The sequence below is a fragment of the Amia ocellicauda genome, chromosome 11 (assembly GCF_036373705.1).
Source record: "Amia ocellicauda isolate fAmiCal2 chromosome 11, fAmiCal2.hap1, whole genome shotgun sequence".
Taxonomy (NCBI): Eukaryota; Metazoa; Chordata; class Actinopteri; order Amiiformes; family Amiidae; genus Amia; species Amia ocellicauda.
Genome location: NC_089860.1, coordinates 13420532 through 13492620, shown reverse-complemented (window position 1 = coordinate 13492620; position 72089 = coordinate 13420532). Strand labels below are relative to the sequence as shown.

The 72089-nt window shown below is 39.0% G+C and overlaps 1 protein-coding gene across 1 annotated transcript; it reads left to right on the top strand.

Moving 5' to 3' along the window:
• The first annotated feature begins 31552 nt into the window (after positions 1 to 31552).
• On the top strand, positions 31553 to 68929 carry synpo (synaptopodin). Its single transcript, XM_066716597.1, has 4 exons — positions 31553 to 31836; positions 38848 to 40664; positions 52304 to 54210; positions 63676 to 68929. Exons 2-4 carry the CDS (start codon positions 40193 to 40195, stop codon positions 64300 to 64302), a joined length of 3006 nt encoding a protein of 1001 aa, XP_066572694.1. The 5' UTR covers positions 31553 to 31836; positions 38848 to 40192; the 3' UTR covers positions 64303 to 68929.
• The last annotated feature ends 3160 nt before the right edge of the window (positions 68930 to 72089 follow it).

Below are 72089 nucleotides of genomic sequence, written 5' to 3'. Positions count from 1 at the left end.
TTGTGTGTGGAGAAACAGGCATATTTTGCTACCCTAATATATATTATACCTATCCAGTTTTGCTTCTGGTAAGTTGAGGCGGTTTATAATTACTTAGCTACTCAAGTCCACTGGACCTACAGTGAGGGAAAAAAGTATTTGATCCCCTGCTGATTTTGTACGTTTGCCCACTGGGAACCAGAAATCTTGCTGATTGATAGGGGATCAAATACTTATTTCCCTCATTAACATGCAAATCAATTTATAACTTTTTTGAAATGCGTTTTTCTGGATTTTTTGTTGTTATTCTGTCTCTCACTGTTAAAATACACCTACCATTAAAATTATAGACTGATCATTTCTTTGTCAGTGGGCAAACATACAAAATCAGCAGGGGATCAAATACTTTTTTCCCTCACTGTATACAGCTGTGTGTGGCACAGGAGATCAGTTTCTGTGTTACAGTCAAGAAGAATGAATCAGTGCAGAACATTACAAACACAAGGAGGCATCTTTGACAGTGATCGTTGTTTTTTATTGATTATTTTTTATAGACAGATTTTTTTTTTTATTGGCTATTGATTATCCACTCAGTCTTATGTCCCGTAATAATTATGTGTGCGTGCATGCGTGTGTGTGTGTGTGCACTTGCGTGCATGTGTGGGAGGGGAGGGGAGGGAGAGAGCTGATGTTCTTTACTCTTGATTTCAATGTCTGTCTCTCTCGCTGTTGGACTATCTGTCTGTCTCTCTCTGTGTGACTTTTTCTCTCTCTGTTGGATTGTGTGTCTCTCTCTGTTGGACTGTCTGTCTCTCTCTGTTGGACTGTCTGTCTCTCTCTGTGTGACTTTTTCTCTCTCTCTTGGACTGTCTGTCTCTCTCTGTTGGACTGTCTGTCTCTCTCTGTGTGACTTCTTCTCTCTCTGTTGGACTGTCTGTCTCTCTCTGTTGGACTGTCTGTCTCTTTTCCCCAGCGCTGGCACTAGAACCAATCGGCCACATAGTCAAAGTCCTTGAAGAGCTCTTGCTCCTCTTCAGTCAGGGCCCTGCGCTTGTGGGGCAAAGTGAACACGGGGGCCGCGGAGCTGCACAGGGCCTCGCGCTCGCTGATTGTGGGGATGAAGGGAGGCGTCACTCTCTTGTCAAGCAGCGCTGGCCAGTCCACACTCTGAAATGAGAGAGAAGAAAAGAAGGATAAGGGGGTGCTGCCTTCATGGGACAGAGCCCTAAAACGGTTGTGTGTGCCACGTACCCTGAAGAAGGGGTGGGCCTTGACGTCTTCCACTCCGCGCTCCCCGGCGCCCAGCCGCCACTCTGGGTCTTTCTCCAACAGCTGCAGATGATTCAAAACAAGAAGGAGAGGCACGTTATTCTCAAGCAATGGACTTAGAGCTGAAACGTGATGCTGGAGAGGAGTCCCGTCACATTTCAATAACAGTGACATGCGTTCATTATGGTTGGGAAGTGGGATACCGAGGCACAAACTGGAGTAAAAAACTTGGCACACGAACCCCTGTGATGATGGAGGTGGCTTCTGTGGAGAGGTGGCTGGGGAACTGCACTGGGTCTCTAATGATGCTCTCGAACATGGCGTCCTCATCGTTGCCAGTGAAGGGACGCTACGGGCACAAGGAGAAAGACAATAGAGAGCATTTAAGGGTGACTCCAGACCGAGCCTTTGAATTTTTCACAATCTAAGCCCAGGACTGCAAAAGCCACACGGACACCAATAGTGTAAACTGCGCAACCAAATTCACACCTGAGACATGACTTATTAAAGAAGATCAATTATAGAATAGGAAGTGAAATTCATCTGCGCAGAAACCGCAATCCTCCCGAGAACCAAACCTGGTGGACAAAGTGTCAATGCAGGCGTGTGCTTTCGGTTCTGTGTGCACGAGAGAACTGTATGAGATTAAACACCGGCTTGTGTTTCAGCTTTTGGAGTTATTAGTTTACATTTTCCTTTAGATTGGCATTTGCAAAATCAACAGGTTTAATGAAGTTGTGTTAGAATACCCACCTTGCCGACGAGCATTTCATATAGCAGCACCCCCAGTGCCCACCAGTCCACAGCTCTGGTGTAGGTCTCCTCTGTAAGGGCTTCGGGGGCAAGGAAGTCGGGTGTCCCAATGAATGTTCCGGTGAGATCACTGGCACCCATGCCTGGCAAGAACAACGAAGAGGAGTCGGGAACAACACACTGGAGTAAAAATGGAAATTATACATAGTGCTAAATGAGGAAATCAACACTATTGTTTTTGTAATTTACCTTCTTTGCATATCCCAAAGTCAGCAATTTTAATGAAGCCGTCTCTGTCCAGCAACAGGTTGTCCAGCTTCAGGTCCCTGCAATAAAAATACAGTATAATCACATGGTAGCAGAATAGAGAGAGGACATGCCCGGAACACGAGCACTGTTTCACTGTCAGCCATTAAAGGAAACACACACGTCTCACACTGTGTGCATTCAGGTTCATGTCTGCACTGATATTAGGACGTGGCTTCTCTTATGAGTCACAATCAATCATTTACAACATCTATCAGAAATTAAATGAAATGGGAGAATAGTTGAGGTGGGGTTTGTCTTTTCTGTATGTTGTAAAAAGTGCTGATGTGTGAGACCTTACCTGTGAGCTATCTTGTGGCTGTGTAGATGCTCCAGACCCAACACCACACAGGCAGCAGTAAATCTGTTCAAGAAAAGAGACCAACAACAAGAAAGCTCAGATAAAATATAATTTGCAATCAATTCTGATTATATAGGTACACAGTTGAACATCATTACTGTTGGCAGAGCGAGCTTCTCTACCGAGACGCCAAGCAGCTCAGTGTTTCACTCACACGGCCCGGGGCTCAGGAAACACGCCTGCGTCTGGGTCCATTTTCAGGTCTCCCCCAACCACATACTCCATTTTAAGGCACACGTGCCCGCTGGTCTGGAAGGCGCCAAAGTAGTTCACCAGGAACGGGTGCTGCTCACTGTTTAACGTCTCAAAGACGCGCCTTTCGCACATGAGGCTGGGAGAGACAAAAGACAGAAAATACATTTATCAACAGCTTGGGGGCCTTTTCTGCAGAGTAAGACAGTTAAAAAAGTAAATGAAGATCTTGCTAATGTGTTCCCTAGGTCTAAAGCATTAAAACCATGATGAGGTTTATTTATCTTTGCTCTGCTGAGAAACCCAGAAGCTTCACTCGAGCCAAAAGAAAGCCATACCTGCCAAAATCTTCACTACCTAGGTAGTCTGCCTTCTTCAATGCTTTAATGGCGTACTTCTCTCCAGTGTGTCTGGCCTCGGCAAGCAGCACCTGTCAGAGCAAGACAGATTCAAGATGGGCAAACTCCGCTGTCAAGCCCAGGAGCGACACTCACAACACAGGCATTTAGAAGTACGTCCTCACTAATTGCGCTTATAAGTCACAGACAATGTTTCTGTTAGAGGATAGAAAGTGGACGTCAGTTCTAAAGTGTCCACAAATATGTTTTTGGAAAACTGGTGTCGAGCAAATATCTGTTCTCCACATCCTCGACTGAATTACTGATCGCTTGGAGCCGCCCCACATTATAACCACCATGACTCGGGTCACTGGGATATACCTTTCCAAACGTCCCCTGACCCAGGACAGCAAGGCATTGGAAGTCGCCGTGGCTGGTGTCGGCAAGGTCGGCTTCGACGTGGCAGGGGTCGTCTTCGACTTCCCAGAGGTCGGCTTCGATGTGACTGGTGTCGGCTTTGATGTGGCAGGCATCGACATCGACGTCCCAGAGGTCAGCTTCGACGTGGCTGGCGTCGGCTTCGATGTGCCAGGGATCGGCTTCCATGTGGCAGGCGTCGGCATCGATGTGCCAGAGGTCGGCTTCGACGTGGCAGGCGTCGGCTTCGATGTGGCAGGCATCGGCATCGACGTCCCAGAGGTCAGCTTCGACGTGGCTGGCGTCGGCTTCGATGTGCCAGGGGTCGGCTTCCATGTGGCAGGCGTCGGCATCGATGTGCCAGAGGTCGGCTTCGACGTGGCAGGCGTCGGCTTCGATGTGGCAGGCATCGGCATTGACGTCCCAGGGGTCGGATTCGACGTGCCTGGCGTCGCCTTCGATGTGGCAGGCATCGGCATTGACGTCCCAGAGGTCGGCTTCGACGTGGCTGGCGTTGGCTTCAATGTGCCAGAGGTCGGCTTCGACGTGGCTGGCGTTGGCTTCGATGTGCCAGAGGTCGGCTTCGACGTGGCAGGTGTCAGCATCAACGTGCCAGAGGTCGGCTTCGACATGGCAGGCGTCGGCATCGACGTGGCAGGCGTCGGCATCGACGTGCCAGAGGTCGGCTTCGACGTGGCAGGCGTCGGCATCAACGTGCCAGAGGTCGGCTTCGACGTGGTTAACGTCGGCATCAACGTGGTTAACGTCGGCAGAGACGTGGCTGGCGTCGGCTGAGGCGTGGCTGTCGTCGGGTTGGCTCTTCCGTGACAACCACCACCACCAGCCTATGACCGCCAGGACTCCAGGTAATGCGTAGGGCAGGAATGACCTAAACCCCATCTTCACTGGAATCTCTGTCTCCGGAGGAGTCTGAGGCCCGATGGCACCCCACCGGGCCTCCGTCTCTCTCTCTCTGTCTCTCTGTCTGTCTGTCTCTCGCTTCTCCTTAACAGAACAGATACTCAAAGAACAGATAACAATAAAGAAAGGCTTTAGCTACGTAGAGGATAGTGGATTGTCTAACAATGTTTGCACAAAGTCAAAACACGTCCGTTCTCTCTCAGGTAAGCACAGCAGTGGAATGCTTGGCATAAGGAGGATGGTTTAGAACTCTGGAATCACTGTGATGTCACACTGGGCAGATGATCATCATCTGATGATGCAATGCTGGTATTGATGCCGTATAGGATTCAGGTTACGGGGCGGCGGGGGGGGGTTCTGGTGGTTTGTCAAAGCTTGTGCTAAATTTTGCATGTTAGTTCATCTGCTTATCGAAGGAGAAATATAGTGGACGAATTGATGGCTCTCTGCTAAAATGTATTGTCCCACCCTGTGAGAATGATTGACCTAGGAGGAAATACAAGGATGAAAAGCTGTTGCCAAAAAATAAATAAATAAATAAATAAATAAATAAATAAATAGTATAAAAATAAAGGATTTAATATATAAATTAATAAATAATTAATTAAATAAATCATATATATTCATATTCATCTATGTATTTATGTATTTCATTGTTTCTTTCTTTGTTTCCTATTTTATTAATTGATATATTTATTAATTTTGGAACAAATTACCCTCCATAGTATGTAGCCTATAGCCCATGTAGTGGCTGCCAACATGGTATAATCCCGGTCGGGCGGGCTGTTCAGCGCTGAGAGCTCAGCTCGGACTGCAGCTCTGTACAGGGGGGTGGGGTTGGAGGTGCCGGGTCTGTATGAGGGGCTGTTTAGGAATTATTTCAATCCTGTAGTGCGCACACACACACACACACACACACACACACACAGATACACATATGAAATACTCACACATACACATGTGAAGCAATGACTAATACATCTATGAATACACACACGAAACACTGAAAATTAAGATGTTCGTTCTACTCTGATACCGTTTAACTCCAGGAAATTATATTATTAGATATATATTAAGAAGAATTATTATTATTAACATCCCCTGATCTGAACTCAAACCCACAGCAGAATGTACTATTGCCACAGGCAACTGCCATAATTGGTTGACTGTGTGTGTGTGTTCCTTGGCTCTAAAGTAATGTTAATGCATTAATCATTACAGATGCTCAAGTGATGAACAGATGTTGGGGACGAATTGTCGAGGACCCAGCTTAGTGCGCAGCTCTGTACTAACTCTGCTAGTTCATTGCAATTGAGCCTTGGTGTTCATTTTCATTTCATTATTATTATTTGCTTCATATCATTGTTATGCTAAAAATAACAATTCGAGCAGACTTTATAGTGCCTTTATGTCCCCTGGCCCTTGAACAGCGCGGCTCAGCTCCTGCTCCAGCTCTGCCGGCGGCGCTGCGGGTCTGGCCGCTCTTCAGTGTGAGCGCAGCGGCGCCTAGAAGAGCATCGGCTCGGCTCTCAGCCCCGACAGCAGGAAGGGCTTTCAGTCTAATGCTATTATAACAGTACAATTACATCTCATCTCTCTGGTTATTAATGAACTGTGCTGTCACATGTATCCATGATCACTAGAGGCACTTCATATTGCCGCTATTCATATTACACACATGTCCTCGCCTCTGTTCACATTATGTCTCTTTTCTCTCACACGGGCCATCCACTCCCAGTGATACAAGCGCCCGTTTTTACAATTCATCAGATTTTGTTGAACCCACTTTTGAAAACCCATTTGAAGCCCAGTTTTGGCAATCCACCAAAATCAGCCGACGTAGTAGAGAACCGACTGCCACCATTTATGGGGGGAAATTGAAGCCATGCGGGGAAAATGGGGGGAAATATTGCATGGGGGGAAACGTGGGGGGGAAAAGGATATAAAACGGGGCAAAAGTAAAAAACGGGGGATTGTTTTCCTCATTGTAAATTCCCCTCAGTGCTCTCATTAAGAGTTCACTTCACCAGTACCCCCAACCTAGTGCCCTCCCTGGACCTGACTTAATCACACCCCCCACCCCTGGACCTCACTTCTTCACCCCACCCCCCTTTCCCCGGACCTCACTTCATCATCCCCCCTCCCCCCCGCCGGACCTCACTTCATCAGTGCACCCCCCCTCACCCCCTTACTTCATCAAAGCCCCCCCCACCACGGATGTTACATCATCAGCACCCCCCCCCCAAACTTCACTTCGCCTTCTCTGAAAGGTGGGGGAAATTTTCTGATTTAGGGGATTTTTAGGACCAGTTTGGGGGGAAATCAACGAGAGGACCTGGCAACACTGCGCTTTCCATGCCTGAGGAAACACGGTGGCTGGTTTCTAAACATCAGACTCTGTCATGAAACCCCTGAGTGTGTTTTCTTCATGCAGCTGCACTGAGCCGTGTAGTGTGCGTGTGAAGGCGGCAGTGATGGCAGGGTGTGCGTTGTGTGTAAGTGGGATAGTTTAACATAGATCTGATGAATCCTTGATTTTGTCATATGGACACCAGTTCCTATATATCAAAGGGAAATATAGGGTATCTATATTTAATCAATGCACTACACCATGACACTCCTGGTGTATACTGTGCTGTATAGCTCCTAGTGAATGGGTTATGGCTGAAAACAGTTACTGGTTAAACAAGCAGACAGCTGAGTAACTGGAACATCTGACTCAGTGGCTGCTAACAACATTACATGTTAACGGCATTAAATCAATATTATGCAGAAAAAAAGTAAAAATGAATAAAAACAGCCCTGACTCGTCGAGGCATGGACTCCACTAGACCTCTGAAGGTGTGCTGTGGTATCTGGCACCAAGACGTTAGCAGCAGATCCTTTAAGTCCTGTAAGTTGCGAGGTGGGGCCTCCATGGATCAGACTTGTCTGTCCAGCACATCCCACAGATGCTCAACTGAATTGAGATCTGGGGAATTTGGAGGCCAAGTCAACACCTTGAACTCGTGATTCATCAGACCAGGCCAACTTCTTCCATTGCTCCGTGGTCCAGTTCTGATGCTCACGTGCTCATTGTAGGCGCTTTCGGCAGAGGACAGGGGTCAGCATGGGCACCCTGACTGGTCTGCGGCTACGCAGCCCCATACGCAACAAACTGCGATGCACTGTGTGTTCTGACACCTTTCTATCAGAACCAGCATGAACTTTTTCAGCAATTTGAGCTACAGTAGCTCGTCTGTTTTTCCTGCTTCTAACACATCAACTTTGAGGACAAAATATATGCCTAATATATCCCACCCACTGACAGGTGCCATGATATTGAGATTATCAGTGTTATTCACTTCACCTGTCAGTGGTCATAATGTTATGGCTGATCGGTGTATATACATACATATATACATATATACACTCACCTAAAGGATTATTAGGAACACCATACTAATACTGTGTTTGACCCCCTTTCGCCTTCAGAACTGCCTTAATTCTACGTGGCATTGATTCAACAAGGTGCTGAAAGCATTCTTTAGAAATGTTGGCCCATATTGATAGGAGAGCATCTTGCAGTTGATGGAGATTTGTGGGATGCACATCCAGGGCACGAAGCTCCCGTTCCACCACATCCCAAAGATGCTCTATTGGGTTGAGATCTGGTGACTGTGGGGGCCAGTTTAGTACAGTGAACTCATTGTCATGTTCAAGAAACCAATTTGAAATGATTTGACCTTTGTGACATGGTGCATTATCCTGCTGGAAGTAGCCATCAGAGGATGGGTACATGGTGGTCATAAAGGGATGGACATGGTCAGAAACAATGCTCAGGTAGGCCGTGGCATTTAAACTATGCCCAATTGGCACTAAGGGGCCTAAAGTGTGCCAAGAAAACATCCCCCACACCATTACACCACCACCACCAGCCTGCACAGTGGTAACAAGGCATGATGGATCCATGTTCTCATTCTGTTTACGCCAAATTCTGACTCTACCATCTGAATGTCTCAACAGAAATCGCGACTCATCAGACCAGGCAACATTTTTCCAGTCTTCAACTGTCCAATTTTGGTGAGCTTGTGCAAATTGTAGCCTCTTTTCCTGTTTGTAGTGGAGATGAGTGGTACCCGGTGGGGTCTTCTGCTGTTGTAGCCCATCCGCCTCAAGGTTGGAGGTGTTGTGGCTTCACAAATGCTTTGCTGCATACCTCGGTTGTAACGAGTGGTTATTTCAGTCAAAGTTGCTCTTCTATCAGCTTGAATCAGTCGGCCCATTCTCCTCTGACCTCTAGCATCAACAAGGCATTTTCGCCCACAGGACTGCCGCATACTGGATGTTTTTCCCTTTTCACACCATTCTTTGTAAACCCTAGAAATGGTTGTGCGTGAAAATCCCAGTAACTGAGCAGATTGTGAAATACTCAGACCGGCCCGTCTGGCACCAACAACCATGCCACGCTCAAAATTGCTTAAATCACCTTTCTTTCCCATTCAGACATTCAGTTTGGAGTTCAGGAGATTGTCTTGACCAGGACCACACCCCTAAATGCATTGAAGCAACTGCCATGTGATTGGTTGGTTAGATAATTGCATTAATGAGAAATTGAACAGGTGTTCCTAATAATCCTTTAGGTGAGTGTATACTTATTTATTAAGTATCTTCAGTTGAAAACAACAACATCAAAATCAATAACAAATCATAAAGAAATAACCATATCATAATTAACAGACAAATTAAACTTTACATCACCGCTGGTGAAGCAAAACGTATACAGCTCAATACACACACAGTGTGCATATACCATATTGGTGACATTACATATGGTATGTTTAGTGCTGTTGTGTTTCAGTATAGATTGTTATAATACATACATTTACACTTTAAACAGCATAGTGTGCATAGCATAAATATTTTAAATGTGTCTGGAATAAGTGTAAAAAGTTCATAAAAATAAGTTATATTGGAAAAGATGTATTAACTTTTTGTTCGTGCAATTCTTCACCAAACCTTTTGCAGAATTCACCCTTTAATTGCTGATTTCAATAAATTCACACATACATAAATAAATAGTCTAGTCTTGGTAGGACTGATTGAAGATGGTCTCTATGGACAGTGACAGTTATAGGGTTACAGTAAAAATGAATTCAAATGAAGTTCATGTTAGAAATATGTGTGGAGGAGGTAATATGATGGTTTGTTTTTAGAGTTTAAATTGAATAAGTGAAAATGTCAAGTGTTCAAGTTTTTCAGTTTAATGTAGGACAGATATTAAAAGGAAATGTAGCATATGTTTCTGTCCAGTGAGGGCTTAGTTGTGAACTGATGCACAAAGTGGGTGTCTAAGATCTCCCCCATGCGCTGGAATGAACCCTTTTCTGGCACAAACTCCTTCACATTAATCGGAGCACATTACCTCCTCATTTGAAACAAACCAACCCCAGTCACGCCTTGATGAGGACTTCTCTGAAAACTATTATAAAAATCCTTAGGTTTGTGTGTGATTTGTGAAAGCACATGGTAACATTTTTCACATGCAGTCTTATTTTCAATGAAAGTTTCTGCTCGGCACTCTTTAGGATTTGAAACATTGGATCGCTTTTGTTTCCTGTGATAAGTATTGAGCAATGGACCAAATTTTCCTGGTATATTATTACACAACATATTTCTCAGAAGAACGGATGAACATAAGGGGTCTTTCTGGTACACAATATCCTAGTGAGTTTCAAAACTGGTGATTATTTGGTAGAAAATAATCTCCCAAAATCCTTTTGAAGTAAAAACTTTAAACACGTCACAATAAATGTGATGAATGGTTATAGAAGGGAATGTTAGTGGGCATCATTAACCAAAAAATACTTTTTAAAGCATGTGTATTAATCCATGGATAAAACATGTACCATGTCTGAATACAAGCTGGCATCTTGACAGTGACTGAGGTGGTGCTCTCAAAAGTTTAAAAACTTTCCAGGATGTTAACAAGAAACATGAAACATGTTGAGCACTTTGTTTAAACAGGTCTATTAACATCAATTGATGAGTTATTGTATGCTGAACCCAAACTATTGTGGTTTATAATACGTTTAAAAATGTTTTCTTAACCTCTAACAAAGCTACCATCACAGGTAACACGATCTATAACAGATATAACTGATGACTTAAGTATAGTCTACAAATGTTGCATTGGTCTTTAAACTGCTGTGTGTGTTGTATGTATGAAATTGCAGTATACCACATTGTCTATTAATCCAAAAATAGAAACGTCGATAATTCTCCATTAGTAACTGGGTCTGCAGGACAAAGAAATCAGCAGACTTGGCTGGTGACTCAAAAATGAAAACAGTCATTCACACACACTCCTAATTCAATTTCCCCCAGGAGCCATAAGTATAACTTTTTTTATGCATGCTTCTTTGAAAAATTATGTTTACCCCTCCTACCCAAATAGGCAAATGCAAAACTACTTTGTTAAAGGAGCCCAAAGAGGAAACAGCATGACCTATTTTATATATGAGTTTTATAAATGACTTTACAAGCAGCTTCAGTCAATCACAAGCATCAGAAAGCAAATCTAGCATCACTCCCAGAGAGGGACTGTGTAATTGCTCTACCTTGCTGAAAAAATGATAATCCACAACAATCCTTTTGTTGTGTTGGTTATCTGGATCTCAATTTCAATTATTTGAAAAAAATACTAAAATGAAAAGAGACATTTTTAACACTGTAGAGTTATAAAGTGATCTGTCCATCTCAAACATAAAATATCCCACCCCCTCCAATATAAAATGAAATCCATCCAGTGGAAAATCAAAGTTCCAAGACATTCCAGAGCAGCCTGAGTAACAATATGGGGAAGCGTAATGGGAATCAGCTGTAAGCCTAATTAAAACAAGATGGGAAGACAAGTTACAAACAAAGCGAGAGTGAGCGGAAACGGGACCACGAAAATGTGATAACCAGATGTAAACCTTCAAGACTATGGCAACAAATTAGCCTGCTCTGCTGTAATCAAGCCAGTGCTTTCATTTCATTTTCCCTTCTGTTTTCCTTTGGAGAATGTGGCCTTTTGATGAAATGCTTTCTGTCATTTCTATCCACAGAGAAGCAAGGTGAAAGGGGTTCAGAGGGAAAGTCCTGTTCAAACTGCTGTCAGATCAGAACTGGAGAATTTTTACATCATAAATTCAAAGGTAATTTGAAGAACTCACCCCGAACAGCACTTTGATGTGCCATAATCCAAATGTTAAAGCCTCCAGTGAAAGATAACCTCTGCTCTTCTTATAGTATTCCTTTTACAATTATTTGGACACTGTAATGCACCAGCTGACAGGTTGGTAAATTGTTAGTGTTATTTTCTGCTTTAAAGAAATCTGGGAGTTTTAAATTGCTTTAAATTGATGTGGCTTTCAACTCCTGTGGCTTCTTGACTCATACAATTATTCTCCTAAACTGGCATTTTCCCTTACCTGACCCTGAAAATAGGGTCTTCACTGCAACTAGGTTAAAACTTAGTGTTTACTAATTAAATTCAAATTATTTTTATTAACCTAAAATATTTTACACTGATCATATAATTCATCAATCTTACTCTTCAGACACAAGCAGAAAAGTATGGTTATATAATTTGAAATAATATACAATTTTTTTAAACACTTGCTATCTGAAAGAGTTATCCTACTGCTACAGTATACATGTAAGGTTAAGCTGAAGGCCACTTTCTCTTCCTTTCTGGTTTCACAGGGAATGACATACTATCATTTAAACTTTACAACAGAGTAAGGAGATACTCCCATCTTACTTATAGTTAGGGATTTTTGGAAGTGCTTATTATTCTTAGAAAATACTAGGAAGACGTTGTACGTGGGAGCTATAATTGTGTATGGTAAATCAATGCAGTTTTCTCTTAAACCTGATTTATATATATATATATATATATATATATATATATATATATATATATATATATATATATTTATATATATGTATATATATATATATATATGTATATGTATATATATGTATATATATGTATATATATATATGTATATGTATATATACATGTATATATATATGTATATGTATATATATATATATGTATATATGTATATGTATATATATATATATATGTATATATGTATATGTATGTATATATATATATATATATGTATATATGTATACGTATATATGTATATATATATGATGCCATTATTTATATTAGTATTTGAAATCCACCAATGTATTTGAACCAGATCAGCATAAACAGCACACATTAACTTCAATGGTATTTGTGCATGTTCCAGAACTCCCAATGAACTTTCTCTCTTCCAAAGTTTGATACATAAAATGTCTGGTCGCAGACAGTCACTATCCGTAGCTTACATCTTCTCATTCTCAGGGTTTACTTAATCCCCCTCCAGTAAATCTTTGCTCTGCTTTGAGTAAATGATCTGCTTTGACAATAACAACAAACTCGAATTTGGCTTCTCTTTGTGCTTGGCTTCATTATCTGTTATTTATGGTTTATGTATCCAGAGCAGTAAAATACACAGACTCCCAATAATTACAAAGCACGAGCTGAATTTGCAAAGGAATGAAACAGAAACAGAACAGAAACAATTTTATCCTAAATTCTCTCCTTATTCTCATACAACTTTGCTTTACCCATCAATCATAGTACTGCTTGAAGAATTATTATTAAAATATTATGAATACTAATAATAATGGCAATTTTCAGCATCGTTTTGTGCTAGTAAATAACAGAATGTATTGTAAACAGCCAAACATCACAATCCCTGGATAATTTTCCATTTGTCTATGCTCATATCTTGGAGCACTCTGGATTTTCTTGTAATGATATATGTAATTTGTTTTTTTTAAGTGATTATAAGACTTCAAGTTGAAAACATTACATGCAGTCATTCCATTCTGGGTCACAGTGCTCTCCCAGCAAAACCACACTGCTGATGAAGTGTCCAGATATTACAGAACTGTGTATGGAAACTTTAAACAAGACATGAACTGGAATGATGTGTGGGTGTAAGCGCGTGTGTTTATATTGTCTGGTCACACTAAGTTGTTTTGACAAGGGAGAGCACAATAATGTCACTTTCTCTAAATAATGGCTTCCTAGAATTTGTTTGCATTCTCAAGCTGTATGTGGTCCATTCCATGGGCCAGTTTATCAGACTTAAAAATGAGAGGCACATTGTTGTAGCTGAATAACACAGCTAACATGGTGTGTATTGCTTCAGGTCAATAGCTTATTCTAGGACTAAATCTAAATTAAAAAACACATCAACTTTATAAATATTGTATGTCTTTTTGTAGGAATTTAATTTAAAAAAGGAGTAGACTGAGATTAAATTTAATTGGATATTTTTGGCGGGGTGGACAGTGGAGAGGTTAGATCTTTGCCGAGAAATAATTAGAAGATGAATGCTTCTAAAAATCCAGACAAAATCAACTTTTTAAAGTTTAATAATGACAGCTGTATATGATTTCAATATAAAATGGCAGTGCAGTTCATATATTTTCAAAGACAAAAAGGTAAATGCTCATATTAAGTATAAATATTTTTATATCATTTAACTTCCAATTTTCCAAAACTCAGTGGGAAGGAAGTTTGACATTCCAAGGGTTGTGGTAACATAATGCATGGAATTGCACATCAATGGCCTTGCCAGGACCAAATGCATTAAATTACTGCCTCATATTGGAGTCGGGGTTTGTTAACTTTATTATTTTAGCTTCCTTCCTCAAGGTAATTTGAAAAGTATGTATTGTATTTAGAGCCACACTGCAGTACAGTAAATTGCACATGTCAAATAAAACTGCACACCTCATTATATACCATGTAAAATAAATTGCTCCATTGTTCACATTTTTCTTTACTTCTGTTTTATAAATCTGATTTTAAATCATTAGCTGTATATTGATAGGAATGCATCTCTATGACCGTTTCAAAGAAATCCTTTCGCGCTTTATTATTTATTATTTATTTATTTGTTTACAGATGTTGGCTATGAGTTAGCATTTTCAGACACACCCTGGATAACCTCTATGCTATATGCGCTGCTCTTTCCAAACTCTGCTTCTTCTATTTGATTTGCAATGCAGAGCGAGAGAGAGAAAAAAAAAGGTGCTTTGATTTTGAGCTTCATTTCCACCATAATGATCATGACCAAAGCTCAGCATATTTTATGCTGCAGTGGCACAATAGCCCTAATACCGGGTATTAGCGGAGCACTGTCCGCCTCCCTCTCCAACAATGACATACCGTGTGGGTAATCAGCCGCTACAGGTGTTCCTTGCTTAGTAAGGCCACTGCGTCGGCCAGGGCTTAGAGATGGTCAAAACACGCTGCTTCCCTTTCAGAGCTAAGAGAGCACAATACAGTGAACCCTGTGACCTTACTGTGGGCTCAGTGACCTAACCTTGCTTTGTTAAAAAAGGAAACTAAGAACTAAGCTTTTAGTAATCTCCATAACATAGACATAAAACAAAGCATGTGTTCACCTTAACTACATTGTGTTCATGGGGTATGTTTTTTTTTGTTTTGTTTGAGTCTTGGCTTCTGAACGCTCATACTCTGAATGTGGTCAGGCTCTGGGTTCAATTCCCCAGCACAGGCACACCTAACAAGTATCCGATCCACTACATCTGGATAACACTCCCATTACAGGGTATGTGTGCACTCTCTGAAACCCGTGTGAGTGTTGTCACAGGATGTCACAGTTGTAGATGAACAAACCTAACAAGCATCAGGAAGGCTGTGCCAAAAGACGAGTCGCGTAGTGTAGGAATGTGTAAAACACTTTTGAGAACCAAGTGGAGAAACATAGCTGTAACAGGCAGGAACTTTGAGCTTTTACACGTCAGGGCCCGTATTCATAAATCGTCTGAGAGTGATAAATCAGTTCTAAGTGCCTGAAATATAAGAGAGTGACATCAATTTGCTCCTACTTTTACTCTTAGGTGTAAAAGCTATTCATAAAGATTCTTTAAATTAAAAGTACTCCTAACTCTGGCACCGACAGCAGAGATACAGGTGGTGACAATGCTGCAGTGTCTGGCAACAGGGAAAGTGTAACAGTGTAGCAGTGATGATTTGGGAGCATCATCACAGCCGTCAATAAGCAGAATTTCCCATCAGACCATACTGGCATTAACAGCACCCGAGATCATTAACAGTTTATTGATTTCCCCACTACAGCCCGACAAATATGCCCAAAACAAGCTGCATTGATAATCAATGATTATCCCTATGTAATCAATGCTAGCCTAATCAATTCTTAATCAATGCTAGCCTATTTTCATCAAGCGTTTTACATTATACCCATTCTCTGACTATTTTTACCACGAATAAAAGTAAAAAATAAGTGAAAGGCAAATTAAGTGCAAATAAGTGCAACATGAATGAAAAATAATCCACTCATACAAAGCATATTCATAATAAAATGTGTGCGCAGTGACAAAATGCATGTTATCTTTAATTTGTATTTTATTCAATACAGAATTGTCTGATATAGCGAATCGGTGTAAAACCATTCATGAATAAATCCCAGTGTTTCTACCTGTGAATAATTCCCTATGTACAATGGAAGGATAAACAGTGTTCAACGGTAAGATGTTTTATGTATATTTTATGATTGTGATTATGAATGTGAAGTTAATCTAAAATATTAATTCTATGTAGCATCTTAACGTCCCTGTAATGAAGGAATAATTGGGAAACTCTTGTTTTGTGTCAAATTATGAACAAATAAAAGGCTGAGTTGGCTTAGCATATTCGTATAGTTGTATTTTCGCTTCTGCTTATCTATATGTGATGTCACGTGTTTTTTTTCCTTCCCAAAATGAAGAAAATACGTCACAGTGAGCCCTATTCTAACATTAACTGTTGTGATAATTTGCTAAAAGTTATTCCTAGTATTGGATCCTACTCCCAGCTAAAAGTAGGTGTAAGAGACTTTGACTGACTTCTACCTCCTAATCTGAGTGAGGAGTAATCTTACTCCTAAACTAACTTTTAGCAAGATTCCTAGGAGTAATTCTGAGATGTTTTATGCATATGGGGCCTGCACACATTTTGCCAACATATGGAAAGGACATGTGTGTGTATGTTATTTGCCCAGCAAAACCACTTATTCTGGATATTGAACTGACAGTAAAAGAAAGAAACAGAAACAGAACTTTAAAGTCATTAAATATGTAATATGTACGCACACATACAGTGCAGAGCCAGATAGGCATAAACAGACTAACAAATGCTTAGGGCCCCCAGTTTGTTTTTTTAAATGATTTTAATAAGACAGTGTGTTTTACTTAAATTTTAAATATCTAAACATATTGTGCATCTCAGTTTAGTCTCAGTGCTGAATGGCCGAGTGGTGAATTGCAAACATGCAAGAACAAATTTTTCCCATTCACCCTCTGCCACACACACAGATAATTAAGTAAATTGTTACAAAATCGGTACTTCCACCAAGCCTTGAACATATACATTTAAACTGAGGGTGAATGTGAACACAATTCCAAGCAAATTAGATCTAGGTTTCTTTATAATTTTTCATTTCAGCCCTGTGGTGCTATAGAAATATGTCCTCCGCATAACAAGAAAACAAATCTCCCCTCTGCTAAGCCATGTAGTAATATAAATGTTCAGAGAAAGTGTGTGCAGCCAATGCAAGAGAAATCATATATCGCAGAATACAATTACGCTTCTCGTATATCTAAAGAAATGAGTTCATAGGCCACCCCATTTATCTTCATAAAGATCAGTGCCTGACAGTGTAAAAAGTATGGAAACAGGCGTCTGGTTGAAGGTATAAATGATGTAATACAAGTCATTACCAAAACGGGAATCTTGTCCACAGGGAGAACATAGGTCTTTTATCTCTGTCAAACCACAGGCCCTCACCAGCCAGCCAGCAGACTTCACACAGCGAGACACAATATCACAATAAAACAGCCGGACCTGCTTAGTAGTTTTCTTTCTTGAAACAAAAAAATTCCATGAAAATAGTTTGGTCCGTTATTATTATTATTATTATTATTATTATTATTATTATTATTATTATTATTATTATTATTTTACATTGGCAGTCTGAAAAGTGTCGGTATTTCACTAATATTAATATTAATAATAATAATAATAATAATTGGCATCTAACAGTGTACAAAACGTCCAGTTTTTCTCTGAAGGTCAGTTGGGCTGTGGCGTGTCTGTTGTGAAGGCTTCGTTGGGAACGAGAGGAATGTTGTGGTTACCTGTGATAATCGCTGACGGCACTCGTACTGTAGGCTGTGGGGAATTCAGACAATGCACACCTGTTAGCACGGCCGTGGGAGCCAGCAGAAGCATAGGGGAGGACTGGGCTTCCATTATTCACAGCACAAGTTCAGTTGCATTGAAACAATCACACACACAAGGCAGGAGCGGCGATTTATAATGATCCCACACACATCTATTCTAATGACATGGACATTAAGAAACATAAATAAATAAGCAGTGATGCAAAATGCACTCTGAAAAGACTAAACACATTCCCTTGGTGTGCTGCACCTCAGCATGTGGATTAACAGTCAGGTAATAGCTGGGTTTATAACCCCTAATGGTTAGATCTCTGTGAGCAAAATCAGACCCCCTGCATTCTACTAGACCTCCCAGGTGTCCGCAGATTAAAGTTTACATGTACACAGTAGCTCCGACCAAAATGTCTTCAAGATGGATTTTAATGAACTCTGTTATGAGATAGACGCTGTGAAAGCATTACAAACAGTCGTGAATTGCAGGGCTGTATCTTCGAAACATGCATTCAGGGAGTAATGAGAATAATAGAACGATGTTGACATGCTGTAATAAAACACCTATTTTGTAATGCTTTACATCTGTGTGTGGTACTAGCTTGAATGCGGCTTTGTGTGGGCATTTGATTAAGGTTCGTGGGAGGCATCAGCTTCTCCCAGTGTTCAACTTGCCCAAATTTAGGCATTGCACTAATGCTTAAGTACTGCAGTGATTGTAGAAGCAAGAATTTCCAACGTTAGCAGAGTTCTTTGGATTTTAAAGTTGCAATCTTTATTTATATATGTGTAGGATTATAATTCTATAAGGGGATTTACAAACAAACAGCATTGATTAAATTACATGTTTAAAACACAAATAAGTTTCAATGCCCTTTACATTATTGCTTTACATGAATGGCTGAATTAATTTTGATTATGCATTTCCCAGGCTTATGTAGTATTCAGATGCTGCCAAATTGAAGTGTATGATCAAGTTTGTTGTAACGTTTTGAATGTTGCCACTGCAGCACAACACAATTGGCAGCTGCAGGGAAGACAAATTTAGTTTTTCCGTTATGACACGACACTTAGGACAGTTCAGAGTTTGACATGCACCATTATTTGTCATGTATTACATTTTAAAGTTTTAATAGTTGCTTATATGATAGTCGATCTGGAAGAGTGGTATACAGCTTACTAATATACTATGGCAACGCGTAAAAACTGCTAAACCATCGTTTTTGATTATTGTGAATGTTTCCCTTTAAGAGATGGCCCCCTTTGATCGCTTTCTTCATTTCCTCAGTAATGCAGTAACCCCCTAGGCGATACATATATTTATTAAGTCAGGTGGGTGAAGAGGGTTTCTATGCTATATTTAAGTGGGGGAAAGAATGAAAATTAGAGAGGAAAGTAAATGATGCTTCATTGTAAAATGAAACACCTGGCAAGATCTTCAATGCCTCTTCAGGTGCAAGGGATGGGAAGGGGAGTGAGGGGGGCTGCAGGATGGGATAGCAATTTGGAAGGATGGGTCTAGGTGATGTAATGGGACTTTCTGAGGAGAATAGAAGTATCCCATGGCCCAGACATCTCCGTGAGAAAACGTCTGCAGTTTCCACTCTCAGGATTGCACTGCTGCCGGCAAAAGAGGAGCATTTCACACACCTGACTCATACTTCAGTCCCTGCCCTAAGAAAACCACAAGAAAGAGTGTTTGTGCATGCTTTGCAGACCTGCAAAAAGCAGAGGCACTTCAAGAGAGATCATTGATATTTTATTGTTTTTCCCCCCCTAAATTATTTGAGGCACTTTCTATAAGAAAGAAAGTTTTTGGCAATAAACAATAAAGGACATGAGACAGATGAAAAAATGCAACGAGAATTGCTTCCAATACTTGACAGTAGAAATAAATCTATAGCGTTACAGTTTAATCCTAGGCTGTGCACATTTGGATGCACAGTTGAGGTGAATGGTATGTCTCTCCTACCAGAGAGAAAAAAATGCTATAAATATATCTAAAATGTTTTCTTCTCATTTTCGGAACAGTAAACTCTTATCCTTCTGCAATACTGAAAGTTTGAGGCCCCATCATCCTGCACTATAGAGAAATGTCTAAGTCAGAATTGTGTTTCTGTCTTGAAAAGCTTTGAGATGACGAACTTCCCTGGCTTTTTTCTGGTACATATCTTGAGTTTGCAGGGTTGATAAATCTGCCACATTCCTGCAGCTCTTGCCCTGAGCAGTAGAGTAATGGGTGCCAGGGCTGTGTGGTTAGGCCCTGTGAGTGCGAGGCCATTAACGTATACTGGACCAAGGATTGGAACAGACTGCCAAACTAAACAAAGACACTTTAATCAACTGTAATTTTATTCTATAAACACACTGGGCTGATTGGGTTCTCAAGCAATCACATGCTAGGAGCAGTGGCTGCAGGCAAGAATATACCGTCTGTCCGTCTGTAGTTCATTGTCTACTTGTGGGATACCAACGCATGCCTGTGACTTCCACAATCACAATACGTTCACAATAATTACAAAGAAACACCAAACAATTGACATTAAACAAAAAAAAAGGTCATTTAAATATCACCAGCATGATTTTTGGTTGGTTGCAGAAGTGATTTGTAAAGCCTGATTAACATATTCAAATCACTTCATTTGCAATTCGAATGATCCACAGAGCTATTACATTACCATGATACAGTTATTATTGATGGCTTCTGTGGTTCTGCTGAAAGTCTGGAGAGCTGATAGCTGCTGTACTCAGACTTGCACACAATACTATAATATGTCTGAACAGCTGCATTACTGAGGAATTGGATACTTTCTGTTCTCATCTGCTGCTTAAATTAGTTTAATCATTTAATGTATTCATTGATTAATGTGAAGTTTAATTGTGGGGTCTATGGCTCCGAACAGTTAATACAGCGAGTATAGGCAGTGTACAGTAGGTGACTGTTGCATTGACACACTGTATTGCTTGTATATTTCTCATACATATTTCCAATAACAATACTCAATTGGGGCAGGTCCATTGCTATTGTTGCAAAATGCACAGTTACTTGTTTTTACAACTAAGTGAATCAGGGCTGAATAAGCAATTCCTGTTAGTAATAACAAAGTAGTCAGGCAACAGTGGGACTTTTTTTTATTAGTGTTTCAGGCAGCCTGCGTTTCCTTTGTAGGGTGTTGATGTACGTGTGTGAGGAATACACCTCCAGTGAATGTGTTGCATGTAGGGTTGTCAAAATACTTCGATACTATCGCGATATCAAATTTCAGAAACTTTTCAGTAGTATGTTTGTTCAATGTGGTGTTGATTGGACTGATTACATTCGGTGAGCTCTTAACACTAGAGATTTAATATTAAATACAACAACCCGCAGAATGTGCGGCTGCTTTATAAAACAGCTGTGTGACGAAAACGCTAAACAAACAGTTGGATTCAACGTAATATTTTTACACACAATCTTTTCACGGCAGCATCACTGCATTCACAGTGAACAAGTAAGATAATTTTTTCACGTATAGGTTACATAAACATGAACAAACTAATAATCCCTTTTACACAATAAACTGTAAACTGGTGTAGAACTCGGTATGCACATATGTTAGCAAACATACAATTAAAAAAAATACAATTAAAATAGCATACAAATAAAAGATAACATTTTATGCAATGTGAAAGCGCATTGAAATGGGTTTGACTGTGTATACAGCTCATATACATCAATGCAGGATTGCACTTTTCAACACTGCAGTGTATTTACCACAGACTGCATTTCAACAGCGAGAAACAGCGCAGCTCTGTCTGTGTGCATTGAGCAGCCTGGCACTGTCTTTACTCCTGTGCAGCACTGGTGAGGGGCATCTTCAGTCCTGTAGATACTGAACTGTAGTGCCAACAGCATCTAATAAACACTAACAGCAGCCAGCCTATCGCCAGCCACACCTGACACAAAATAATGAGCACATGATCAGACAGTGACTGGTCAAGACATATAAGAACAGATGAGCTGAGAAATTCACATTTACTATATCTAGTATTAATATTATTTAACGGATCAACTGTGGCTCAAGACTGTGTAGCAAGCACAGGACGATATATTTGCCTGTTATTTACAATATTATTTTCTGGTCTGTATGACTGGTGTGTGTTACATGCATGTTCTGTATATCAAATAAAGGACATTGAATTCCCATATGGAACACATTTTCAATATATTATAAAGCTATGCAATACTAATGCAGTAAAACGTCAACCATGAATGTGCCTACTGACTGTTACTACAAGACAGATTAAACTAGTCACACAAAGCTCTGTTATGTTTTAAAATTACCAAAATATACATGAGTGATATTAGCTACCTGCACTCTATTGTTCTGAAGAAAATGTTTGAATGGTTACTGAATTTTGGAAAAAAGTTCATAATACTATGATACTTGTGTTTACTGCTCCAGCCCATTTGATCTGGAGTGAAGATTGTGTATCTGTATGGAAGATATGCTAATGCATGTTATGTGTGCAGATTTCGTTTTTGCGTGGTATCGAATTGGTATCGAGCATCGTGACATTGAACTGGTATCGTATCGAAGTTCACAATTCTAGTATCGTGACAACCGTAGTTGCATGAGTGAAAATGTGAGCAAAACCTCTGCAGTATGTTGTTAGGGAGAAACCCCCTAAAGTCAAAATATACAGTGAGGGAAAAAAGTATTTGATCCCCTGCTGATTTTGTACATTTGCCCACTGACAAAGAAGTGATCAGTCTATAATTTTAATGGTAGGTGTATTTTAACAGTGAGAGACAGAATAACAACAAAAAAATCCAGAAAAACGCATTTCAAAAAAGTTACAAATTGATTTGCATGTTATTGAGGGAAATAAGTATTTGACCCCTTCGACTTAGTACTTGGTGGCAAAACCCTTGTTGGCAATCACAGAGGTCAGACGTTTCTTGTAGTTGGCCACCAGGTTTGCACACATCTCAGGAGGGATTTTGTCCCACTCCTCTTTGCAGATCCTCTCCAAGTCATTAAGGTTTCGAGGCTGACGTTTGGCAACTCGAACCTTCAGCTCCCTCCACAGATTTTCTATGGGATTAAGGTCTGGAGACTGGCTAGGCCACTCCAGGACCTTAATGTGCTTCTTCTTGAGCCACTCCTTTGTTGCCTTGGCTGTGTGTTTTGGGTCATTGTCATGCTGGAATACCCATCCACGACCCATTTTCAATGCCCTGGCTGAGGGAAGGAGGTTCTCACCCAAGATTTGATGGTACATGGCCCCGTCCATCGTCCCTTTGATGCGGTGCAGTTGTCCTGTCCCCTTACCAGAAAAACACCCCCAAAGCATAATGTTTCCACCTCCATGTTTGACGGTGGGGATGGTGTTCTAGGGGTCATTCCTCCTCCTCCAAACACGGCGAGTTGAGTTGATGCCAAAGAGCTCGATTTTGGTCTCATCTGACCACAACACTTTCACCCAGTTCTCCTCTGAATCATTCAGATGTTCATTGGCAAACTTCAGACGGGCCTGTACATGTGCTTTCTTGAGCAGGGGGACCTTGCGGGCGCTGCAGGATTTCAGTCCTTCACGGCATAGTGTGTTACCAATTGTTTTCTTGGTGACTATGGTCCCAGCTGACTTGAGATCATTAACAAGATCCTCCCGTGTAGTTCTGGGCTGATTCCTCACCGTTCTCATGATCATTGAAACTCCACGAGGTGAGATCTTGCATGGAGCCCCAGACCGAGGGAGACTGACAGTTATTTTGTGTTTCTTCCATTTGCGAATAATCGCACCAACTGTTGTCACCTTCTCACCAAGCTACTTGGCGATGGTCTTGTAGCCCATTCCCGCCTTGTGTAGGTCTACAATCTTGTCCCTGACATCCTTGGACAGCTCTTTGGTCTTGGCCATGGTGGAGAGTTTGGAATCTGATTGATTGATTGCTTCTGTGGACAGGTGTCTTTTATACAGGTAACGAGCTGAGATTAGGAGCTCTCCCTTTAAGAGAGTGCTCCTAATCTCAGCTCGTTGCCTGTATAAAAGACACCTGGGTGCCAGAAATCTTGCTGATTGATAGGGGATCAAATACTTATTTCCCTCATTAACATGGAAATCAATTTATAACTTTTTTGAAATGTGTTTTTCTGGATTTTGTTGTTGTTATTCTGTCTCTCACTGTTAAAATACACCTACCATTAAAATGATAGACTGATCATTTCTTTGTCAGTGGGCAAATGTATAAAATCAGCAGGGGATCAAATACTTTTTTCCCTCACTGTAGAACTACAGTCTCTGGCTTGTTTTGAAATGAACGCCTTGTACTGGAATGGGACACAGTTTCATTTCTTGCGAGGGTTTATGTGCTGCAGCTGCACTCTGTCACCCTTTACTAAGAGGAAATTCTTCCCGAGGCGTGCCATGGCAGCGCTGCAAAATCACACTGATCTCTGACATTCGTTGACAGAGCTTCATGGAACCGGTTACCCACCTTTTCCTTAATGTTATCCTGTATTGTGAATGGAGGCCCAAGGTTATAAGGCCTGCGAGACTGTTTAGTTCAATATTAGCAATGTCTTTCAGTGTATAAATACTGTGAGTTACAATGCTGTTAAATTGTATTAGAAATCATTAGTTCAGTTCTAGAACTAAGTACAGAACGTGATTTATTAAATATAGTTGTGTTAAAAGTTTACACTCTTGTCTTCATAGGTTCAGTTCAGTCACCTGGAATCTGGAGTTCTACAAGCTGAATCAAGCTACAAATTGTACCATTGATATACAAGTATATTTGTATTAGTTTTATTAACACTATGTATCAAACTAAAATCAGAAAATAACAAATTAAGTGTGTGAATAATTTAAGCAACACATATAAATATACACCATATTACCTATTGTAAAACACATTTACTGGGCTTTTTGAAGAAAGGGCAAAATCCTCTTGTGAATGTACTACATCTTTAAAAAGTTCTACATTATTCAAATCAAAACATGACAAAAAAAAAGAAGAAACAATAAATGTAACGTTTTGTGTTCTTAATTACATTGTTGGGTAAATCCAGACTAAAACACTTGTTTCTCTAGATGGATGGACTTGTTTCACACAGTTGCATGTATTACTGAAAGCACATTACAGACTAATTAGCAGATTTTGTCTGTTGTGGGCAATAAATCTCTCCGCCTCAAACGTATCTGGGATGTTGCCACGTGTCACATCTGAAGTAATAAAAAGCAGGGATTGCAGGCTGTGTGAGTGGTTTGACAGCAATAATACCCCAAGCAACCAACCTCTGACCTCAAGGATGGGAATGGGTCAGTAATGATTGTAAACAGCAGTTTAATGCAACATTGTGAGGTCAATCTGGAAGGAATACACTGACTTAGACTGTAGAAATGGGGTTTCAATCTATATTAAATGGTTTATTTAACCAGTACTGCACAATTTTTAGGTGATTGTCATATTTGCGTTAAGATAAGATGCAAATAAGGCTTGTGTATCAGTCTTTGTGTGTATAGTAGTCATCTCTGCCAAGCTTCTCTGGTACTGTTGCTATGTATTGCTTCTAAAAAAATCTAATCTGAATCTTCACCAACTCTCCTTTAAGTATGTATTAATACTTTGTATTTTCTATACCTTACAGTTCCTTAAAACTTTACTTCATGGCTATTGTCCATTGCTTCTTTATCATTTATAACACTGTGATTTTATATCAGAAACCATTAGTTACATGCATGCATTGCATCTGATGTTATTATTATTATTATTATTATTATTATTATTATTATTATTATTATTATTAGTAGTAGTAGTAGTAGTAGTAGTAGTAGTAGTAGTAGTGTAGTTGTAGCAATAGTAGTAGCACCATAATGGGTAAACAAAATGTTGCTCAAGTTTTATGTAAGGTTCAGTAACTCAATTTTCTTTTTTTCGGCCTCATTAAGTCACAAGTTCTTATTGTATTTGCACTATCTTTCTTAGCCTTTCCAAATCTGATTGTGGCGATGCCTCATACATTTCAAGAGTCGTCTTGTTGGAGCAGCAGAGATTGCCAAGAAGTGAAACAGGATTTGCATTTATTAATGTCTTTCCAGTTCTCCTTAATATCTCTGCTGGGAATGTCATTTTAGCTCATCATGACGCCAGCTGTCCAGCAGCTGTAAAAGAGCATACAATCAAAACTTCCACTGGGCATTCTGGCAAGCAGTACCATCTTGAATAAATAAGCCATCACATCTCCAGACAGACTTTTCTTTGTGCTCATTACAGTATTTTTGCTCAGCAATGATTCTGTTCTAATCTGTCATAAAGTGCAAAATATGTTCATCTGTATTTGAAATGAAGGGATGCACTGTGCTGTGATAGGAAAAGAAAGGCGAAATATGAAGAGAAACTAAAAGGCAAGCATTTATCTGAATGACTAACTGGCTCCTATCTGGGAGGAGACAATTGTAGCATGAATGGGGCTCCAAAAAATCAGTGTCACCTGCTGTACTCTTCCAGCTGTCAGCAGTTAGTGCACATCTCTTTCCACAGAGAAACACCAACCATTATTGATTGATTGATTGATTGATTGATATAATACCCATCATGCCTTTGATTTCTGTGGCATGTGTCGTCTTATAGTATTGATTTTTGGACATTTAAATTATGATATGTTTTACATTGAGATATTTTTGTAAGGGAAAATGGAATACCTTTTTTCCACCTGCATGTTCCTTTCTATGACAGAGATGTGTTTTTTGGCCTGAAGGGAAGAAGTCTCCTCGCAGAAAAGCTTATCGACTTAAAATGTGTAACTTTTTAAGACATGCTCCCTGACTCTTACCATAAAAGAAACCTAATAAGACTTTCGCTGAAGCTAATTCTATGCGATGTGAATAAGAACAATTTCCATTCCAAATGTCTGCGAGTCACTCAAATTTTGCTTTGAACTTCATTCAAAAATCTCTTTAATTTAACAAACTCTCCTTTAGTGGGAAGAAAACCTTTTACCAGAACAGAGCCATTTGCTTCCAATTTGGAGAAAAAAAAGGCCTCAGATATAGCAAAGAGAAGCTATGGCCTGTCTTGTTAATTCAACAAATGAAATTTAGTGGACGCAAAACCCAGACGGCGTGGGCATACATCTGAGTAGATTTAAAGCTTAATTGCTTCCAGAAATGAAAATCTACAAAGAACAAAAGAGAGCAATCTAGTTACTAGTGAATCCCAATGAGCAAGTCACTCTTAAAGTTCATAGCAGCAAGAAATGATTACTCTCTTGTGTGAACTGTTGATAGGATTCTGTAGTTGTCTTCTTTATTGCATTATGACTTCAGACACTTGCAAGCGACATACTGACACCACTGGTGACCAAAACTATTATTTGCATCCACATACTGAAGTCATTATCATCCAGTGTGTTTTAAATGGATCTATATATAATCTGGATATGTTCTAAATTCTTAGTAATGTTGTGCCAAACATATTGCTGTAATGCTCTTACCAAATATTCCTTTGCGTTCTTTTTTTCAATTTTTTATTTTGTAAAAACAAAAAACGCTTTTCAAATAAAAGTTCTATAAAACAAAATAATTGTTGTTGGAATTGTAAACTTCTGTAAAGGTGTAAAGGTGCTGTGAGTTAAAATTATACTTTTATTTTTCGAACAATACTCTGGTCTTTGCCTTGTAATGTAATGTAATGTAATGTAAGTTCCTTATATATTTTGCCTTTGTGGAAAGCAGACCTCAGTGGACACTTTGGTTTGACACTGACATACAATCCAGGAAAGCTTGTGTGTGTGTGTGTGTGTGTGTGTGTGTGTGTGATATATATACACACACACAGACAAATGTATGTTTTAATAGCAATCCAAGTTGTAGTTGTGTGTTGATTAGTTCCTTTCCTATTCAAAAGCTGAAAGTCATCTCCTGGAATACTGCCCTAAATGTTGACCGTGTGAATTTCAGGTTGATATTTTAAGCACATCCTCTAATGTCATCGTGAACGTCAAACATAAATATTGTGTTTAGAACACTCCTGCGAAACACAGATAAAAATCTTTCATTTGCAAGCAGAGTAGCTTTTTTTTCGGTGTTCTGGGGAACACATGTCTGCAGCAGGGTCAACACATCTAGCAAGAATAAAATTCTAATAATTTCGCCTGATCTGCTTCCACAAGAGCATGTGATAAGAATACAGAGGTATGTAGGTGGAGATCACAGCTGGAGCACAATGTTTCAGGGCCAATATTAACACCAATGTAATCACTCCGTGGTATGTGTATGTTTTTTTTAAAGGGGTCTGGACAAAGGAAAAGCTCCCACCCTTTTCCTTTTATTCTCTCATACACATTGCTGTCTTGATCAAGAATCACAAATACTGGCAGAGATACCAGTGGGAAGTTAGTAAGTGGGAAAACCTGCATGTGAAGAAATTTAACTACATTGGTCCTGGTCTTTATAGGAGTGAAGTCTACCCTTCTATACTTTACTGTTTTTTGTCCACTTATATAAAGCCTTTCAAAGTTAAAATGAGCAGTTGACATAGAAAGCAAGCTAAAGCAGAAGATCAGCTAATTCAATTTTGGATAAAATAGAAAGTGTAGTAAGACATTGAATAACAGCATGGCTTAAACTCCTCCTTTTACAAATAATGTGTTGAACATATTTACAATGTTTAGGTAAACACAATGTCAAAACTGAAAACTGATATAAGAGTGATGTGGATGTGAGACATTAGTTTTTAACACTAAGAACATTACTGTACTTTGTGGAGGCATGAGTTTCTCAAAATATCTGTAAAGCTGACACTGCTAATAATGAATCTGCTGCATTTTGTAGAAGAGGCAACTTCGTTACAAGTGTTTGTGATTTATACCTTAACCTCATGTCTCACAGTGAACACTGAAGAAATTAATATAATTATGGCGTTGTGTAAGTCCCCTGGTTTTGAGTGATGTCATAGTGTATGAAATCATTAATTCCTATGAATTTTATTAAACAATACAATGATGCTCTGCAATTTTGTCTGATTCGTTGGTTTTGTGAGTTGTAGTGAGAATTATACGTGTTTTAGATTAGCCCTATCTTGCCAGGTTCACACTGAAATGTAGAACAAAGCATTAGTGCAGACATTGCTATATATCCTTCAGCATTTGAGAATCTAACCACACCCAATTAAAGAGACCAAAGATTATGACACATCTGTCATTTTTATTAACTCATAATGTGATGAAATAACAATTTAGGGTGGAATTAATGTTGAACATTACGGAAACAGAAACTGACAGATGGTGTTTTATTGCTATTACTCATTTACGTCATGTGTTTTTGTTACCTAATGTGATTATTAATTATGTGGTGGAATGACTCTGACATATAGTGCAGTTTGAGACAATATAACATGGGGGAATAACATATTTGAAAATTAAATTGTTAAATGAATAATACATTCTTCTTCTTTCAGGTTATGATATATGATATAAAACACACATCCCTAGAAAGTGAATAGGTAGTGTATTACCTATAGGATTTACCCATTGGGTGTTCTCTCTTCATTATCAAAAAATATGTACCATAATGAAAATCTTTTGTTACTGTTTTTAAATCTCACAACAAATATCCAACGTATTCCCATGTTATGTACCAGAGCAGAAAGGACACCTGCAACGACAAGAATTTAATCTTGACAGAGTTCTCTGCCAAGCACCAGTGCCTTTAAAAGAGCTCTTTGATCTCTTACTAAAATATCCCATGGCTACTGAAAAAGTGGCCAAACCAAAAAAAGAAAAGCAGAGCGTTCAGAATCAGAATCATGTCTGTGCAGTGACGCTATTGTGTCTGTAATAAGACTGAGTCAATAAGACAGAGTTGCGGGAGGATGTGATCCAGATCTCTATAAAATGCCATCAAACTCCCAGAACAAAAGCCCAGATTTGATGGAATGTCTGCTAACGTATCCTCTCGTTCGCTCTCCCACACACAGCAGCTCCTAGGAAAGTCACGATAGCCGACTTGTTGGAATTAAGAGCTGATTTTTATCAGTGAAAGCAGCAGCAGCAGTCTGGGGGAACCCAAACAGGAAAGTCAGGAGAGGAGAGACGGAGAGGGCTGCCTCTTGTTAAGACTTGAGGGGTTTGGGTGGGCAATAATTGGATCATGATTTTCAGTTGTACAATTTTAAAAGTGCTGCTTCTATTACTAAAATAGAATGTGTAGAGCAATAATCATAGATGGGAAAATCCATAGATACAAACAAAGTCATAGAAAAAGCTCAAAGTTTATTATTTTAAAAACACATGGGAAATTTCATAAATACGTAGACTTACCTAAGAGAGAAATTCACAATTAACAGTATTATCTAGCCATTAAAAATCACAAATCCTAGCACATGTTTTTGTGTTTTGCATCTCATTACGAACAAATCCTAGAAAACCACGAGACTTCAGTTAAACATGTAAAAAATGAGCTGTGGTTATATCATCGAGACAGCGTCTAGTTTAGCTTCTTTTTCAAGCCTGGCCAAGCACAGTCACAGTATACACAATCTTCATGGGCAATTACCCTAAAGATTTTACTATATATCTTGCTGAGCATGATTAATCAGAGGATATAACTTTATTTTTGTTATCAACGGGTTCACCACAGACTTCAGAAAGACTACTAAATCTTTGATTACACACTTACTCCTTGTACTGGACTTGCACCTGAGAATAGTGCCTAAATCCTACACCGTGACCGGTAATTCCTGCAATCCGAGACTGGCCACTGTTACTGGATAAGACGGCGCAGAGACCTCTGACTTGCTCACTGCGGCTGTGGCCCTCACCCCGAGCACCTTCTACATCCCCTCCTGCGGCTCTGCAGTCTTTTCAATCATGTCTGAACTTATTGACACGCAGACAGTCAACATCTGGGCCAGCGGTTCTCCGCAGGCAGGCATCCAATCCCCCCCCACAGGAGACCTCGAAACAAGAAAGTGTAAGATTATTTCACAAAGTAAGGGGACTGCATGTAACGAGTCCCTTCGCTAGAATGCATCGGACGCTGCAGTGGTTGATTCATCGCTTTCCAAAAGATCTACAAAAGCCAACCGTTCCTAATTAAGATGTTGTGATTGTTTGTATTTATTTTTTGGCAACTACTGTAGGTCAGGCTACACCCTTTAACAATGTGAGCATGTTTCACCAATAACATGTCTTCCCCCCACACAAATAACAATCAGTCTGTGCTTGTACTGTTTTGCTATTTCATAAAAGTGGAAACTATTTATTTAGGTCCAAATTAGAATATTTAGTTATATGAATGTGAATAGCAGTATGATTCTAGAATTCTTCTGTTTTTTCTGAATCACATTTGTAAACACATTTTATGCTGCATTCCTCTGTTCTCCCGCCTTTAGGTGGTAATGCTTTCTATTTCCTGGTGGTCCAAGTCTAATTCATAACTCATAACCCAGAACAGTAAAAACAACCTCTCTTGGCTTGGCTCATGAGCACTCTTTATATATACATTTCCTATCCTTTGCACTTTGTTTAAATAAAAATAAGTGTCGGGGGGAGGGAGGGTTGTTGTTTTTATTTTTAAGAAGATTGATGATCTCCACAAAAAGGAGCTGTATTTATTTCTAAGACATACGTGTTTTAAATATGAAAATATATAACGGCATAATGCTTTCAGTGTGGCTGAAGTAAACCATATGAAGTCAGACAAAGGGCCTTCTGTGTTCCAAGTGCTGCAGCTTCCACACCCCCTTTTTGTGTCTGTGTCTCAGGAGAAAGCGCTTTGAGTGTACCAGAGAGAGGGACGGGAGACTGAGAGGGAAACTGAAAGGGAGAGAGATAGAGAGAGAGAGAGAGAGAGAGGTGCATAGATAGAGGGCTGTGCGACTCCCCAGCCCCACACAGCAAACATCTCACAGCCCAGGTGCTCCCACACAATTGCTGCTGAGAGATCTGAGAGTCAAGAAGGCAACCCTCCGTGTTTTGAAACAGCTCTGAGTGTGCTAAGGCTGAAGACTTCTCTGAATAGGTGGGTAGATTTTGTGCCATTGTTTTCTCTGAGTGCAGGTGATAGTAAGTGCAAGATGTGCAAATGACTGAAAGTTGAACAGTTGCTCCAAAGCATAGGAAAAAAACAATTATTGAGATAGCAACTGGAAAGGAAATATCTTCAAAGACTCCACAAGGTCTCATGGGGTCTTTTTTCCAAATGTGTAGCTTTGGTGCTAAAATGTGTTCCCCATTTTGTATTAGAAATTCAATCTTTGAAGGGGCAGGTCTAATGAGGTATTAAGGGGAACTGAGATATAAGATGTTGTTTGTTTATCTTCAGTGAAAATTAGCATAGTCATTTAAAAAAAGTGATTCAAATATTACACGTGCAAAAAACCTGTATTCTGTGTGATAATGTGTTGGCAGTATATTGTGTAAGTGCATAGATTGTGTTTAAATGCATCAAAAAGTCTACAAAGAGCAGGAGGCTCAGTGCATACATGTGTGTGTGAGACAAGCTACACAATTAATCTGCAAATCATATCTGCATAAAAGTCAGGTTACAGTTAAGCAAACAAACACAGGTTTATTATGGTGTACTTAATTATTTCCAGACCCCAGTGAGGAAGAAATCCCTCAAAATAAGTCATCAAGATTTGAAAGTCAGAGCCACAGGGCTCGTGAGTGTGTAAACTAATGTTGTGGCAGAGTGTTGTTTTAGGGGGCTGCGTGCCATGTGTCCTTTAAATCAATTTGCAAATCTAACCAAGAATAACAGTCAGTTAAAATGAATAGAAGTTGAAAAGGTCATTTACTGACAGAGTTTATGAATGGGCTGGGATCTTGCTGTGCATATTTATATTGATACAAATTAGCACCTTTAGTTGAATTAGGCATAGACTGGTAGTTAAGAAACATTAAGCTGGTAATATGATGCCATTTGTGATGCGAAAGAGTGTTACCCTGTTTTTTAATCTGAGGGGCAGCTGCAGAAGACCTCTCCGCCTGGTCGTGGTTACAGCTACTGTATCAAGGAACAGCTACTTATCTCAGGGCAATTGGAAAGTCCTTTGTGCTTTTGTAACCAAACACTGTGCTGAAACAACAAGAGGCGTATCAGATGAAAGGGTATTTCATGGCCATTATTATATATTATTCACTACCTCTATGAGTACAACGAAAGAACATATCACTAAAGGATAACACTTTAACACTACTAGGCATGTGTTAGGGAACAGTTTGATTGAGTTTATTTATTGAGACTTCTTAATTCAAAGATAAAATGAGCAGTGACTCAGATATTCATATGTAGAGTCTCGGTATGATTGTTTAGTTTCTCATTAACTAACATCGGTAGGATTATCACTGCTGGTTGCAGTAAGGATGCCTGTAATGACTACCAAAATAGCCCGAGGTGATGTTTAATAAAGTGGTTGGCCCATATGTGTTGTCCACTGTGATTCTGGAGTGAAGAGACTGGTGATTATATCTAAAAGCCTCAGTCTGTTTATTTTGCCACTCAGTGGGCCAGTGGTCTCAACCTCAGATCCTGGAGGGTCACTGCATTAAATAAAAGCATCTGCATGACCTCTCAAATTAATGAATTGGACAGTTTGATGACTTAACATTCTTATGCTTCGAGGCCCACTACATAGAACATCATTCTGTAAAGAAGTATAACTTTTAACCAGATTATCTGATCATCAGTAATTACATATTTGGGTGCTTGGCTGGAATTAAAACCAGAAGACACTGTGGTCCTGCAGGAAGTAAGTTTGAGGCCTAGATGGTAAATTTCAATGAACAATGAAGGTTGTTATGGGAAAGAACCTATCAATAGAGTTGATTTTGTACAAATATTGTTTTTTAATGTTTGCACGAAGAAACCAATTTCAGAACATTTTCAGTTCCTTTATGATGAAATATGAAAACTAACGATGAGTAAGCGTTGTGGGGGTTGCGTTGAACAGTTATTTGTTCTTCTCAGAGTCCTGCAGGTTTCGAAGTTTCAGAAATAACTAATGTCATGCCAGTTGGGAATATTAGATTTCCCTCTCACCTCTAACTAATAGGATTTCTGACTGGGAGCTGTCAAACAGGCCTGGGGGCAATGTGTTGCTGATATCTTTCAAATTTGATCGGCATGAGCGCAAATTAATAAGGAAACAGGATGCATTCTAACTCCCCTGAAAACATAAAGTATTTACAAACCTTCTCCAAAACTGTAACTAACAGCATGTTGTTTGGAAAACTGTCATCAAATGGCACAAGCTGAAGCATGCCTGCTGCCACAACCTGTAAAGAATTAACTAAGCATGATCTGTCAGGTTTGGCAGGGAGCTCCAAAATGATTTTGAAACCCTCGCAGGACTGAAAGGGGCTTTGTTTCAATGGGAGTGGGTCCATCCTTCTACGAAAAAAACATTAAAAGCATTGCCTACTAGAATGAAAAAAAACTGCTTATGCCAGAAAAATAATGAAATACAGACAGGTACTAATATTTCCATACTAATTGCACTTGGATCCATCCTCTTAAAGACATATTTATGATTATGTTGCTTGTAAAGCCTTTAAAACAGATAATAGAACATTTATTGGAGCCCTAGTGTGATTTATGAATGAATTAAGTAATGTTGGATGTAAAAGCAGTCCCAGAGGATCTGAACTGACTGGCAAAGGGGTGACCAGCTGTTAATACAGTCTATCAGCTGTACCAGCAGTCTCAGAACATACCATTTCATTCTTTGTGTCCTTATTGATGGTGTTTAGTACACAACCATTACATTTATATGGAACACATCCATCTTGTTGTGGCGCAAAAGTACCTACATAACCACTCCCCTCCTTAAGACTTGACTGCATTCAGTGCCATAGATAGTTGGCTTCAAATATTATGACGCAGTTTGCCTTCAGTCCCACATCTGCAAATGTTTCATGTGCACTTTAAATAATTTAGCTGTCAATATATAATTTCTTTGTTTTCTGACAATGCCTTCAATTTTTTTTTTTTTAATGATTGCTGCATGGGATTACGAATAGGTCATATTAACTTAAGTTCAATTAATAAGTGCATTCATAAAACAAGACTAGATTGGATGGTAATTGCTCTCTACACTTGTACTCTTGGGAGGTCCAGTTGCCTGAACCCAGGAGCCACTATTAAACAGCATGCGTCTACTTATTTGTTTCCTTAACTTCGTTGATCTGTGAGACAGCTTCCCCTAGCCAGCAACAGAGCCTATAGAACTATATGGTGTGTGTTTGCATCCTGTAAAGTCAGTCAGTTGAACCTATGTGCTAAAACCCAACAGTACGATCTATCCAACATGGAGAGGGGAGAATTCAGCCCATCCTGGAGTTGAACTGATGCGTACAAAAACTTTCTCTTCTCTATTCACTGATGTTGATTTGGCTTAGATGTACATGGGTTTCTTGACTTACTCCCCAGTGACACTATTCCTTGGGCCTCATGGGAATGCAAGCAATGTAGAAGAAAGGTTTCTTGTGATGTTTTTTTATGAGGGTGACTGATTGATGGATTGATCAATACAAATGACACCATGTTGTAAGAGTGGGCTTGGGCAACCAAAGGATCCTTCACCTGACAGCTTGTCCAAACACAGCAACTGTTTTTTCACCGAGTCCTTCTTTATACACTTGGCGAAGCTGTGGCTTTTTCATGCCTGTGTGAAATCCATTGTTTGAGTGTGTTTGCCAGTGGTGTCTCTTTGAAAAAAAGAAAGGTATAAACAGTCTCTTTGTGTTTACAGAGTGACTCAGCTGTGGTGGTGTGGGCTGTGGGGTGTCAGGAGGAGGCTGGGTGGATGTATTTAACAAGGCCCCGATGCCTTGGCTCTCCACAGCTGTGCCACGGAGGTATTCTACAGGCAGAGACAAGTCGAAGTCCTCTAAACACTAAACTCCAAGAACAATGCAAAGTAATGACTATCTTCCCAAACCAAGACGTAAAAGAATAAATAAGCATGATTCCTGGAAGAGAAAAGAAAATCCAGCAGCACATGTTGCAGAATTTCAGTTCCAAAAAGCTCCTTCAAAAAATGATCCTGCAGAATGTGACACTCCTGCAAGTATTCTTCAGGAATTTGGAAAGAACTAATCATGTAAATCTTTTTTTCCCCATATTTGCCTACATTTTAAGTTTGTGCCTTTATTTCCAGAGTGAAATTGATTTCCACTAACCTCTTTAAAGTAATATAAAAAAGACATTGCATGAGAATTGGAAAATGGCCATGACAGTTCTAAAGTACGGTAGAACTACTACTGGACGATTGGACGATTGTAAGCTATCCAAGTGAATTCAATTGACCATTGAGAGTCAGGAGCTGATTTAACATGATATGGTAATTTTCCAGAAACCCCAGTTGTAGCGAGCTTCTTGTCTAAAGTGAAACTTAAAATATTTCTTTCATTCCTTAATGCATCCCGACACTTCTTCACAAGCCAACGTCTACGTCTACTGAAAGTGTCTCCCCAGGTCGGCCAGTTTCCTTAACTAAATAAATGGTTACACGTGTACAGTTACAGTTACATTACTATCCTATCCTAAAAACAGAGATAGCACAATTAACAGACATGACACAGTCTCTGTTCTCCCTCCACAGGGATATATCAATTCAAACTTTACTTGATTCCTGAAGAAACCATGCATTTCACTTCTTGCCAGATCCATTTCTCATGCTACTCTGTTTTTTGGTAGCACTAATTCAATCTCAAAATGCATATCTGAAATGTAGTGTGTCTAAAAGGCCAGCATGAGAGAGATCATTTTCAAAGTCCTTTCTCCCATTATGAATTTTGAACAGGAGTGGGCTTTTCTGCTGCTTTTGTTGTCATAAAATTGTTGCAACATGGTAATTTATTAATAAATGACTTCTGTATTGTTTTGTTGGTTAGGCTTTAGTTACAGAACAGAGAGTACCAGTTATCTCACTGTAACAAAAAAGAAGAGGAGGAACATTGTGATTAAAAAAGCAAAATAAGCTGAATGCTACCCCTTTTCAATTGACTGAAGGGAGATTACATGTGTAACCGGTTAATCATTATTTAAGTGCTATGGGCTGTTGCTTTTCTGTTGCCTTAGTTTTGCACCAGACAAATATGAGATCCTGAGGTGTTGCTGCCCTTTTTTTAAGTTCAGGCTGTGCACAGTAAAAAAATATGTATTTAAAAAAAGAAAAAAAAAAACGTTTTACTTCCTGAGTGTAAAGTGATGTTGCCAAGAATAATAAAAAAAGTAGGCAGGAATTCCACATAAAAATAATAAGTTCATAATGGGAGAGACGTGTACTAATGTGTACAAGTGAAGGCATCATTGTGCTTGCAGAGTGATGAATAAAGAAATACAAGAGGCCAGATGACTGGGTCAGGACGTGCTTTTCAACGTATTCATGGATATCGAAATGGGAATTGTCAGTGGAGCATTTTGTGATCAATCTTTATGCAATCTAAACAGATTGATTTTAAACACACAGAAAGGGCTTCCTTGTCCATTTCAAACACATAGGAATCCCTGACTACTGAACCCAATTTGATAGTGATCCTCTCTACTAAATGTGATGAATAGAGATGTCATTAAATAGACCCTGTCCATTTAAAACGTGTGGTTTTGGGTGTTGGAAGGCTGGGTCTGGTCTTGATTCAGTCACTGTAATGTGTCACAACATGTAAAATGTGAGGCAAGTTGGAGCATCAGACTCTGAAGAGACAGGGATATGTGATTAGTGTTACTGGAATGAGGCAAAGGAAGATCTGGTTTCAGCTAGAACAGCTGGCATAACGGGCGGTGGGTTGGGAATGTCTGGGAACAGGTCCAAATTACCATAATGGAACCAGGAAGCCCATCGGTCAGAGCCCTGCTCATAAAATGGCATGTGATGGTCAAACAAAATTATTGACAAAGGATCCCATTTCGAGGGTGGAACAAACGACTGAATTATTCACGGCTGGGTTTGACTTGGGTGTCAAAGCCATCAGTTTGGCACGCGCAGTTGTAGGTGAATAAACAATGTCTTTCTTACCAGGTTGGTTCATCACTTCAAACAGGGAGAGGCTAAAATAGATGCTTTGTTTTGGGGTAAACTTTATGCAGCCTGAGAGGCCTCAAGTGAAAAAGTAGTCTGCTTTCTAGATCTCAGAGAAGCTACACAACTTTGGCAGGCAATGGAAACTGACCCTTACTTTCCCTAGAAGCAGCATTTTGAAAGTCACAATTGTATTGCCATTTGTATACTCCTACTCAGCATCAAAAACAATAATGGTTGCTGGCTTCTCTTGAAAATAATTGCACAGGGAGGGTTGTCTACAAGAGGGTGTCCCCCTTATGAATTACTATAGTCAAAATTGTTTTCCCTCTGCAGTAAATCAAATCCATAACCATTCATCTCCCTCTCCATTCCTACTTCCCTTCCCTCGATGTGGAAAAACCCAGCATCCTCAAGTTCAAACTCATAACACTCCTGCAACCTTTCAAGCAGATCGCCACCCCGTCTCAACCCTATCAGCTTGCAATGTCTTCAAGAAGAATTGTGCGGTTCAAGTGACTCTTTGTTCGAGGACTTCTCAGCTGTAAATCTGAAGCAGTCCTGCCAAAAATATTTGTGTAGGCGGAGATTAGTGTTGTTTGGCAATGAGAAGGCTTCATTAAAAATAATTCTGACCATATTAAAAGCGAAGAGAGACCACAGCCTGTGAAGGAAATGTCCCTCCCTTTTCTTCTCAGAAAAATATGTGCAGACGGTTAATTTAGATGTATCGCTTCAAACTTTGTAATGGCTTGCTAAGTAAGAGCATGATGGAATTAATTTGTTGAATCAGTAGTACAAGTTTCTATGGGAAAACCCAAGTCACTCCCTTTATTTAATATCTTTTTTTTTTCAGATTACAGATGTAATCTGTTTTTTTGTCCCAGGGAATAAAAAATACTCCTTTACAACAATTATAAATAATATAACTTGTTTACCAGCATATTATTGAATAAATACATATGAATAACCCAGTTCTAACCCAAGTCTCTGCTTTTTACTTACAGGTAAAGAGAAAGAAGGATTTAGTGGGATCGGACAATGGAGGGGTGGCCAGGTGGACCAGAATGACAAACGGCTCCCAAAATGTGTGGAATTTGTCATCCGTCTCCTACCATCCAGGGAGAGTCTTCAGAAGAGCTTAGAGAAACCACAGAGTGAAAAGGGGGAGAAGAAAGACAGAGAAGAAAGACAAAACCAGACCAAAACAACTCGAATGTAACCCTTCGCTCACTTGGACTGAGAAGGAGCCGCCACAGAAAAATAAATAATCAGACTAATATATTGGCAGAATTCAGGAAACCAGGGCAGACACCATAGCTCAAAGCAGACATAATTAACTGAAGCTATAAGAGCCATTTTATAGTATTAAAAACAAACACAAGGGAAACAATAGACAATAAAATCAAATCTTGCATCTTAGACTGTCTTTATATGGTAATTACCATAGGGGTGAAAAAAAGGTTGTATGCATTGACTTCTTATTGAACGTCTAATTTAAAATAAAGTGACCCAGAACACCCTGAGACTAAGCTTCAGATTTCAAAGGGCCCCTTTTTAGATAATACTTTCCCTTGTCCTTTACTCTCAATTTATCAGACTGTTTACCTTGAGCCACTGCCAGAACGAATAGCTATTTAATAAAAATAATATTAATACATTTTTCAAGAATCCCTTCAGACTTTGCAAAATCTTTGAAATCAAGAATAGAAAACCTATTTTAGTCATTTTATGTTAAACCCTTTTCTACCCTCAATCTCTTATCAAAAGAAATAAACAATCTGCAATTCTTCAAAATGACCTTTCTAAATGCAGCGTGCGCACACACACACAAAATAACAGGAAGTTTTAAAACATTGTCATAGTTTGTATGAAGCCCAATGAGAAGTTCTTGACATTTACTGGAATAGCTGCGCAGTCTTGCTTTCTGTGCTACAAGAAAGATAAACCACCCTGGAGACTGTAATAGAGACAAGAATTGTGTTATTAAAGAGCATGTTTCTGGATTAAGACAAGATCAAGAAAAAATATCTGCATTTGAGATAGGTAACACTGTTTTGAGCAAATAAAGTGGAACTGGTTTCATCTTTACTGGACCAGCAACAGAGCGCAGCCGCTGTTGAGCAACAACTCTTGGCAATTTTCCATGGGAATTGATCCTGCGTTCTTTCGGTGGAGTCTCATGGGAGATCTTGTCCAGGACATGATGATGTGAAAACATTAAGTATTCGTCTTTGTGTTTTTATTCCATTAAAAAAACGAATACCACAGGAACAAGACGGGAGACATCAGAAGGAAACCGAACAAATACAAATTATTGCACGGTATTTTGGAAGACAAAGATTTTCAACCATGTTTAAGATGGAGTTGCATCCTGACTCTGTTGGTGGATCTTCCTCTCCCGCTGAGGAAACAAGTGATGACAATGCAAAATCTGACTTACCTCTGCCAAGCTGTGGCCTACCTGGAGATGTAGAGAGTCCTGCTTTGGAAGAGGGCTTGAATGACGCCAAACGAAACCCAGTACAGCCTCAAAACAGGACCTGGTCTCCAACAGTGTCCGAAGGCGAGCAGGACAGAAAAGTGCATCGACCAGTCAGGCGAGGAATGAGCTGGACGGCCCCCAAGTCCACAGCTGCCGGCTGGTCCAAGAACACCAGCCAAGGAGAGCAGACACCGCTGGTTGTGTCAGAGCTGCCCTGGAAAGACGGGAGCTCTGGACAGAACAGCACCGGAGACGGGGGGAGCCAGGAGCCGGAGTGGAAGCTGGTGCAGGCGAAGCCAGTGGTGGTTGCCAGGGCGAATAAACAAGGAAGAAAAACAAGTAAATATTCCTGCATTCCTCGTATATTCGTATATTCATAGGACCAAGTGTTTTGGCACGTTTTTTAATTGTGATGTTGGCTTAAGATTGTGTTGTTGATGTAATTAATTAACACGTACATACGATGTACTCATATGCTAGTTATAAACAACCACCGAAGCTCATATTCTGGAAGTGTTCGCTGGCAGAGAGAATGGATTAAGGCAAACAAATCTAGAGGGTAAATGGCAATATCTAACTGAAAACTAAAAAGACCTACACACACTCTGCATGACCTTAATTGGGACTGAATGAATGTACCGTTGATTTTAAATTGAACTGTTGTACAAGAAAATGAAACTCACTTACCTTTAGTAGTATCTCTGGGGTAGATGGACAATCACATGTCCCGTCATCATAAGGAAACAATTATAATGGAGTTAGAACAGAAAAGATTAAGAAAACAGATTTTTCAATCAAATCTCAAATCACAATTGGAGAGAAGTTTTGAATGCGGAATGAAACATCTGCTTCCTTGTGGTCAAAAAGAGAGGCATATAAAATGTGAATGCAGTCATTTAAACACTTTTAGGATTTCACTATACCCCAAAAATGCTTGATCTTGTGGGATATTTGTTAGGAAAAAAATGCATAATAGATTATCCAGATCGTACTCTTCCATTAAGTCAATATATATTGGAAGAAATAATCAGATTGGAAAAGGACATGGATGGAGCTTACTAGCATGTGATGCACAATTGACCACATTGTTTTACCATTATGCACAAATCAGATGTTGTTTTTCAGTCATTTAAAGCAAATGTTTTGCAGAGAGCTAGAACGACTGTAATTAGCCTAGATGACAAAGTTGATCACAAAAAAAATTTAAAATGCTAACAGAATTGGTTGACCAGCTGGTTTGGACGCACATAGGTTTTGTTCGCTGCAGTCCAGGAAAGGATCATTTTGAAAAGCAAGCAGACAGCAAGTTTGCCGGATTAAATCAAAACAATAAGACTTTACAAGAGTGTAAATACTCTACAGTAGTCCAAGAGCAGTTTCACTGGTTTTCTTTTAATTAGCTGGGAGATCTCCGATTACATAATAGTACAAATAGTATAAATAGTACATTAAATAAGAAATGTATGTGCAATACTTTGGAAAATTACCTGTTTTTCAGAAAAGGATTTCAGGTTGAGAAGCCCAGTGTATTTTGAATAATACATTTTATTGCATTGTCAGACTTCCAAACTCTCGGAACAATAGACAGATAGCCAACTTTTTAAAGGCAGACAAATATGGAAAAATATGTTCTGTTGTGATATGTTCATCCAAGAAATGACAAGCCACAGGGATTTATGACCTTCACTACAGTTCAGAGATAATAAAATGTTATCTGATTGTGACAACACTATCAATTTAATCATGTTTAATGGAAGATAACAAATTAAAAATTAGGAAATTCTTCTTTTTTAATGAGACAAATGCAATTGTATCTGATTGTTTATTGTGGATGTTACATTATATATTTTTTCAAAATAGCAAATAGATTAAATGTGGAATAAATATTATATATATATATATATATATATATATATATATATATATATATATATATATATAATATGAAAATCCCTGTGTTAAATACAAATGATACAGTTGCCTTACAACTTTAGAGTTGATCTTAATTGGCTGTCATATGAGATAATGCAGCTAAAACACAAACTCCATCCATTTAACACTTCAGCACCAGAACGCCGGATAATCCCCTGCCCTCCGAGCCGCGCTGTGGAATGCTGATGTTATTCTACCCCACCGGCCTCGTCCAAGTTTAAAAATGCAGACCTGACAGGAGATCATTCCTCTGACCAAACAGTTCGGAGCAGCTAAGGGAGTCTTCAGATTTGTCTCCTATGCAGAGTTGGCTCGAACCCTATCTGTACCCAGAGACCAGAGTCAAAGGTACTATTGCATCACTAGGGCCCAAGTTCAGTATCTGCCCTTTAGAAGGAAAGCAAATCCTCTACATTCCCATTAGACTGCTTTTCAGGTCTGAGAAAGGTCAATCTTTAAATTGGGTCTGCTTCCCGCCCCACACAAGGTGCCACTTTGAGCCCAGAAGATCAGGTGTTACAAAACAGCCATGAAATCCACTGTGTTCAGCACTATGCTGTTCTGTCTCCTGTTTACGGTCAATTACACAGAGTCAGGGGTAGGGGGCAGCCAAGGGCAAAGGATTAAATCAGTCTTCCAAGAAGTAAGAATTAAAAAATACTGCTTTACAGAGAACTGCAGAGAGCTACACACCAACATTGCTAGTCCTCATCTCTGGTTTGCTTCTCTTAGAACATAACTCTTAGACATAACTATGATGAAATCTTAAGCAAGTAACTCTAGTAAAAAGTGAACTTCAGAGAGCCTGGGATCAGAGATTCAAGTCCTTGTTAGATGCACTGATTCATCCAGTTTAATCAGTCATTTGTAATGCAATTTTCAACTTTCCTCTTAATTGCTGAGACAGTCATAGACATTCCCCAAGGGGTAATTTCCACTTAGCTCTGGTATTTCCTGAAGAGAAATTTAGGTGATTTTACCAATTTTCATGAAATGGTGATGCAATACTCAGTAGAGGGACAATGTTTAGAAAAAGATCATTACAAAACTGAAATTGATCCCATTTAATTATGTTTTTGTTTTTTTGTTAATGAAACTAAAACTTGAGTAAAAGCTTTATTAGTACTAGTTCCTTGTGTACTCCAGTATTTTATATTTTGATATATATATATCATACGATTTCTCTCTCTCTCTCTCTGTCTGTCTAGTCGTCTCTACTATGACATTTCACTGTGGATGGACGCAATGCCTTGTACTGAGTTTCATTTTGTTTAGGAACTTCATCTGTCCATGAAAATGATTGATTACATTGATAATCTCTTCAACATACATTGTGATTTCATTACATTTTGAACAGTTACTTTCCTCAAGAGTGAAATCTCTGCTTTAGTGGGATATCCCTGTCCTGTACAATACATCTGTCCCATACTAAAGCCTGCCCACTACTCAATACTGGCATTGGCTCAAGCGTCAGTGACTCGGGGAGTGACAGGTTCAGAGATCAATGCCTTACATTTTACAGATTCAGCCGAGCTGGACTATATTTAGTTTGACAAAGTCAAGGGGCAGGGTTTTCTCATCCAGACTTTTTCCCCTCTGTTGATATATGTTCCTGTTGTTGGATTGTTTCCGTTTTCATCTGCCTGGTCAAAATTAATTTGTCTTGGGGTATTAACCTTCTGATTCAGCAATAGGAAGGTATGAGAGCATTACTTTGTATATGTTAACTTAAAAAAATAAATAGATGAACCATTCTTTAATTTGGCATTTAGTCACTAGTAGTGATAGTATAACCCAGCCAAACCAGGACATAATTAAAATTCAATATTATTATTATTATTATTATTATATAACAGATGTGTATTCATTAACTGTAACTGGGTAAAATTAGAACATTATATTACCAACAAATACATAAACACTAATTGAAGTTGGTTAACTGATCAAAGAAGCTCTCAGGGAAAATCTGGGGGATTTTCGACGTGTAATCCTGAAACAATGCATATAATGAATATAAAAACGTGTGTGTGTGTGTGTGTCCTTATATGCCACCTCCTTACCTGAGCAGCTTTCTCTGTGGCAGTAGAGCAGAAACACTAGCACTAAGACCATGGGGGATGCCGGCTCTACACAGGGATGATCTCTGGACAGCTCTTAAACTGGGAGCTGCAGGACAGACCAGTGCGCTGCGAAGCACAGAGGAGGTTTTGACAGACACTGCCATTCGCTATGAAAACGAAATCTGATCCTCTGTGCAGCTAAAAAAAAGGGGGTGTGGAGGAAAGCTATACAGTTAAATGGAAAAAGCTGGCAGGGTTTACACAGAGGGAACGGAGTGAACCGAATTAAAGGTAAGAGGAGAGAGCGTTGTTTTAAGTTGTAAACTTGCAGAGGCGCATACAAGTTTTGTAGCTAGACTAATGCACTCCAGATCTTGAGATCTAGCTGAGGATAAAAACAGATTTCGTGTTGAAATGTGTTTGTGTGCCAGATGTGCTGTTTCCTAATACATACAGTGCGTAGTCATAGTTTTAATGTAAAAGGTTTTAAGTCGAGAGCAAATAAAAATAGTAAAACCAATTACATTGCTATTGATGCGAGTTATAATACAGTGTAGCACGAGTTCATTATGTATCAAATTCCTGATTTGATTTTGTGGTTTTGACATACTCTTGCTAGGCATTTCAAAGGAATACATAGTTGATTTCTTTGCAATGTAATATGGTTATATTACGTTGTGAATACATTTGTTCATTTGCTTGTAATTCAAACCACAAAAATGTAATTCTTGCAACAGGAATTTTGTTCATTAAATTTGATGAAATGCACATGGATACAGAAAAGTTTTGCATAGGAAATTACTCCCTTTTGGACGAAGGATGTTAAAAACAGATTATTAATTGTATGCATATAACAGTAATAAATATTGGACTGATCAACTGTCAGTTTACTCAAATAATAGTAATTCCCATGATTACCACTATAACTACTACTTCTAACTACTAAACTTCTACTACCACTACTATTTTTTGTTGTTGTTGTTATTAATACCAATACTAATAATAAACCCTGGTTGATCACCTGTCACCTCAAATAAAAGTAATTACCATGATTACCACTATAACTACTACTTTTACAAAGCTACTACTAAGCTTCTACTACTACTACTACTACTACTACTACTACTATTATCATCAATAAAAATCATTGTAAGCAGAAGCGGTGGTACATGAATAGTACAATCATTGTATGAATAAATAAATACAGACAAAAAAACTTTACTGGTACTTTACCAATATATTATTGTCTGAGTTTCTCAGATATAAGTAAAATATCTAAACTACAAACAGGACAGCAACACCACAAACTAACACAAAACCTAAGATTCAGGAGTTACCAATAGTATATAGTGTTGGCAACTAGTTTGCATTACTCCCCAGACTAAAGGATCAAGGAGTGAGAGTAGCCCGTTTGATGAAACTATTTACTTTTGTATGTCTAAACGATGCTCTCCTTCGCTGCTCAAATAGGACAGTCACTAGTGTACGTCATGTGCAGACCACCATCTCTAAAATTAACCTGAGTGCGTTTGGACTCCAAGCATGTGCACACAGCATGAGCGCATTATGTAACCAGGCCAGTCATCATGCATCCTGTGGGGATGATGCTATCTACAGGAAGCAAGAAATACATTTGCAAAGGCTTTGAAGGTTAATATCTGAATGATCAGTGACCACACCAATTAGAATGGCTGGATTCACACGCTGTCTGATTAACTCCATTCTGGGAAATCTGGGGGGGAAGCACTGAGCCTCCTAATGCATATTTCTATCATATAATCTCAGAGCACAGGTCACCTTGGTCAATAAAGTTAATAACCCGAGCATGACATTGAATTAGTTTTTTTCCTGACATCATCCTAAATAGCTAACAGGCCAAACACTTTTATTTTCTTTTGTATAATTATTTCCAAAACTAAACATGCTTTAAGTTGACGTCTTAGGAATATATAGTTAGGCACTGCAGTTGTTTTCTGGTGCATGATGAAGTCAGTGTGGTTTCTGCTGCACCCTTCAAGGTGTTTTTGATTGCCTTTGTTTGGCAAGTTAGCTCTGCCAACAAATAAGCATGATATGAGAATGAAAAAATTAGAATGAAATAATTGCTGTGCGATAGAAATTAAAATATTACATCACAAGAAAAAACATCCATTTAAATTTAATTAATTTATTATTTATTATTCAATTCACTCCATAGTTTGTTAGTTTGTCTGTTGAATGAGAGTGGGCCCAATTCATTATTTCAAAAGCTTTCTCAGTGCAGTGACTAGCATTCCCGCTTTGCCACAGTGTCCCAAATAGTTCCAACCACTTTGTGAAAGCAGAGAAGCAATTAAACCAAGAAATGGAAATGGATATTCTGTTTATACAACCCTCTCAGCTGTCTGAAGTGTTATTTCAGACATGTGTTTCATAACATAACAGAGTATCACACCCGTGTTTATGAGGGAGCAGAGTTCCTTTCATAGATCTGTTCAAGCTAGAATATATCTGATAAGTCCAAGAACAATGGAGATTTCAGAGGTCAAATAGTGTTACATAAGACTTGTGTGTGGGGATTTGTGCTAGGTTTTAATAATGCATAATTTACTTTTACTTTATTGTTAAGTTTATTAAATAGCAATACACTGAAATCACTTAATCACATTGTATAAAACATTGTATAAAGGCTTAGTTTTGAATTGGTAAAGGGAATTTTCCAGTATAAAGTGTAGCTGTTGATAAGTTCCTGACACTTATTATAGTTTGAAGCAAAATGGCTTTAAGAACTAAAGAAAGGAAAGTTTGCATTAGGGCATCAGTATAATCTCATTAACGGTATGAGTTTGATTTTGATTTTGTAGCAGAATAAATCCCCAGAGGGATATTAAAAGCTGATGTAGTATTTAGTGAACACAAATCTGTAACTGTTCTAATGGGTCAGACTTAAAATCTAAATACTAGGGATGGTGATTTTGCAAGAACAAGTCTGCTGGTTGCTATGTTAGTAACGAGTTGAAACATTGTTTTAAAATGTTTAATACCTACAGAAATCATGTTTAATGCTTACATTACGTGAACCCTTTTGACGCTTGAAATTAAATAAAATGAATGTATCCATGAACATTTTTTTCTTTACTTTATTATTATGTCCAGCACCTAAAACGGCAAAAGGTTCAACAAGTTGTCCTCGCTGAACAGTTAAGAAATAAAATGTAGTTTAGCCATTTAACAAAACATTTCAAATGTCTTGGTGTTTTTTTTTATCAAATTGTTCCATAAATAACACTATACTTTCATTTTGACACAAGATGTTACAGAAAGAGTAGGACTTTGTTCTACTAAGCCAGACCTTCATAAGCTGAAAATATTATGAAATTAATCATTTGCCTGGGGAAGCATGGTTATAAGGGTCTGATGTGTTTGTTGTTGTAACAAGCCATAAAGAAGGTTATGGAACTGTAAGTTAACAAGGCACTTACGTCAATATCACAGTTGATAAATTGCATAGCTTGAGGTTAAACGATCCTTAACTCTACAACTGAATTGTTCATTTTATGTGTTACATGTTCCTGGAAAAACTACAAAATATTTAAGAACACTATACAGCTTAAGAGAATATTAGTATATGTGTATACTATAAATTGACACTGTTCTTTTCTCTGTGCAAATTGTTAGTTTTGTACAAGCTCGTATAATGTGTCACAGATTTACTGAAAGAAAGATGTTTCTAATTTAAATACATTTGACACATGCAATTGTTTTATCCCATAAATAACATTTAGCCTTGTCCATTGAATTTCACTGTGTTCGTTTTTATCCCGTAAGGTGACCAATAGAGCCATTGTTTTAAGTATTAGCAACCCTGGAAGTGGTTAAGAACGAATGAGTAAGACATGAAATCAGACTTACGAGATTCCTATAAAGTTAACCACACATCCTGTGTTTTCTTCTATTTGTGTTTATAGAGAAGCTATCCCTCTTGTTCAGACACCTAAAGACAACACCCCTGAGTTAGTAAGGAACTGTGTGTTATCTACTGCACAGTCGTGTTATCATAAATTAGCCGGTTTGTTTTGTTTTCTGATCATAAAGGAAGGACGGAACATTACCCATTGTGCGAAGAATGTTCCTTTTGTTTTTACTTGCTGTGAAACCATTCGGACACAAATGAAAGTCCTAGAGACTTGTTTAGTGTTGGCAGAAGGCTACCAATACTTCATTTGGACAGCTTTAAAGGACCTCGGCTTTGAACTTGCGCTAATTGCTCAGCCTGTCTTTCCTACTTACATTTTTCCTGATGATATTATTTCTTAAATTTATATCGGTGTTCTCCAGTGTTGAGTTATTAGGGAGAGTAATTGATCTATTAAGCTGGATTTTTCTAACTATAGAGTGGAGTTTTCCCACAGGACCCTTAACATGGTCTGTTTGAGTGGTGGAAGTGTGAAAAAACTGTTTACATTTGTATGTATGTATAAGAGGTGCCAGTTCAATAAGAGGCTAAAAATACTTAAATGTTGCCTGTGACATTATTGCTGTTTTAATGTATTTGTTTTACTTAGAGTCTGTGATTAATATTGGGAGTGTAGCTATACAATTTAGTTCCATAATTTTTCTCTTATCTCAGTATCCTATATTGCGTTGATTGGCATCCGTCCTGGCATTGTTGCACTGGCAGTGAGAACACAAGCTCGGGCTGTAATTTCCTGAGGCTTGACATTTCAGACATTCACAATGCATTTTCTGAAGGGTTGAGGATGCCAGAGTTGCACCACTCAGACTAGGTCAGACAAGCATCAGATAGCCTTCCTCCCGTGGAGCTTGTCACAGTTGTTGTTTTTTAAATGGAGGAGGGTAAAGCTCAGCAGGTGCATTTCAAACACAGAGCTAGGTCTGTGTTTTGACTGGAGGCCTGAAGGAAGTTTTACAGTCAGACAGGGATAAATTCAAACAGATACGCTGTCACTGCAAATAAAAAAATACAGAATTCCTGGAATTGGATTGCAAATGGTTGAATCGATGCATAAACAAACCTAATATGCCAGTATGGACTTGTGTTACCTTCAGCTTTCATTCTAGGTTTGGGTTTTGAAATCGTTCTGTTTATTCGGTTAGAACGGCAAGCATTATTTGGTGTGGAGATCCAAACCTCTTCCACAAAAATGTGAACCTATGTATTTTACTTAACTGAAGAGAAGGGGGAGATTTTTCTGTGGTGTTGTGCATATTTTGTCCAGATATTCTCTGCTTAAAAAAAAAAAAAAAATCTTCTGGAGATAAAAGCAGCGTCTGTTTCCAATGGTGTTTAACTAAACATTCCAGACTCGTCTCCGAGGTGAGTCAAGGTGGTTAAGGAAATGAGCCCACAGCCTGCACACTGCTTATTTTCAGAAACTGTTCATTAGTTGCTCAGATTTCCTTATCATTTAAAGAATATCGAGTGGGTTTAGCCAGTACGAACATCTGTTAGAATTGGTGGGTGGGCAAAAGACAGGAAAATAAGACAATTGTGTGGCTTTTTTGACATTTGACTAGTATAGTTGACTTCCCATAATACCCTGAACGGAAAGTGCAGCTATGTGAACAGCAGTTTTAAAGTTACAGCACAGGTTGTGGTAGATATTGTAGCATTTTGGGGTTCTCCTGGTAATTATGAGAATATGCCATAGTTTATTAAGACTCTTACAGTCAAGCACCTGTAGCTAATCGCACACTTTTCACAGGTACATTAACTGCATAAACAACACTAAGATATATACCACAACCTTTGGTATAACTTTGAAACTGCTGTTCAAATAGCTGCATTTTCCTTTCAGGAAGGCAGGATAAATTATTGAACATGTTCTGCTACTATCAATGGAAAGTGCTTTCCTTTTCATCTGTCATTCATCTCCACGAGTATATAGATTGTATCTTGTTTGTTTGTTTGTTTGACTTGATTGTAAGTCTTAGACATGCTAGGAATTGTATTTTGGGGCCAGATGCTTCACATTTCCTCAACTGTGCGATGTAATGGAAAAGAAAGCCAATAATGACAGAAACCATCCACAGTAAATTAAATTTTAATTAAACATATGACACTGAATTGGGAATATCACTTGAAACGATCTCCATAATGTGTCTTTGTGACATGACTTAGCTTTTAAAAGCTCCACAGAGTTTACACAATTTCTAAGTCCCGTGCCTCTTTGCCATTTGAGAAATATAATTTAGATTTCGGTAGCTAATAATTAATCACATGGAGTTGATTTACCTGTTGTTATATCTCAGATTTCATTATAGTAATTATATTTCATCAAAACTATTTCTAGCTTATCATATACCTTGCCCAGATTGTGAGGGTGTGTATGAGTGCTTGTGTGTGGCACAGAGATGGCTGGAGTCCTAAGGAATGCTAGGATTTCAAGCAAAGAGTATTCTTGGCAGTCCAGGAATGCCCTGAGATGGATTGCTTCAGACGGTTAAGAAAATAACGGCACGGATAAGACTGAGAGGACGGGCCAAAAAGAAACTGATGCCATTTTGTGTAATTGATGGACCAGATTTTGTAAATAAACACATGCATAAATACCCCCAGAAGCATGAACTATTTCGATTCTGTGGTCACGTTGCAAAATAAATACATTTTCATTCAAGTTCAAAGCAAGGTTTTGACCAAAGGTTACAAATTACTATGGACAAAGAAAAATGTGTTAAATCATAGTTATCTTTTAAAAATATATTTCTGTATATTTTCATTTACATAATTCTACTATATATATTTACTTATTAATCCCTGGGAAAGACTAATCTTGGCCTTCAGAAAAGCTTGTATACAATACAAATGCATGAATGAACCGAAAATAAACTAAAAAAGGTACAAAGGTTGTAAGGAGTGTTTTTTTCTCATGGTTTTGTTTCATTTTTAATATTATTTGTCAGGAATTGCTTCAACATAACAACCTGTATTCTCTGCCAAGATGGCTTATCGGACGTTATATTTTTTTCGATTGTTGTTTTTCCAAACTTATTTTCCCTTTTATGGGACTGTTTTTACTTCCAAGAAACCAGAAGAAGTCAGAGGAATGTGTACTACATTGAGCTCCATTAACCTTGCACACCAACATTTCTCAAAACCAGACTTGCAATTAGATTGGATTCTTTAATATACAGTTCCTGAAAGAAAGGTACATGACCCAGCACTCCCAGGTGCATGTAGAAACGGCTCATTGAAAGTAATATGCCGCCATCGTGGAGTTTGTTTTAAGCTTTGAAGATATGATTGGGTTAGCAATAGCATCAACATTTTCTTTGAAGTGAACACACACAGAAGAGCGGTATCCAGAACTGTGGGGGATGCGGTGGTTGCTTTCTCCACTGAATGGAAATTGTTTCTCTGAACAATCACGTTTCTAACTTCTAATTTGTGCAAGTGGTAGGACTCAAACCCTTATTTCTGCTGAGCCTCATGGTTTGGCAGACCAGGCTGTTTACCATTGCAAACTTGTTACACGACACAGACAGAGATGGGTCTCTATTCCAGGAGCTGCCTCCCTTTTTGGATTTGAGTTTGGGTGTCTGAACCTTGCCAGCCAGAAGTAATGCCCCGTCTCAATTTTCCTGTCCCTACATGCTCAGCATAGTTAAAAATAATGAATAATTCCATGTCTGCAAAGAAAGCAATGAATAACTTGAATTTAATAGAATTACCATCCTCAATGTACATTTAACTCCGAGTCAAGTATGATTAATAGTGTTAAAGAGTCAAATTAAATAGTAGGAATGTACTTATTGATACTTCTCAGTTGCATTTAAGAGTTGGCTAGTTACCAAGCAGCCTTGGTTGTTGTTTTTCTTTAAAAGTGTTAATGGTACCATTAACATTTCATTTTCTAAATAGATTTTTTTTTTACATTCATATTTCAAAATATTGTCTCTAGCTGATTCATGACACTTTGTTATTGACATCTTCCTTGTTCTTTATTAATACTGACTGTTCTCTCTCTGTCTTTCTTAAAATTGCAGATCTTTCCAGAAGTGCCAGCTTATCTGAGAAAGAGCTAAAAGAAGCAAGAGATCGAAGCCAGATCATAGCTGCCCAGCTGACTGTTCCCACCAACACCAACTCCAGGGGAGTGCAGCTTTTTAACAGGCGTAAGCAACGGGTGAATGCCTTCACTCTTGTCAGCTTTGGAAAAGGCATCCAGCAGGAGTCACTGGGGAAAGAGCAACAAGGACCTGTTGGCCAAAACACTGTAACATGGGAAGAAAAGTGCACTGAAAGCAAGAACCTAGAACTAAACTGCAGTGATAACAACTCAAAGTTCAGCTGGTGTTCAGGACAAAGAAAGCATACAGGGAATAACATTATGGAGGAGCAAGTTGAGAATATCCAGGAAGTGGATAATGTAGTTACCAGTTTGAAAACTTCAGAGTTCCTGCCTGAGGATGAGATAGATGAAGAACTGGCAGGAGAGTTCTTTCCTGAGGATTCAACCTCAAACAAAGGCGAGCCTCCAAATGAGATTTTTAATAACAGTGCCGACAAGCCAGCTGATGTCATGGTGGTAGCGGAAGTCAATGGGCTGTGCAATGCCTCCATAACCAAAGCAGGAGAAAATGGATGTTCAAGCACCCATAATAGTGTAGAAGTCACCTTCCCTCTGTCTAAACAACCTCCTGCAATCATAAACCGAACGGCAAGGCCATTTGGGTCACCCGCCATGGTCTGCTCACCGGAAGCCAGAAGTCCAGTGATGGACCTTCCCTCACCGCCTTCCTTTTCAGCACCTCCTCAGCCAGCCTTTTCAAATCCTCCTCCAGTGTCGCGGGTCATCTCGCCTTCACCATACGTGCCTCAGTGCACAGCGAATGCAGACACCAGACACACATATGTTCCACAGTACAGTAACGAGAGCAAGCAGCAAGTGCACTTCAAAACAGGCATTCTGGATGAAGGCAAGGCACGCCGGGCTGCCAGAAAGTCCATGTTCACATTTCAAGAGAAGCCCAAAGTTGCCCCAAATCCAGAGCTTCTGTCCTTGGTACAAGGAGTGGATGAGAAAAAGAAGCAGAAACCACCAGGCGAGCACACACATGATGAGGAACTCTTAGCTCTTGGAGCAGAGGCTTCTAACTTTCAAACCAAAGCAAATTCAGAGGAAACTAAAGTGCCTGAATGGTCTACATGCTTGAAGAGCTCTGGAGTCAGGGTTAGGGCTGAATCCAAACCAGCCCAAGGCCTGACAAATGTAGCAGGGAAGGGAGCAGAGCTGTTTGCGAAACGCCAGTCTAGGATGGAGAAGTATGTAGTAGAAGCCCCATCTGCGGTAGGCAGGTGCCCCTCCCCAACTATGTCTCTTCCCCCCTCTTGGACATTTCCATCAAATATGCCAGGCCGCATTAAAGCCATTGCCAGTTCTTCTAATGTCGGTGTGCAACCTTCAAGGACATCCAAAGCCATACCTGCCTCTGGTTATAGAAATGAGGAAAGTTCTGTTATGGAGAATGGCTGCACCAAGAAAGAGATGGATATTGCGAAGCATCAGCCCTATCAGCTGAACTCGTCCCTGTTTATTTTTAACCCAACCAAAGACCCCATGCGATCTTTACCCAAGGCAGCACCGCCTCCTAAACCCATGGTTCCAGATAAGGCCTACTCAAGGCAGACATCTCTGCCTATGTCTCCACCTTCCCCTTCTCCACTCTTCAACTGCCCGGCACCCTTTAGAGCAACCAAAGCCCTCTCTCCGCAGGTACTGTCCAGACCACTGAATGGAGTTGGATCTGTGGATTTCAGATCAAGTCATGGAGCTCCTCCAGAGCCGGAAGTGGCTCGTATAATGTCTCCGGCATCTCCTTTATCACCAAGACCTGGTGTCCAAGCCCCAAGACCTTCATTCTCTGCCAAGAAGGCAGGAATCGAACCTCAGGTGTGGAGGCCTTCTTTTTTCTTTAATTAGCCAAAGATTTAAATACAGGCATAGTGATGGTGTTTCAAAAGGTAAATGGTAAAGAGCTCTCAGTGGAACACACTGCCACAGCATTTCCCTATCTTCAGTAGAAGCAACATTTCTTTGATTTCTCAAAAATGAATAATATTTTTTAATATGGAGAACAGCAGCCATTGTTATTTTAAACCAAAGCAAGGGCCTCATTTTGTCAGTTTTTAAACCAGATGAAAGAACATGCTGCTGCTCTGCCCGAGTTCACATTGACTATCAGGGAAATAAATCTGTGTACCAGAAAATTATGAACTTTAATGGGTTTAGTAGGACATTCAAAGAAAGACAAGTCTGCAGGTACTCGGCGTGCTTGGATCATCATAGACCAATATTTTCATTGTATGCTGCAATTAGCACATATCCTTTGTTAAATATTGAATTTACCAGAGTGAATAGAAGCTGCTACTTCGATAGTTTGAAATATACTGGTTTAATTCTGCTAAAGGGAGCCAGGTAACACAACACCCTTTTGAATCAATTGTGATGAATTACTAGGGCTTTAAAGATGCTAGTGGTAATGTTTGGAAATGCAGTTGGAAAATGAACATGGCTCTTTTAAGTTTATAAGAATAAGTGTTATTTTCATATTCTCTTGTGCATGTCAACAAACACAATTATTATATTGTGTGGTTACAATCTGAATACTTTAAAATAGTTTTCCATATTTTTTCTAGGATTAAATCAGCATTGGCTTTCATTAAACAACAACTAGACTTGGTTATATTTAGACATTTTCTAACCATAAAGTATGTTTACACTCGTATGTGTTTTTCAAACGGTTCTCCAAATATTTTGAAACGCTCCCATACAGCCTTCAAATGCAGAGTGGATTTTAAGTGTGAGTAATTTAATCCAGACTTCTATGAGATTTGTTTTCAGTTTCTTGGTTGTTTAATGGGCACACCTCAGCAATGGTAACTGCTTCAACAGATGGCTTGGCACTCTTTCGGTCTCTGATTTATGCTATAAAATGCAATTTGGACACTCAGTCATAAAAGGAAAATCAAGGGAACTCCCTGTTTAGTGTGCCATTTTCTTACTGCCCAGATTAACAACAGTAAACTCTTTCATATATCTTTCTCTATATATAAACATTTTGTTGTGTGTGTGCAATATAAAACAAAGCAAGTTCTCAAAAAAGCAAAAATGCACCATTGATACATAGCTGTATCAGCTGATAGCAAGTTCCTGGTGCATTCATCATCAAGTGACATTGGTTGCTTTAACCCTACCTTCCTTACTTGCCTAGACTTTGCAATTCAGCTGCACTCTATGCACATGTATGTATTTGGTCATTGATTTGATAGGTGATTTATGCATTTGTTGAGTATAATATTAAGAGTGTGGAGGTAGCAATGTATTTACTTTAGAGATCAGTATAACAACAATTTATGTTATGGTTAATTACAAATATTTTTCTTAAGGACAAGTTTGAGCAGAGTTACAGAATGCAGTAACAATTAATAATGACTTGCTTCGGCATTCATCAGTACATATTTTATTAAATGTGAAATCATTTCAGAATTGCAACTACTTTTTTTGTAGTTTTTCCTAACATAACAAGTGAAATATATATTCATAAGTGCATCTATTTGTATAGTAATTAAGAAAAGTGTTAAGTGTTGAGGAATTAATGCAATATTAAGAGCTTGCACATATTTTATGAGAAACATTCTTGTTTATAATGAACACAGGGAGGTAGAGAATCACATTGTAGATTCCAGTTAAGTGCTCTGTGTTCACAAGATTGTTTTCTTTTTGCTTTAAAAACATTTATACTTATTTTCTGCATATGAAATGTATTTATTTAAAATATTTTATTTTCATTTACTTGGATCGTGTAAAACATTAAGGCTCATAAAGTAGTTTAGAGGTTTAAATATGATTGCACCAAGTATTGAATGAAGCCAGTTCAAGTGCCTTTGTTTCTTTTAATTATTGTACAGGGGATAATGTCCCTGAATTCCTGAATGTATCGTTTTACATTTGGAGCACTTTCCTGCAATGGCTCTTATCAGATTAGCCTTAAATAGAATATACTATATATTTTTAAAAATAATTGTGGAATGCCTTACAGAACTGCCTGTGTTTTTGTAAAAAATCTGAGTAACAACTGTAGGATATTGCCAGTAGGCCATTCTCAGGGCAGCAAAGACCAAGAGTCCCGTGATCTCTTTATTTTGTTACACTGTGGAAGATAGCACAGTGATAAAAGGAAACCTATTGGAAACATATTTAAGTATTAAACATGTATCACCTAACCTCTGAAGCGGTGTGCGTTGCAATATCCAGTTTAAATGGGTTATCAAAACCAGTGGAAAGAGAATGTATTGTGGCTCTAAAGATGCATTTTTCTCTTTGCATTTTCTGTTGCACCTCAGCTGCATCTACTGGCCTTGGTTTTCTTTCTCTCTCTCTCTCTCTCTCTCTCTCTCTCTCTCTCTCACTTTGTTGGCTTTCTCCCCCTTGTAACTGTTTGAAAACCTTCTTTCTTTATTAAAGCTTTATCTTCATATAACTCTCTCAGCTGTCTTTCTTTTCTCTGCCTTCCCTACTAACACCAACCACAATTCACAGATTTTGGAGAGTTTATCATTACTTTCTTAGCTCACATTTTATTAGTTAAAATATTCCTTGAATAGAAAATCTCCAGGAAAGTAGATACAAAAATGCAGAGCAATAAGAGTGCTTATCTTCACAGAGATGCAGTTCTAGATGGACACCACTTATTTATTGGGGGACAATCTAATAAAACAGCAATTAATATACATTACAAATTAAGAGAATGAATAGATCATGCATTCACCATGCAGATATATATAGATTTAATTAAGACTGAAAGTCTCCAAAACCCTAAGCAATCATTTAACAAAGAGAAAATATCCTGATCATTACTACCCGAGGATCCCATTAAAAAGATGATATCTTGGAAATGTCCTGTCTATCAACGAAGCATCATATCTTGGTTGCTCTGTTTCTCTAATATTGTCATTCATCCAAGAACCTTCCTGAGATATATAATATAGTACACTACTGGTCAAAAGTTTTAGAACACCCCAATTTTTCCAGTTTGTATTGAAATTTAAGTAGTTCAAGTCCAGTGAATAACCTGAAATGGTACAAAGGTAAGCAGTAAACTGACAGAGGTTAAAAAAAAGTTTAGGTTACCAAAAACTGAAAAAGAATGTACAATTCAGAGTTATATACTGTGTTACTACACCCACTTAAGCATTATTTGGCAGTGTTATGCACAGCTCCTGTGCATAGAAGTCACACTGTATTCCTACAATGCGCAAATCATTAGAAAGCTTATTCTCTAGGCTACAAGCGCGTTTCATTCTCAAACACATCTGACTTACAGTTTCCCTGTCGCCCGCCATCATTCTGTGCCTGTGGGGGTAAACAGACAGTCTGCTTCGGGGGGGGGTCTCATTCAGATGGTCACAGATCACTCAGTTTTGATCAGATTTCTTTGCAAATAGGCTTGTCTTGTTCAGAACAACCTAACGATTACTCCAATATATATATATATATATATATATATATATATTTTTTTTTTTTTTTTTTAATTTTATGTTCTATGGTGGGGGGGAAGTATAAAAAAACTATTTTTTCACATCAGAGAATGCTTCACATCGTTAGAAAGCTGAGAGTCTCAGCTTTCATGGGATAGCAAACACTTGTCAAACAACACAACAGTGAAGAGTACACATGGGATTAAAGAGAAGCACATAGATTTGGTGCCCATTTAAGGTACCAGAGGGGTTCGTCAGCTTAAGGGGTTATGTTTTGTTAAACAAAACAATTCCATGATTTATTTTTTTAGCTACAATTGTTTATTTGTTCTATGTTTTAATTTCAGAGTACATTGAGACATTAAACTGCATTATCTTACATCTTACTTACTGCATCTTTACATTGCTGTATATTTTAATTATTTCCAAGTACACCTTCATTCTCAAGCAGATTATTCACAATCTTGATTGTTTCCTCTGTTTCTACATTTAGCAGAAGTAGTGATAATTAGCTCCTGTGTATAAAGTAACTGATTTGCTAGTTGCAAAATAAGCTTTTGAGTTTTTATCTGTCAGAGATAGATCTTGATAACGAAGAGTCAGAAGGGATACCAACAGAAGTGGCCAGTGCAAATGTTTGGCAGTATGGGACATGAAAGAAACAGCAAATCTTAACTGGCAGTAGTTGAAAGGTTATTTTTTTTAATAAAAAGAATGCAAAACCCAGGGATCTTTAACATTGTTTAGTTTTACTACCTGAACTCAGTACCAAGCCTGGAAGTAATTACACTTTGAATGGAGGCCCATAAAAGAACGGAGAGAGGAATGTGTGGAGGTTTATTTTGTTATTTCTGATAAAATGTGGATTTTGAAGTTCTTTCATTCAATAGAGGTGGATCAGATTGTTCCGAGTTATTTTCTTGTAAAAAGAAAAGTCTTTCAAAATGAACACCCTGCCCAACACATTTCATATTAAGTGAAATCGAATAACTCTTTCACATTCCACTCTAATTCCCGGAGTGTGAGTTTTTGACAGGCACTTGCTATCAGGCCAATTAAACAGATGCATTTAGACCCCATTCACACTTATTAGGCAGGCCCTGGGCCGCCACAAATTTAGTCCGTCTTTTTTTCTGACCCTGTTCACAGTTTTTAGGAGGCCTAGTGTGTTTACATATGCAGCTGAAAAGGAGGCCTAAATGAAATGTATGGCGGGAATTAAACAAATCTGCTCAAACAATGCAGGACATTAGGTCTGCTTACAGGTGTATGCGATGTATTTATAATCACAACTTATTAAAATTGATGTATATATAGGCTATTGATTGGTTCTATATTTTCTTTGAAAGTAATCTTAACCCTATGCAGCCGAAGCTTTCTAATATAATTTAAAAATGTGCTGGTGCAATGGGGAATCGAATTACTATATTTCGCTTTTCTAATGTCTATCTTCGGTTCTCATTTTCCTTTTAACTTGGTCGGGCAAGTGATTGATACCCATCGAAAGAAGCCTCCTGTGATTGCTTCTATAGTTATATCCTCAGCAGCGCTCATACACTTCCATCCACATTGTAAACAGTGCTTTAATTTCTGCATCGTCCCAGTTGTTACCTCTAACGCCGGCATTTGTGATTGTACTGCTCAGCTAAATATAATCACATGTCGGATTGGACAGTAAACAGCTGGTCTCGTTTTAAAATGCATTGATTTGAATGGAAACCTGCTTCGGTGAAATTTATATCGCTTTAATGCAAACTTTGGATAAGTGAATAAAGTTACCTGGTCCCATTCACAATTTCACAATGCATTTTACACCTGAAAATTGCATACTGTTCAATTTCAGACTTCAATCATACTTAGTACAAAAAAAAAACAAGTAGTTTGAACTGTTTACATTATAAGTTTTTACTTAGCCTATACTTTTTTATATATATAAAGATGTGAGCTAGCGAAATGTTTCGGTACATTTAAGGCTATAGATCAATATGACATTCAAACAATATAGAGAAAATACTGTTTGTCTTGTGAAGTCGTGTAAGCTTTTTTGGTACCTGTGTTTACTTCTGCATTGGCGAGAAGCGGCGTCTCCTTTGAATCAGAATCTGGGGGCATGGTTTGAGTTGCGCCACGCACTGACACTTTCCACCCGGCCCAGGACCCGGCGTGGTCATATTCACATTTAGGTTGCCTTTTGGCCACCTCAAAAGATTTAGGCCGAGTCAAAAAGCTGGACTAATTTTCATCCGGCCCAGGGCCACTTTAAAACTATGACCCTGTTCACATATGAGTTAAGGCGGCCCTGGGCCGGCCTAAATCTCAAATGTGAACGGGGTCTAAGTTACAGTCAACTGCAGCCTGCCACTGTAGGAATGCCAACCCCCTGTCAAGGTGAACAGCTGACTGACAGTTACGACTGTTAAAAACAAATTACAGAGAAGGTTAAGGTCTTCATTTGAATTTCAAGACTGTTATTTGAGAAAGGGTATAAGAAGCTGCTAATGGCTGGTATTCAAGAACCTATACATGTAATCAACAGGAAGAGAAGAATTAAAGGTGTGGGGGGCTGGCTGAAACAGCAGGAGGAATTTAGAATCGTTTTTCCAGCATGGTACACACACAAACATTAGAAAGTTTACAAACGAGAGGAGGCCATTCGCCCCATTGTGCTCGTTTTGGTGTCCATTAATAACTAAGTGATCCAAGGATCCTATCCAGTCTATTTTTTAATGTTCCTACATTTTCAGCTTCAGCCACATCACTGGGGAGTTTGTTCAGATTGTGACAACTCTCTGTGTGAAGAAGTGTCTCCTGTTTTCCATCTTGAATGCCTTGAAGTCCAATTTCCATTTGTGTCTCTGGGTCCGTGTGTCCCTGCTGATCTGGAAAAGCTCCTCTGGTTTGATGTGGTCGATGCCTTTCATGATTTTGAAGACTTGAATCAAGTCCCCACATAGTCTCCTCTGTTCCAGGGTGAAAAGGTTCAGTTCCTCAGTCTCTCCGAGTAGGACTTTCCCTTCAGACCTGGAATAAGTCTGGTTGCTCTCCTCTGAACTGCCTCTAGAGCAGCGATATCTTTCTTGAAGTGTGGAGCCCAGAACTGCACACAGTATCCAGATGAGCTCTAACTAGTGCATTGTACAGTCTGAACATCATTGCCCTTGTTCTCAATTCTACACTTTTGACAATATTCTGTTCACCTTTTTTTATTGCTTCCCCACATTGTTTGGATGGAGAAAGTGAGGAGTCCACGTAGACTCTTAGCTCTTTCTCATGCGTTACTTCATCTCGTTCTATTCCTCCCATAGTGTAATTATAGTGGACATTTTTGTTACCTGCATGTATTACCTTGCACTTGTCCACATTAAATTTCATCTGCCAGGTGTCGGCCAACAACTGAATATTATCTAAGTCCCTTTCAATAGCCTGTGCTGCCGAGATTGTATTTGCTGAGCCACCTATTTTAGTATCATCTGCAAATTTGACAAGTTTGCTAACTATCCCAGAGTCCAGATCATTAATATAGATAAGAAAAAGCAAAGGCCCTAGTACTGATCTCTGTGGAACTCCACTAACAACCTCACTCCAGCAAACTCCTCTAATTGACACCCTCTGTTTCCTGTACATCAACCATAATCCATCTACTTACATTACCCTGAATGCCTACAGCTTCCAATTTCAGGATCAGTCTTTGTTGTGGAACCTTATCAAAAGCTTTCTGAAAATCTAAGTATATCATATCATATGCTTTCATGTGATCTACAGCTGCAGTTGCATGTTCAAAAACTTCTAATAAATGAGTAAGACATGATCTGCCTCGTCTAAATCCATGTTGACTATCTCCAAGAATATGGTTTTCATTAAGATGCTCCTCGATTTTCTGTCTAATCATTTTTTCCAACATTTTACAGGTGATGCAGGTGAGGCTGATTGGTCTGTAATTTCCTGGCTCAGTTCTGTCCTCTTTCTTGTGGATTGGTTTGACATTTGCTGTCTTCCAGTCAGTTGGCACATCCCCTGTTCTAAGTGTCATTTGGAATATTTTAGTTAGCAAGAGCTAAGAGCTATGTTTCTTTCTATTTCCCTCTTTGCTTTCCTGATCCCTTTCTTCAGATCTCTTTGCAGCTCAACATATTTGTATTTTGTTTAGTCTCAATCCCTTTTGAATATACTATACAACATTTTCTTTCTCTTGATATTTTCTTGCATACTTGTATTAAACCATTTTGGACAATGTTTTTTGGTCCTCAATTTGCTAAGTTTTGGTTACAAATTTCTCCTGAGCCTCAAGTGGTATATTCTTAAAATATAACCAACCATTTTCAACTGAATCTGTATCCAGTGTGCTCCAGTCTACCTCTTCTAAGTGCCGCCTCATACCTTCAAGTTTTGCTTTTCTAAAATTGTAGACCATTTTTTAGACTTGGTCCTTGTTTTTTGAAAGAATGCCTCAAAGCTAACCATATTGTGATCACAAGTTTGCCATTGGTTTTCTAACTAGTGTCCCTCTGACTCTATCTTGGTCATTTGAAAATATCAAGTCAATGCATGCACTTTCCCTGACAAATTGAGTTAGAAAGCAGTCATTTACCATCTCAACCATTTCTATTTCTACTTCTGTTGTCCCAACTGGGCTTTCCCAGTCTATGTTTGGGAAATTGAAATCCCCCATTATAACAGCCACATCCTTGCTACATGCAGTCCTGATTACATTGTATAATGCAATATCTTGCTGAATATCTGAGTTGGGTGGTCTGTAACACACTCCTACCACTAATCCTCCGGATCTCTTGTTCAAAAGTTAACCCACAAAGATTCTGTTTCGTTACTGGGATCTAATATGAGTTCTTCTGCCTCAATGCCATTTCTGACACCACCATAATTTTTTCTACCCCACCTCCTCTTCGATTTTGCCTGTCCCTCCTAAACTGTACGTATCCTTTGTACTTCAATTAAGGCAATGTTAAAACAAAATGATGAATGCTAAGACTGGTCTGAAACTAGGAAAACAACAAGATGTCTGCCTCTCACCTGTACTCTCCTGTGTCTGTCTGTGGCAACTTGTAAATACTTCTATTTAACACTTTATAAAAGCACTGCATATAGAAATGGAAGGTCTAAAATCAATGTTGCACAATTTGTTTGGGTTTGCTATGGTTGTAAATCTGTTTTAAAATAGTTTATTTTTTACTTATGTGCAGAGTCAAGTACATTAATGTACTTTTGCGGAAAACTTAGTAACTTGATAAATAAATAAGAGTGGGTTTTATGGGTACCTCAGCTGACCTTTCGATTAAAAGAAACCACAAGGAAAGCAAGCTTTTATCCATTTTTATTTATTATTTATTTTAATTATATAAAAATGGGATTTGGTCAGTCTTTACAAATTATCAAACTCAAATTTGGTTTAGGTGGAGGTTTTAGGATTGAAGATGCATTTTTCTCCCCTCATTTTTCAATGCAAAGAAAGGCTTTTCAAGCGTAATGTATAATAATTTTGTTAAGCTTACCACTTCCTATAGGCTGACACAGCTAAAAGTCAATCCTTGTCTGCCCTCTAGGAAACGTTCCTCAGCTGCTTCTGTCCAAACCTCTTAGCTTCTAGAAACTCTTTGCATTATTTATTCTTAGCAATCTCACTGTATCTTTATTCAGACCACTGAAATGTAATGTCACATTTGGCCCTACTAGCATAAGATGGTTCAATATAGGAATTATGACTTGCTGACCACTCATATTTGTTGAAAAATGCTGTGTGTAACAGGAGTAGTTTTATATTGCCAGGAAAACTAAATTTAAAAAGGGAAAATGAAGTTCTGAATACAATACATTTAAATATATATAAGCACAGGGTTAGTAAAAACTTTTTTCTTCTCCACAGATTCGCAGAGACTCTCTCCCCATAGCAACCACCTGGACCCCCACTCAGCCGAGACGCTTCAGCACCCCAGAAGGGCCGATCAATGTGGTCAAGGCACACTCTGCCATGGAGGTGCAGATGACCACTCGTTCCCCTTACCCCTCAGCTGGCTCGTCTCCACTGTCCCCTCCTTGGGAAGGAAAATGCCAGTCACCCACCAGCCAGGACATCAAGACCAACCACCGCCTGCTGGCCAAGAACATCATCAATGCTGCCCGGCGGAAAAACAGCCCCTCTCCGGGCGGATTAAACGTGCGCGGATCATCCGTGTCTCCTGTAAGCTCCTACATAACCCATGGTCACCAGCCGCTTAGTCCCTCATCCTTCCAGTGCAGAGCTTTAGCCAACCAATCTCCTACATTCATGAGTCCTCCACCAACTCCGACTAGAATGATCAGATCCCCAGTGCGTTTGTACACAACCCGGTCTCTGACTGACTCAGACGCCTCGATCGAGTCCGAGGATTCAGGGCTGAGGTCTCCCAGCTCTGGCACGAAATCTCCTAGCATCCGGAGCCATAATACCTGCCCTCGCGGCTGGAATGGTAGTTTGAGGATTAAGAGGGGAAGCATCCCAGCAGATCTGTAGGAGGTAGCTGCAGTGATTGTCGATGGGCAGGCCCAGAATAAAAACTTTGAGAATCATTCCATTAAGGAGAAAGAGACCAACTAACCTATAGAAGCATTCCACAGCTACAAACTTATTAAAAAATGGGAATGGAAAATGGAAGCAAATCATACAAAATGGTTTCTGATGGCATTTTTTCAACTGTCACAAGAAGGGCCTATTTTCAAGGGTAAATAGTATTAAAACATGGACTTTTTTATTATTTTCATTTTATTCTAACTTGTTTTTTACACAGGTTTCTTATCTTATTGCTTTTGCCAGCCTAAACACCTTTCACAAATGTTCTTTGTTGTGTTTTCCTTTTTTTGTAAGTTATATTTTGTGCAATTTTACCAGGTGCTTGAGCAATGTACACTTAGCAACTTTTTAACTAAGAAAGACATTTGTAAGTTGGGTCGAGTGACTGGAAGTCGGAGGAGTAAGATAGGGAAGGTTCAGGAAGTTGTGTTTCTGGAATCGATCACAGATTTGGTCAGATATTAGAAATATTCAGATAGAAGGGTTCAGCTTTGTTGATGTCATAAATGCACTTTGATGATGGACTGTAGTGAAGATTTAATACCTGAACACATTATTATATTTTCTTTTTAGATGTGTTTAAAGACTGGGGATGATTGCCTTTACATTCCTATACAAGTAAAACTGGTATTTGCTTTCTAGACCAATAATGTCACCTTTACACTTTTCAAGCATTCCGCTGCCTCATATTTAGTTCAAACATAACAAGAAATAATCTTGTTTTACTATAGCAACAGGTATTCTATGACTGGTATTGAATTCTTATAATGGTGCAATAATCCATATATTACTTTATTGTATATATTTTTGCATAACAATCAGATTGTGACCAGAATGTCTTAAACGAACCTTTTGTAAATGTTTGTAAGTCTCAACAAGTGAAATGATTGTTGATTGGTAAAATGTGTTCCCCAATATGCTTGTGATGGTTAGAGAACAACAATTTCTGCAATAAAACCTTAATTTTCTCAGATAAAATTAAGAAGATAATTCAAATCACATTTTGTAATGTTTGCAGTAGATCCTTATAAACACAACTAGCCAAAGGTGCCTTCATACAAAAATTGTGACATTCTACTTTTATAGATGCAGTACAGAATAATAAATTGTACTCTGAAACCTCAAAACCTAAAGGAGTCACACCGTTGAGATTGAATGCAAACCAGACCATATGAATGTTTGAAAAATGAATAGATGCTTTGATGTAAGCCTGATATTATAATGTGGTTTGAGCTTGACAAAGTAAGAAGTACAGGGGGAAAAAGGTTAGATTGTTCGAGGTCTTTATTAGACACTCATGTAGGGTAAATGGTAATGCATTATTAATAGAATGAAGTTTGCTAAGTGACCCTATATCATTTCCCTAAAAGCAAGACACTATTACAGTCTATGAGAGGACATTTAGCACTACAAGGATTTCTGGGCTCAGTCACTGTAGCTCAATTATACACTGTCATGCAAGTCAATGTTTTCATTTTTTTGCCTATATTGTTTATCTTTAAAGCACTGCTTTTGACTGGAATGGATTTTGCATTGCATCTGAAAGAGAATGATTAGACTGTAATAACAGATCGGGATTTCTCAGATATACGAATATTGCATATGTATCTTTATTATGACTTGGGATATTATAACTGGTTACTCTTTTGTCTTTAGAAACATGTTCTCTACATGTAGTTTGCACCATTTTTGAAACCCAAATCTGGATTGTCCAGAAATATATTGACAGTTAACCTGCACTCATAAATCTGTAAACCATAGCCTTCAATAAACTATTTGTTAGAGCATATATCGCATTACATCGAATGACAACAATCTACAATTCACCTTGAGTTCGTATTCATATTTTGTATCAGGTCTTAAAACACCAGGCAGACCATTCTTCCCTTACACCAATGACATCTTCATCAGCAGATTTTTGCCAAGTGATATTTACGGAACGTTTGATTGATGACCTACCAGCTGTTTGGTGACTTTGCAACTCGGACATGGATAACTTTTCATTGTCACGGTCACGTCTAAATCTTGAGCTGGAGTTGCAGTCCTGTTCATTAACCTCTATTCAAAATAAAATGTGTAAAAAAAGATCTGATCATGTATTGTTCCCCAATAGGTTTTTCCATCGAGGGTTGTGTAACATTCCCATTGTTAATGCTGTTATTTATAGTAACAACAACAACAAAACTTGCTTATAAAGTATTGATGCTCAAATCAAATGGCGGCTGTTGTCATTTTTGGTGCTACACAAAACAAATTAAAAATACTGTAATTCTCTCTGTATTCTGCCTATTCCTGGTTTCCAAGCAAAGACAAAAACCTAAAATCAAAACTAAAACTGCACATCGCACATCATACTGTGAAAATCAGACAGAAGTCTTTGGTGTGAATTAATACTAAATGTTTCCTATATGTTGATTTACTATTACTATGTATTTGTTCCCATTTGACCTGTATTTATTTGCCTTGTGGTCTCTTCTGTAACCTGTGCCCAGCTAGTAAAAGGATACCCCACGGTGATTGATGTCACATATAGGCAACAACTTCTTAAGGTGATGAAGGCTCAAGCGGCTGTGATTATATTACTTTTATCTTTCCATCTGCATGCAAAAGATTAAAGCATTACAATTAAATCCCCTCATAGCTGCTTAAGACTTCCTTGCCTTGAGCTGTTGCACAGTAAAGTAATTTAATCGCAGTATGGTGTGCTGGAAATAAGCATTGCATATACATTTAATGGAAAAAAGTAACTTTCCATCATAGCTTGTAAATTAAACTCTGCTTAATGTATATATTGCAAGGGGGGATTGCCTTTGGTGCTTAAAGCCTAATGTTTAACATGTGAGAAACCAAACAGATTTAAAATATAAAAGCTAATTTGTTTATGTTTAATTAGTGGATGAGCTGTGGTAGAAAGGAAACGATGCGTACATTGATTAAATCTTTTTCAAGCCATGCAAGTCTTCCTGGATAAATAATTCTGCTTACTTCATAATAGTAGTAATTGTCATCATAATAATATGTATTGCTTTTGCAGATCTAAGAAATGCAGTTATGTGGATTCCTGTATTTCTGAAATGCCCTTGTATTCCTTTTAGTGTTCTATTTTTTGTAATAAATGTAAGATTCACTCCATAATCTTGATCACCAATTAGTTAAATAATTACTCACAATTACCACTTGATTCCAGGTCTTTAGTCCTTGCAGATTTGAATTTGACAGTACAAATGCAGGGCTACGGGCTCCCCAGAACCAGGTTTGTGTATCACAACACTAAGTTATTTTTTCTAATTATTAGAAAGATTTGAAAGTTTAAAGACACTGATCAGAAACTGGTTCAGGAGTTGATGATCACTTCTATACCACTATCTAGATCAGGGGTGGCCAACCCTGTTCCTGGAGAGCCGCAATCCTGCAGGTTTTCCAGGTCTCTCTAAATTACCAATCAATGGATATTGATCACAGGGACATTTTGCCTAATTAAGACCCATAATTGGTTCAATTAAGCAGTTAACGATCTGGATAAAACAAAAACCTGCAGACCCTGTGGCTCTCCAGGACCAGGGTTAGCCACCCCTGATCTAGACACCCAAATCACTTTTCATGTTGTGGGCTCCCACCTCCACCACCGCCAATGTATAGCACCCATCTGGATGGTGCAACAGCTGTCAAAGTACAATGGTATGCTCACCACACATCACCTACTTGGGCAGAGAGCAATAAATGCCAATTATTTATATTTTTAGGGGCTATTCTTAGGACCATAGTTGGAATTGTGGCCAGGACATCTGGGTAACACCCCTACTCTTTTTTAGAAATGCCCTTGGATTTTTAATGACCACAGAATGCCAGAATCTCATCTCATCTCATCTCCTCTCACTTATTCAAAGCAGTGTCCGCATCCCTGTACTGGGGCATTGAAATTCACACAGACCATGTCCCATTGGTCTAATGTTTGCTTATTAATCCTAAATGCGTTGGTAATGTATATTTACTTTACTTTTAATGATAGATGTATTTATTTATTTGTAGGCTATTAATATATATAAGCTACTTCATGTAGGCCTATATAGAGTGCTCAAATTTAAATCAGTGATGGGTTACACATTGGGATGAGTCGCACTGTACCGTTAATTGTTTCATGGACCATTAATATTTTCTTTGTGGTATTTCACAGTTAATGTTTTAATTTGCTCTACTTGATTATATTATCTTAAAGCGCTCTGTGGTTACTCTGCAAAGGGCGCTACACAAATAAAAAAATGATTGATTATAGCTTATTATGCACCATGGGAATTCTTCTGTTTATTTTTTATGCTTAGCCATCTCCTGTATGAAGTCTGCTCGAAACATCCCAGTTTCTTTTCATTTCTCTTCCCAGTGAAGTCCTATGTAAAGTCCTCGTACCGCCATTAACTGATCAATCTGCTGAAGTGCGTGGATAACTTTTGGCAATTCATTTGTACACTTGAAATGTGTTTTAAGACATGATACGGCTAATTTATTGTGGTCATGGTATTTTCCGTTTCATGTTATGTGCTGTTTTGCAATAAAGCGCAAATGTCTATCTGCATGTTTTATTTTTTCCAGTGTTATTCATGTACTGCTGCCCAGGATGTTTTTTGGCTGGAAAATCTTTACTCAATAAATGTTTTGAGGGCAGCCTCTGGTCTATCCAAGAAACAGTGTGATGGAGTGCCCCCTTGCAGTCAATTGTTCATAGAACATCAATCACAGATTTCTTATAGCAATACTATTAACTATGGTTAAAGAAGGATTCTTCAGCCAAAACTTAACACAGCTCCTGTACACTTAAAACACCAATAAACAAAACACTTAAAACTGATAATCCATTTATTAAATCAACAGTGGAAGATGACATTCAATTCACACACATTTGCCCTGGAGAGACCAGACAGGCATTTAGAAAAGAAACCATTTAGCCTAATTTAAGATCAAAGTAAAACCTGGCTGTATAAATGGGTAATTCTATGTAAAAATAGTGTTATAGCCTATTGTAACAATCGTAAGTCGCCTTGGATTGTAGTAGTATACGAAATGTCATAATAATAATAAAAGTAGGCTACCTCTACTTATCAAAACTATGTATGAAGACAATTTACTAATTTAATCACCTATGGTTTAAACATTTGTTTTAAAAATAACGAATAACGAAAATAAAATGCCAAGACTCAACTTAATATTTGTTGGAAATTCAAGCTAGGTTGCTACCAGTGGATGGGGAGGTATGAAGTGACAACCAGGCAAATTGCCAAATGGGGTCAGGAAGAGGATGGTGCTGCTGACAAAGTGACAAGACGGGTGAGGGGTGCGGGGATTGCCTCAAGCCCCATGCCCCATGTGGCAGTCCCACAGACATGAGGCAATCTCCTGATTGGGCGACTACCACATTCGGCCACACCTTGGCTACGCTAGAGCATATACAGAAACATACACACTTAAAAGAGTAATGGATAGCATAAAGAAACAGAGACTTTTAATGTTTTAACCACCTAGATAGATAGCACTTTAACCAGATGGACACTGCCACACGTTTTACATATCAACATCAGAAGTATAAGGAGAAACATACATGAACTGACAACTTCTCTTAGAAAAACAAATCAGAATCGCCTCCATTCATGAAACCTTTTTAAACACCAGATTCCATATCCGGCTTTAAATATTCTAGGAAAGGACTGGCCAGGGGGAAACAGAGGGGATGTGGCACAGCTTATAAAGGAAGGTATTGTGTACTCTGAATCTGTTTTTAACCTTACAAAAGAAGAACTCAACAACAATGTGTAAAATGTAGCTAAAGCACTTTTAAATGCACACACCATCCTCTTGATAGCCACTATATACTGTCCACCTTTAACAATGCCCTTGGAAAAACTGGTCACTGCTCTCTCAAACAATGACAGCCACACCATTATTATGGGAAATGTTCATGCAAAACACACAGGAAATGCACTTTGGGACATTCTCATCAACACTAACCTCACTATGCTCAACTCTGATGAGCCCGCACACGTCCATTCCTAAACTTCTACAGATGGCATCCTTGACCTGGTCCTATGGTCCCCGGATCCGGATGGCAACCTCTGCAGCTTCTTTCAGTCGTGACATTGGAAGCCACCATCTTCCCGTCCTTGCTTCCTTCTCCCTCCAATCTCAACGACAACCTGCAAAACAATGATACATTTATAAAACAGAACTGAAAGTCTATACCAGCGCCATCAGATCTGTTTGAACATGCCTTATCAGCCTCAATCACAGCCTCACCTAACCAGATGAACAGATTAGAGATAATTCAAAACCATGAAATAAAAATGGCCTACAGATTACCAAAATACATCAGCAATCATGAACAGCACTGACACCCACCTGTGACTTTACCCAGCACTGCTTTCACAGCCCAACTGCACAGTCAATCCATATGGGAACCCTACAGCAACACAAATCATACTAAAAACAGGCGACTTATATGAAGTTGGAAAAGTTATGCTTAGCATTGATTAAGGCAATTGAATGGCAAAATAACAACCAAAAGAGCCCACTTACTGTGAGACATATTGTCCATGTAGCCGATACAACCGCTTTTCACACAACACACACACTGCCATCTCTGCTGCCTTCACATACACACTATACAGGCTCAGTGCAGCTGGCCATGAAGAAAACAAACTCAGGGTTTTAGATTAAATCCCCAGAAAGCACACCCCTGCATTGCCACTTTTTCCACCAGGTTTGGTTCTCGGGAGGATTGCGGTTTCTGCGCAGATGAATTTCACTTCCTATTCTATAATTGATCTTCTTTAATAAGTCGTGTCTCAGGTGTGAATTGACCATTTGGTAGCGCAGTTTACATTACTTGTGTCCGTGTAGCTTTTGCAGTCCTGGGCTCAGATTGTGAATAATTCAAAGGCTCGGTCTGGAGACACCCTTCAATGTGCTCTCCTGTCTTTCGCCTTGTGCCCATAGCGTCCCTTCACTGGCAATGATGAGGACGCCATGTTCGAGAGCATCATCAGAGACGCAGTGCAGTTCCCCAGCCACTTCTCCACAGAAGCCACCTGCATCATCACAGGGGTTCGTGTGCCAAGTTTTTTCCTCCAGTTTGTGCCTTAGTATCCCACTTCTCAACCATAATGAACGCATGTCACTGTTATTGAAATGTGATGGAACTCCTCTCCAGCATCATGTTTCAGCTCTAAGTCCATTGCTGGAGAATAACCTGCCTCTCCTTCTTGTTTTGAATCATCTGCAGCTGTTGGAGAAAGACCCAGAGTGGCGGCTGGGAGTGGAGGATGTCAAGGCCCACCCCTTTATCAGGGTGCATGGCGCATGCAACCATTTTAGGGCTCTGTCCCATGAAGGCAGCACCACCTTATGCTTCTTTTCCTCTCTCTCGTTTCAAAGTGTGGACTGGCCAGCACTGCTTGCCAAAAGAGTGACGCCTCCCTTCAACCCCACAATGAGCGAGCACAAGGCCCTGTGCAGCTCCGCAGCCCCCGTGTTCACTCTGCCCCATAAGCGCAGGGCCCTGACTGAAGAGGAGCAAGAGCTTTTAGTGCCAGCTATGGGGAAAAGAGACACAGTCCAACAAAGAGAGAGAAAGTCACACAGAGAGAGACAGACAGACATTGAAATCAAGAGTGAAGAACATCAGCTCTCTCCCTCCCCTCCCCCACACATACACACAGGACATAAGACTGAGTGGAACCTGCAGC

What these genes read in the sequence shown, in the direction of transcription:
- synpo (XM_066716597.1), top strand. Translation starts at nt 40,193, where the DNA reads ATGTTTAAGATGGAGTTGCATCCTGACTCTGTTGGTGGATCTTCCTCT. An exon ending in TAAACAAGGAAGAAAAACAA is followed by an intron (nt 40,665 to 52,303) that starts GTAAATATTCCT and finishes TTAAAATTGCAG; the next exon opens with ATCTTTCCAGAAGTGCCAGC. An exon ending in AGGCAGGAATCGAACCTCAG is followed by an intron (nt 54,211 to 63,675) that starts GTGTGGAGGCCT and finishes TCTTCTCCACAG; the next exon opens with ATTCGCAGAGACTCTCTCCC.